Below are 71,805 nucleotides of genomic sequence, written 5' to 3' on the forward strand. Positions count from 1 at the left end.
TTTTTACGTGAAGCTTGAAGTAGCAGGGGTTTGAGGTTTGCTTTTCCACGTGAAGTTGGATTAGAAAAGGGAGTAGTTTGGGTTTTTGTTATTTGGGCTTCATCTAAATGGGCTAGAATTAGGATTGAAGTTGCTTGAATCCAGAATGGTTAGGATTGCTTTTTAAATTCAAACGAACGTGTTTTCGTAAAACGAATTCTTTTCAATGTAAAGTTCTAAAACTATTTTGATTTCATAAATCGTTAAAAAAAATATTTAAAATGTAATTAACTAAAATAAATATACGTTAATTATATATTTATTATTAAAATTCAAAAATTTTATTTAAATATAAATAATATACGTTAAAATATATTAATAAAATTTATAAATTTACGGGGGATTACAATCTACCCCTCTTAAAGAAGTTTCGTCCCGAAACTTGACACGAAATTTCCCACATATGTTTCCAAACTTTTCAACTTATTCTTATTGTAGAAGTACTTTGTGCCACTCTTGTGCACTCTTTTGCCACTCTTGTGCACTCTTTTGCCAACTCAAAGCTGTTTGTGTTACTCATGAACACCTTTTCTTATGCGGAGAATCTATTTGCTTTGCATCAACTTGTAAAGGTTGCTAAAAATAAGCATAAAATGCATAAAACAACCATAAAAATAGGTAAAAAGCGCGAATTTCTATCGCATTCTACCCCCTTAAAGAAAACGAGTTACGCCCTCGTAACTCACCTCAGGGAATAGCTAACCAAAATTCTCTTTCGACGAATTCTATCCTCAAAATTCCTATTTCATTAAAACTATTAACTTTAGACTTTTCACAACATATGACGAAACAAAAGAACAAGTTACCACGAATTACATAATGCTTAACTTGCGTGGAGTTAATAGAAAAGTACCAGAATCTATATTGGCAGATCGTTCATCCTCATTCTGATTCATCATGTACAATTTTCCTGGAGTTTTATTCGGGTTGTTGTTATCATTTGCAGGCTTATTATAGTTCTTTTGATTGTTTTGTGCCCCTCCAGGCTTTGAATTTTGAGCTCCAGACTGGTTAAACTTCACTTGGTTTCCACCTCCATTACTATTTTGTTCCTTTCTGTGCTTAGTGAAGCACTCATACTCTCTATGCCCCCTTTTCTGACAATAGTTGCAGGTCACTAATTCTCCTTTGCAGTTCTTACCAGGGTGATTGTTACTGCACATCTTGCAATGATGCACTCTCTCAGATGAGTTCGAGTTGTTGTGGTGCCCCTGATTGTTTCCTCCTTGGAAATTTCCATTTCCATTCCCATTTCCGTTTCTATTCCTTTTAAAGTTTTCTTGGTTACCCCCAGCATTAAAATCTTTTCTCTTTTCCCCAATTACCACAGTTTTCTTTTCCCTTCTAGACTGTAGACCATAAATATGAGCAGCTCTCCCATACACTATGTCTAAGGAAGTAAAAGTTTCTCCACCTAATCCCAGTTGAATTTCATCCGTCAGCCCTTGCTCAAACCTTTGAGCCTTTAGCTCCTCAGTAGCTACCACTTCAGGTGCAAACCTCGATAAAGCTATAAACTTGCTATAGTATTCAGCAATAGTCATATTCCCCATCCTAAGGTTGATAAACTCCTGCGCTTTCTGCTTTCTCATAAAAGGAGGATAAAACTTCTCCCTCAAGGCAACAATAAATGAATCCCAATTGAATCCCTCAACAGCACTTAGTCTATTTCCATTTTCTTTCCACCATAAATCGGCTTCATCTTTTAGATATAGGACAGCTTGACTTACTCTCATACTCCCAGGGCAACTCACAGCCTCAAATAGTTTCTCAAACTCCCTAATCCAGTTTTCCAGGAAGGTAGGGTCTGCTTGTCCCTTGAAATACGGCGGCTTAACCTTAGAAAGTCTTTCAAACATTTCCCCTGCAGAATCGGGGCGTTCAGTTCTCTCCTGGGTTAGCTTTTCCGCCAAGAGGCGAATCGCAGCAGCTAGATCATTGTTGTTGGCCATTCTAGAACGCGACCTGCAATTAGTATACTCTATTTTAGGTTTGAAACACCACTTATACATTATCCCATACAATTTAATACTTGAATTGACCATAAAGGTCGCCTCAACCAACAATGTTCACATTGATACACATCATTTACGAAGGCACGAAAATCGTTTATGAAGGTGCAACGATCGTCTACAAGAAGCAATAATCATTGGAAAATAATCATCCTCAATAATTCGCGAAAGACATTTACGCACTACACATAAGGCATAACATTTTGAATCATATTGGTCATGAGGGTCTAGATTGGCCCTCACTTCCTTTATGTACTCATCATTTAATATTATTGTGGCAATTAAATTGATCCACAATTCACATTGAGTATGCAAACAATTAATCCATGACGTACTACCTAGAGGTTGGAGTATTATGGAATCCTCAAAATAGAATAAAGAACACTTCCTTGAAAACTTTAACTTTTATTGCTAACTCCATAGAGGTTTATTACATCCTTGAAAATAATAAAGAACATTTCAAACTTCAATAAACTTAAACCTTAAACAGTTGTAGATTTGCTACTTATTCTTTAAAACATAAAAGAGCTAATTAACTATTTATGACTTCAAAATATTTGTGGCCTCTTGCCTATCCATTGCCCTTGAAATTTGCGGAGTGAAATTTAGATCTCAAGATCATCGAACTCTTTTTCAGGGTCTTCATCGGGGTCTTCCTCAGGGTTTGCATCTTCACCCATGTCTTCATTTTGATTAGGCTCACTTGCCATCTCCTGTTCACTTTCGAGCTCTGCATCCGAATCACTAGAGATCTCAATGGTTGGCTCATGAGCCGCTGGGTTAGGATTCTCTGCCTCAACACCTACATTCTCATTCTCCACAGCTACATCATTTTTCTCTAGGTTATTATTTACAATAATTCCCATAGGTTCTTCTGTAACTGAATCCCCAACATGACTCCCTACGATTTTACCGTCTCTAAACCCACTTTCTGCCGCTTCAATAATGGTGGTCAGAATTTCTGAATCATATTTCCATCTACCATCCCAAGTCCCATACTTAGTCAAGTTTGGAGTTCCATTATCAGAATGCATGTCTTTAAACTTTTCCTTGAGTTCTAGGTATGGAAATTTGTTAGGTAAGCAATTAATGATAGTGGCTGCTATGATATCCTTTCTCATTAAGATAGGTTGCCCTTGAACCTTAGCATAATATTCACATCCAAACACAATTTTCTTCACATAAATATCTGGGGTTTCTATATCAAGTTTCTCGAAGGATCCTATATTGGTATACTTGGAAAGAAACATTTCATTCCTGAAATAAACGATTCAAGGTCTCACTAACGATTTTCCAGCCAAAACATAAACAAGGTTCAATAATCAATAAGTTTGGTGGAATCAAACAATTCTTTATGCACATTTAAATGTAACATTAAACAATTAGCACATGCACATACATAACAATCAATTTCTTATCATTGACTAGCTAGTAATGCACATATAATTCTATCTTATATGCCCTTCTTATACTATCCATCTTTCATAAACTAAAGCATTAGAATCATTTATATAACGAAATAAAAGAACGAAAATATAATAAAATTATAACGTAGAGTAATAACATAAATAAAAATATAACATAAGTAAAATGAAATAAGTTAAGAAAATGCGTAGCGAATAAATTCGAGAATAAAGTTATTAATTCGAAAAGATTTATATTTCCTAATTAACGAATTCTAACTCTTGAAACAACTTAAAAAAAAATTGAACTCCTTTTTAAAAAAAAATGTATTTATATTATTTTTATTTATTTGTTTGAATAATAAATAATAAAAAAAAATAAAAATGTCCAAAGTATCACTTTAACTTTAATAATAATTTGATTTCGAACTTAAATAAGAAATATTATATACTTTCAAACAGGATAAAAGGAAATCGGCCCCCCAAAAAAAAGTACCAATTTTTGAACACTATAATCCGTAGAAGCTCGATTTTTAAGAAATCTATTTTAAATAACTAGGTAGTTAGGCGCCTAAAAATTTATTAAAATAAAACCTTAGCTTCTGGATACCACTTTGTAACACCCCGACAATTCTCTCTTTTCTAAAATAATCTTTTAATATAAAACGTAGAGAATTATCAAGGCATTATCGCCCGTGTGAAAACGTAACGGCTTATTCAGAATTTTGCAGCGGAAAACATAAAACTAACTTTAGGTTTATAAATAATCGATTACAGATTTAGTCCAAAACCCATTTAACTGAAATAAAGAAATACGAATAGTACGACAAATTTCAAATTTAAGTTAACAAACCAAATCACTTAATAAAGCAAATCTAACTACAAGCTCTCTAATCCCGATCCCCAATGATGCATCATCTTCAAACCTGCAGATGGACAATGCTTATTGATCCTTAGAGACTGCTCACCAAGATTGGGTCATCACAGGATCAATAAGGCATAGCCATGATCAACATGCACAAGCAAAAGCACGTAATCAGCAAAGCTGAGTACTACATACTAAATCAATAATAATCCTAACATGATTCTATTAAACGAACAATCCTAACATGGTACTAAATAAAACATAAGCAAGGATAATCAAGATATATTGACTTGAAGACTATATTTGACTGAACTAGACTTTTGTATCATTAACATTATTTAAATTGAAATAGTCAATGGACTGAGTTGTCTACTAGAAACTTCTTCTTCTTCACTAAGGAAGACGAGGTACGGGCGCGACTCCGTAAACCCCAATGACCTGCGATATCGAGGGACTTTTTAAATAAAAATAGAACCGGTGATCAATCCGGCCCCAGAAAAAGCCATAGGCTACCCATGACTCCAACTCCTGATTGTCCGTCACTTTAGACGTGCACAGTCTAAAGCTATTGCTACTCATTTCACTTTTACATGACTTAACTTTTAATACTTGGTTATGACTCATTAAACATAAATATCATATTCAACAAGTAAACACAACTTCTTTTAACCAGTGATCACAACATTCAACCAAGAGCCAATTCCAACTATTTTAATCCTTCCTTTATCCATATTTAAAAACCTTTATTAGGTATAAGGTTCAACCACCAAACAAGGTCCTCGGCCCTTATAAAGTAGTGAAAATCTAAAGAGGAACAACGATCAATAAAGATCTAAACCAATATTAAATAATATAAAGTTCCACAAAACCAACATGCTTGCATCAATATTCCATGCTAACATGCATGATTCAATTCTTATAAATAAAGTTCTATGCTCAACGCATTAATTCAACGACATTGAACATGAAATTCCAACATAAACAAGTTCATAAATATATTCATCATATTCTCAATACAACACACATCCAAGCACACGGTATGTACGTACCTTGTGTAAACAAACTGATAAGTCACTTTAACGAATTCAAAAGTCGCCTACAAAGAATTCTCCGCCTAAAATAATCAAGAAACGTACCCAAATCAATTCCTAATCATGGGCAACCATAACAAAACATTCTAAATGCATCCTAAACATATTTAGAACATTCCCCAATATCAAAACTTAAACCTTTGATTTCCTAGCATCATAATTATTGAATTAATGATTCAAATTCATTGAAAACTCTTCGCAAACACCATACTTAGAATTTTCAGCGATATGCATTAATTCCAAACCACTCCAAAATATATTCAACATACTTAAAATCATAAAGATAATAATTTAATAACTTATAATCATCCTAACATGAATTTAAAATATTAGAACCTTAAAATTCGCGCTTTAAATAATTCAAATTCTTGTTTCAAACCAATTATATAATCTGAAAATTACATTATTAATTAAGAAAATATATAATCTGAAAATTCATAACTTAATCATAAAAATCATAAATTTAATTCAAGAAACATAAATTAAATTATTAAAACGTAATTAAAACATTAATTAGTTTTAAGGGTTTAGAAATCAACCAAAGGAAAGAGAGGGAAGCTGGCCGACGGCGGGCTGTGCGACGGCGGTGCAGGTGGTCGCCGAGGTTGGGCGACGCTTGCTGATGGTGGCGGTTGTAGGTAGACACGTCGTGGTGGCGAGCAGGCCGACGGTAAGAATCGCGACAAGAACTCGCGACGGCTGTGCTGGTGGCGAGCTTGGTGGTCTCGTTGGTTGTTGTAGGTGGTGGTGAGAGGAGCACTCAAAGGAGGAGGGAGAAATCCACGCGAATTGAAAGAGGAAGAGAGGAAGGAAGGGCGCCGGCTGGTTGGCGGCGGCGGTGCAGCAAGGGTCGACGGCGGTGCTGGTACAGCAGCCACCAAGGAGAGGAGAATTACGAACGTGAAGGTGGAGGTTTTGGGGTTTTTTACGTGAAGCTTGAAGTAGCAGGGGTTTGAGGTTTGCTTTTCCACGTGAAGTTGGATTAGAAAAGGGAGTAGTTTGGGTTTTTGTTATTTGGGCTTCATCCAAATGGGCTAGAATTAGGATTGAAGTTGCTTGAATCCAGAATGGTTAGGATTGCTTTTTAAATTCAAACGAACGTGTTTTCGTAAAACGAATTCTTTTCAATGTAAAGTTCTAAAACTATTTTGATTTCATAAATCGTTAAAAAAAATATTTAAAATGTAATTAACTAAAATAAATATACGTTAATTATATATTTATTATTAAAATTCAAAAATTTTATTTAAATATAAATAATATACGTTAAAATATATTAATAAAATTTATAAATTTACGGGGGATTACACTTTGTATAAAAGCTACGTGTATTATGCATTATACAAAAACCTATATATCACAATACTACGTATTATACCAGCTTCTTACCAAATAGTTGTAATTTTGAACATATATACTCACATGTGTCGGCGCGGCTTCAAGAGAAATGGCGGTTGAGTTTTTTTGGATAAACTTCTTTGTTTGATTACTCTTTTGTCTTAAATTGTTCAGACTCCTATTACTTTTCAAGTAAACCCAATGACAAAAGTGATTTGAGTAATTTTAGTTCTCCTACATAATAGAGATATTGACAATTATAATAAATTTGTAATACTATTTGATTTTTTTTGTCTTCTTTTGACTTTTATTTACAGATTTTATCATTTTCCTGAAAGAAAATGAGATATTACGGGGCCGATTTTCATATTTTTTACTTACTTGCTTTTATGATTGTTGGATAAGTTATTTAATTCTATGTTGAATTTTTGTTGTAACATTGCCAATATGGAAGATTTTATGCATGATATTATTTAGTTTTACTAATTTAACTTACAAATTTGCATTAAATAGCAAGTTTTTAAAATTATTTAAATAATTAATTAACTTTTAATTTGTGAATTAAATTGTTGATGGTACTTTAGTCTGTTATATAGGGGACACCAAAAGGTCAATTACAAAAATGACCTTATGGATTCCCTTATAGAATAGAGATAGATAGATAGATAGATAGATACTCTCCCCGTACCATTTTAAGAGTCACATATACCACTTTGAGGCGTATTTATTAAAAAGTTACATTTATATTTTTGGTAAGTTTTCCACGCTACTCCCCAACGTTCCTAGTAACTATGGCCGCTCTTTAACCTATTTAGTACTAGTCTTATATTTACGTAATTACGTGTGAAATTAATTTAATACGAAGTAGAAATAAAATCAAAATATAATTAAAGAGGAAGATAATTGATTTTTGGATATAAATCATTGAGTGATTAAGGGGATTTCTGTATTTTTACTGTGTTTATTTTGTCAATAGTTATTTTAAGGTGCAAATTATACAAATTATATATTTTGTAATATCCGTATATATTGATTGGTTTGTTCATATACTCCGTAATTATTATTATTAGGGATATTTTAGACTATTTTATAAAAAGGTCATTTACGTTAATGACTTAATGAGTTCCTTTATAGAATAGAGATATCTTACTTCCCTACGAGACCACTAATACAATAAACTCCATTTTTTTTATTAAAATACTTGTCCAATATTTTTTTCTATTTGTGTAAACTCCATTTTTTTTTCTATTTGTTTATTACTCCCCCCCCCCCCCCCCCCCCCACTTGTTAAGTATTACATTCAACTCGTATTTCTTAGTACCTGTGCCGAACTCTTAGAAAAATACGGAGGGAGTAAAATTTAACTCATAAAAAATAAGACCTAATTCAGGTCGGATCTAATTTTCTATAATGTCCCATTGTTTACCTTCATTTCAGCTAAGAGTGCAAATGAGCCTATACGTTCGTAAATTACTCGCGAACAAGCTCGGTCAAACTCAGTCGAAGTTCATTTGATAAGTTAAAAAAAAACGCTTGAACAAAAAATCTAAGCTCGTTAGGTAAACGACCAAGCTCGAACAATTTCACGTCCGACTCTTCAATGTTCATGAACAACTCGTTTAATTTCTTTTGTATACATGACTAATTATCTATACTATAATATATTAGAAGGCGTTGCGAAAAGGTATGTGCCACATTAAACTCTCATGTTTACGCCATGTCATCCGCTTACCAAGGTTAAGTGATGTTATTGATAACCAAAAATCAATACAATAAGATTCAAACACAAGACCTTAAGTTTGGAGAATAACTATCAGTACCATCTTAACCAACCCCTAATTGGTGTTTAACCATGCACATTAATTTATAAATACATGTTAACATGAAGTTTAAAACAACTAAATCTTTATGTTACATTTTATTTCTTATGGACTATATTGGACTAAAAATAATAATTAAAGCATTAGAAAAACCAAGAATTAAACTTGATATCATAAGTCTCATAACCATCAAATATAGAAATGTCCTGCATATATCTAATTTGGTGTTTATTAATTTGAAGCACTTAGTTCCATTAAAAAATAAATTAAACGAATTGTAAGATGATCTAATTGAAAAATTACTTAGCATGATAAACGACGTAGTGTACATGTATAGTTGATCAACTTAATAAATAATTTCACTTTTATGGACTACATTTATATTGGTCAAATATTGAACTTAAGAAGAATCTCGAATCTTAATTATTCAAAGTAGCAACCGGAGTATCGATCGGGCCACACACATGTTTAATTATAACTCGTTAAAAGTTCGTTCATGTTCGAAAAATATATTGATATTTTAAAAATTACTATAGCTTCTTTCTCAATCTTTTAAATGATTTTGTTATGTGTAAAAATTTGACCATATATGTTTATTATAGAATGATTTAAAAAACTTAATAAACTAAATGGATGCATACATATACATTTTTTGTTTTAAAGGTAATGTAAGGCTCATTTATTTAAACTCGTTCAAATTCAAGCTCAAATTCGAAATGCAAACAAGATAGTTCGTGAAAAAGCTCGAACAATTGAAATTTTTAATGAGCCAAACTCAAATAAGAAAATTTCAAAACTCGTTCAAGCTCGAATTATCTCAAACACTAATAATTTTTATTAAGCTTAACTCGAACAGACTAAAACACTACTCGACTCGTTTTGGAGCTTTAATTTCAGGTTCTTGGAGCCTTTGTAAACATAACCACGAGGAGGCAAGGAGTCACGAGGAGGCCCCTTCTTTCTCTCTTCTTTTAGCTACAATACGGTTTTTCTGCACTATCTTAGGCCCTGTTTAGTTCACCTTATTTCTCCTGATCTGATCTGGTCTGATCTGATCTGAACTTATTTTTTCTGATCTGATCTGATATGAACTTATTTTTTGTGATCTGATCTGATCTGATATGATCTGGTCTGATCTGATCTGATTCTTCATAATTAAGTTTAAACAAAAATCTACATTTATTAATATTAAACGACTTACGTGTAAAAATGTTACACAAATTTATAATATTGTTATTATTTACTTGACTTTGCTCATGATTTAACTATTCCTTATATTAGATAGACCTATACATGATCTAGATAGATCGGTTATGATCTAGACATATAAGTTCTGATCTGGATATGATATGTAAAGATCGGTTCTGATCTAGACATGATTTGTACAAATCAGTTATGATCTGGACATGATCAGTTCTAATCTGGACATGATCTGTACATATCAGTTTTGATCTAGACATGATCTGTACAGATCAGTATCATGTCCAGATCAGAACTGAACTATACATATCATGTCCAGATCAGTTCTGATTTGGACATGATATGTATAGTTCAGTTCTGATCTAAACATGATCTGGACATGATCTGTATAGATCAATTCTGATCTGGACATGATCTGTACAGATCAACTCTGATCTGGTCATAATCTGTACAGACTAGTTCTGATCTGGACATGATCTTTGCAGATCAATTCTGATCTGAATATAATCTGTATAGAGTCGATATCTAGACCAGTTATAATTTGGACATATCGATTCTAATATAGACATGATCTGTACAAATCGATTTTGATCTGAACATATTGGTTCTTTAAGGATCGGTTCTTATGTAGACAAGATCTTTGCAGATTTGAACATGATCTGGACATGATCTGTACAGATCAGTTATGATTTGGATATTATCTGATCCTATCAGTTATAGTCTGGATATATAATGGTTCCGATCTATGAAAATCAGTTCTAATATAGACATGACCTGATCATATCGTTTCTGATCTGGACTTAATGGTCTTAATTTGGACATGATCAATTTGAATGTTTTGTTAATGTTTTTTATGCCTTTAATAATAGATTTTAATCTCACCGACAACAATATTATTTTTTATTAAAGCAATAATAGTAATAAAATATTAAATATAATAACAATGATATAAACATATACCAATAATAATAATAATAATAATAATAATAATAATAATAATAATAATAATAATAATAATAATAATAATAATAATAATTTGGTCTGATCTGATCTGATCTGATCTGATCTGGTCTAAACTTATTTTTTCTGATCTGAACTTATTTTTTCTGATTTGATCTGGTCTGGTCTGATCTGATTAGATCTGAAATAAGTACTCCCTCCGTCCCTTAACACTCGCACCGTTTTGACTGGACACGATTGCCAATGCACAACTTTGACCACCAATATCTTTAACTACAAATTATAAAAATTTATAAAAATATTAATATTTAAAAATATATATTAAGATGAAGCCAACAATATATTATATACTAACATTTATTTTCATATACTATAAATAAAATAGGGTCAAAGTAAATTATGTGAATAGTGCAAAAAGTCAAAACGGTGCGAGTATTAAGGGACAGAGGGAGTAATCAATTACTATATACTAAAAGAGACACCAGGAATCACACGTGTCAATTCCTGGTGCGATTTTTTCCCGCCAAAAATCATTTTCCCAAAAAAAAAAAAAATTGTTTTATTTTATTTTTATTCTCTACCTTTTTTATAAACTATTATGTATGGAAACAAAATTTAGTTTATAAATTATGGCAATAATAGATACAACGTAATAATAATTATTTTAAATTGGTAATATTTTAGTCAAATCGCTATATTAATAATGGAAAATATATCACTCAATATTTTAGTCAAATTACCACATTAGCATTTTAAATATGCATATTAGATGTATAAATTTAAACGAGTATGTTAAAAATGTTATAACTATGCAGTAGTTTGGGAGATATTCATTAAAATATTTTGTGGAAAAAAATATAATCAAAATCCATGCGTACACGGGATCTAATCTAGTAAAGTCCTGAAATAAGGTTAACCAAATAAGGCGTTAGTATCTCGTACTGTCTACTGACTACTGCTGCCACCTCCATACCTTTTTCTTCCATCTTTCTTCTTTATCCCCATGTAATTCGCCTCTTTCCCATCTTCCCCTTTTTCTCTCCCCTAAAAATCTAAATTCAAACCCTAAATATCGCGCATCTTTCAATCATCAAATACCCATTTCATATGGAAGATGAAAAGCCATTACTGGGTGCAATTTTCAACACCGGTATTATAATCCGGCGACCAACATGGGCCTTTCTTTTGCTGTTTTTCACAGCTTTTGCCGTTTTTACCCTCCCTTTCACTACCAAAACGTTTTCTTCTCCTCCTTCTCCTTCTTCATTGCCCCTCCCCAGTAACTCCGAGTCCCGACTCGATTCGGAATCCTGCTCCAGCTTCTTCACGGATGGCCCACCAAGGAAGTACGTGGTTTCGATCACCGAGTTCGGAGGTGTCGGCGATGGCGAAACTTCCAACACCGACGCGTTCCGAAAAGCGATTGGGTATTTGAAACGTTTTGAGAATAAAGGTGGATCCCAGCTTAATGTTCCTCAAGGAAGATGGGTCACAGGAAGCTTCAATCTTACCAGCAATTTCACACTTTTTCTGGAAGAGGGTGCTGTTATTTTGGGCTCTCAGGCATGTCATTTTTTTCCTTCTAATTCAACTAATTTAATGTTTATTTCCTACTAATTTGAATTTGGGTTCTTTTTCTTTTAGATTTTGGATCAAGTTATTGGCTTAATCTATGATTTGCATGCTTTAATCTTTCAATTATTTTCTGGGTTTATGATTAAATGTATATGTATGATTAGCTTTTTATGAGACGCGGCTATCTTTTTTGCTTTTTGTTAATATAAGGAGTGAAAGTTCAATGCTTCAGTTGTTTGCCTTGCTTTAATTTTAATGATTTATCACGATGGGAGTTTGAGAATTATTGAGTTTGAATTTGTGTTGCATGCTTGCTGTGTTAGTGAGATTATTTTATTTTATTTTCTTCTAAAATTGGATAACTTATTAGTGGTTGAATTTTTATTACAACATTTCATTTTGGGGTATCAGATGGCTTGAATTTTTGTGTTTTTTTGTGTAAGAGTATATCTACTTGCTTCGATTGGAAGGTGTTGCTTGGCTACTAGTAGTAAGATCCCGGTTATTCACTGATGTAAGCATGATAATTACTTCATTATTCTTGGTCATTTGATAATTTGATATTATATTTTGCAAGTGGTAGATCAGTAACTGTTGTATAATGCAAGTGGAAGATTATTAAGTGTTGTTTAATAATGTTAAGATCATCAATTACTTATTGATAGCACTGCTCTCTTGTACATTTGAGGATATTTATGCCAATTTGTAATCTTACTATATGGGGCACCATGTGCACGGTCCGTTTTTGAACTATTTGTATTGTTTTATTGTTTAGGATCTCGTGCTGTCCCATCATTACTTCATTCAATTTTGTAGTAGTTTCTTTGTTTGGGTCTGTTTTTATGTTGAATACTCCATGTATAGTGATATATATTGTTATTAAAAAAGAGGACCCTGTGGTGCTGTGATTGCATTGCATACATTGAGGGGTATGTTTGTAACTTTCCATTACAGCGAGGCTCACCATGTGATGCTTCATGATTAAACAATGTTCACGGATTTGTGGTCGACATTTTTGTTAATTCGTTTCACTTGCGTTTTTTTCGTATTTCATTTCAAATTAGTTGTGAGTTTACTCAGACTATCATGAGATTATGATAGTTGTGTTATGTTTACTTGTTTGGTATAGGGTCATGACATGAGCGAGGTAGTGATATGTAATTTAATTTTGTATCTTGTCTGTGATTGTCCATAGTTTTCCATTTTACTCCCACTGTAAAATTCTTCATTGATTTTGTTGCCACTCATTACCTCCTCTCTTGATACTAATAAAAGGTAACGTAAATGACCTAAGAAAAATACGTTATTGAGAGTGAATTTGCATTAACATGGACATTCACACGGGGACGTATTGTACAAATTTACATGCAAAATTCATCACCATTCTCTTAAGTTATATCCTTGTAGCGGCTTAGCATCGAATCCTTACAATTTCTTTTGAAAATGAGGATTTTGGCCTTCCAATTTGATTGTGACCTTAGCAATACTTCAACCTTGGATCTTTAGTTGAATTAAGAACCATATCTTTGTCCCCGTGCTATGTGTGTGATAATCAGATTCTCTGTAGACTGGACAACTAATTTTCTTTCCCTTTATTGTTCATACTCTTTTTTTTAGTCTGTATTACTGCCTCTTCTTTAGCAAAAATTACAACTTTTCTTTTTGTGTATGTCTTGATTGTTAAAGAGTTTTTATGGTGTCACTGACTTTATGAGTTGTTTTGCGAAAATGTTGTGGAAATTAGTATTAGTTTAAGATGTCTCCTAAATTTTGTTTCCTTTTGAAATCAGTAGGACCCAAAGGAGTGGCCAATAATTGAGCCTTTGCCGTCTTATGGAAGAGGAAGAGAGAGATTAGGTCCCAGACATATTAGTCTCGTCCACGGGAACTCCATCAGCAATGTTGTCATTACAGGTATAAACACCTCGCTTGATGTTTTGTAGATAATATCAATTCAAATGCACTGGTTTAGTCCGTGTTAATTCTGTTTGAAATCGGGAGGTTCTGTTATTCATAATTTCTAACTTACTATTGATTGCACTAAGATTTCTTGACCCATAAAGTAAATGGTAAAATAGTGACTGCACCTTTTTCCGTGGTTCATGTGACGAACTTTGAGATCTGAAACTGAAAGATTGATAAAGAGCAATGATAAATGGTAAAAATGTATCCTGTAATTCCTCTCTGTAGTCAAGTTTAAAGCCAGTGGAGAACGGCGCTTACTTGGAAGGAGCAAACAAGGATGAATCTAGTGTGTATACTGTCATTTACTTCTAGAAGTGTTCTAGTAGTTCATTAGCCTGCTCTCGGATATGTTTGCTTCAATAGTTGAACTCTGAAATACTCTAAAATATCTTCATGTACTAAGGTGTTAAGTTCTTTCTCGGTTGCAGTGCCAAACTTTGTTTTCGCTATATTACAAGTTACAAAATTGTCTTAGGAAATGAAAATGCTTTTCTTTAGAGGTAAAGACTGCTTACAGCATTCCTGATGTTCAATTTGGGGGGAACTACACGGTTCAGACCTTTCAATGTTTCAAAAACCCTCCTGGTAAGACAGACTTTTGATTGCTTATGTTTGCTTGGGGATTTCAACTTCAAAGAGGGAGAAGATTGGGAAAAGGATAAAGGAATACTCCTATCTCAGATGAGTGAGTTAGCTTACCTCCAATGCCCTTGGAGCTGCACCAGTGCCTGTTTGTTTTAAGTTAGTTCATTGCCAGAAGCTATGTCTTTTTTTTGTTACTAGCTGACTACTTATTAACGGCATCTTCTTGCCCTTCTTTACCTTTTTACGTTCCAGGACGGAATGGGACAATTGATGGACAAGGGAAAATGTGGTGGGATTTATGGTGGAACAGAACACTGGAGCATACCAGAGGCCATCTTTTGGAGCTTGTTAATTCTCACAATATCCTAATTTACAATCTCACATTTCGAAATTCGCCATTTTGGACCATTCATCCTGTGTATTGCAGGTTAGTACAGACCTTGCAATCATATTATCTTTCTGGCCCTAATAGTGAAGAATGCAATATACTATTGGTGTTTTTCTTTGATAAGTTTCCCTTGTAGTTTTCACAGATGCCAAACCTCTAAATGTAAACCAAATAAATTATCTTACAGATTCTTTCTACATGCTATATTGCTATAAATTGGCTTTCCAACTAAGTTTTTGGGATGTCTTTTTGTTGGTACAGGAATGTTGTAGTCAGGAAGATGACAATACTGGCTCCTCTAAAAGCCCCAAATACAGATGGTATAGACCCAGGTACTGTGGCATTTTTCAACATTTTTTTTCTTCTGCCTTTGTCTTTTCTATGTTGGCCAGAAACAAAATCATCTGTTCACAAACGATTTAAGATCAGTGATTAAAACTATAGATTCAAGCACGGAAGTGTGCATTGAAGATTGTTACATTGAGAGTGGGGATGATCTTGTGGCTGTGAAGAGTGGGTGGGATCAATTTGGCATTGCCATGGCACGTCCCAGCTCAAACATAATTGTGAGAAGAATTTCTGGCACAACTCCGACATGCTCTGGTGTTGGAATAGGTAGTGAGATGTCTGGTGGAATATTCAACATAACCATAGACGATATTCATGTCTGGAATTCAGCAGCTGGGGTCCGGATTAAAACCGATGTGGGCCGAGGAGGATACATAGCGGATATCAGAATATCAAACCTAAGGCTAGAAAGAGTAAAAATACCCATTAAATTCAGTAGGGGTGCTAATGATCACCCTGATGAGAAGTGGGACCGAAAGGCCATTCCCAAAGTTGGAAAGGTGTTTATAAGCAATATAGTTAGCTTGAATTCGATGAGAGCTCCTGAAATACTTGGTATCGAGGGATCTCCCTACGAAGGTATTTGCATGAGAAACGTAAATATTTCAGGACTACCCGCATCAGCTACATGGCATTGTGAACATGTTTCAGGTTTTGCAAGAGACGTGTTTCCACCTCCATGTCCTCAGTTACGTGTTGATAGTAAATCATCATCATCATCATCATCATCATCATCATCATCATGTGAGTTCTCATGAATGTTGTTCTAGCTCCCAGATTACCCAACCTCAGGCATACCCATGCAGTTGATCTCAAAAGGATCAAAATGCAGAAACTATTGCAGATAGATACAACAGAAACTTGATGACATAGTTTCATACAATATCTTGACATACTTTGGTCTTTGAAGTTCGCCTTATGTTTGGTACCAGAAATTTCTTTTATTGATGCATCAAGAAGCACCTTCACTCTTCAGGCCGAGTGAGCTTTCAGCCAGTTTTTCTGATGGCAGATGGATGACCAGATTCCAGTTCGGTTACATAATTTAATGATTCTTTCAACAATTCTTTGCACTTATAACACGTGTCTAACTTATGACGACTCTGGAACATTTTGTCATCTTGAGGAGGACTGTATAAATGTACATTTTGATTAGAAATTTGATTACGAACAATTGAGAAATCTATTTTTTGTCAGTTACAGGTCAGAATGGGATTCTTTCCTATTGGACTTGTTTCATTATTAACAAAATTCCGTGTCTATCAGAAATACTTTTGATAGTGTGCTGACATCTTATTCAGTGTAAAACGTTATCCTAATACTGTGTAGGACTATTCATTTCGGTCTGAGGGAGTATATATAGCTGATTCGACTATGAATTCTGGGTTGGTTTAAGGGTATTCATGTACGTCGTATCATTTTGCAGAATTCAAGTTGGTTAGATTTCAATGAAGTTCCATTGTCATCTCTACATATGTTGCTTATGAGAGTAGAAAATTTGAACATATAAATGGTTACAGAACTCATCCATGAACTATTTTGCTCTAATCATTACTCAACCCTTCTCCAGTTTAAACAATAAGTACATGATACATAAGATTTGCACTAGAATTTTTCAACAAGATGGGAATATGAATTTGAGGGTTTTTATACATTTCACCATTTCCAGAAAACATTTGAACCGCACTTGAATTTGTCCTTGCCTTCACATTCCAGCTCTATATCTTCAGAGATGAAGGGTACTTTCTGTAAAAATAATCAGAAACAGATGTTAAACGAGTTCGGAGTTTGGATTATTGATTAATTAATACTAAATAATTAGATAATAGATGATTAGCTGTTAATAACAACCTTTTGCTTGGCAAGATCTTGGCAGCCTGTGAAATTCAGTGGGAAATTGCAGGTTCCGAATTGTACAGTGTTTGCCCTTGCAAAGTTGGCGCCACTTGTTGCTAACCTCTTCCTGTCATTCAGTTCCTGGTAATAAACAGTTCACAACACCATCTCTGTCAATAAGTGTCATCATATGAGGAAGTATATGTCAAAAGTGGCTTGTGTTCAAAATGGACGCAAGTAACTCTACTAGTACTCATTAATTTGGTACCGTGTGGTATTGACATACCAATACACTGCTAAGTAGAACCAATACGCATAATTTGCATTGTTGGTACTAACATATTGGAGGACCTGTGTTCAATTTGGTCACAAGCCATTTGACATTTAGAAAACCTATCATCATACGGGTTGAGTCCGGTTTTAGCCTGAACTCAAAATCTCTAATAAACTTTACTGACTAAACTAGCTGAAAATGATTTTTCGCATAAGCGAATTAAAATCAAGAAAAAAACAAAACAAAAAAAAACTAACCTTGTTAGCTTTGCTCTTCTCAAGGTATTCATCAATGACTCCAGCATTAGCATTGGAAGAGAAGGAAGTGGCAACAAGGGCAGCAGCCAAGCCAAAAAGGGCAGCTCTTCGTCCTTCGACAGCCTTGTCTTGTTGAGAGTTTTGGGCTTGTGCCTTGATCATGGTAAGCTTCTCACTGCCACCCAAAGATGATGGTGCCACACAAGACACTGAAGATGCCTTTGAGCTGAGCTCTAAGCCTCCTGCCCCAGACATAGCATAGCTGCATGCTAGAACACTAGAGTTCATTGAAGCCATTTTACCAAATTTGAGTTTAGAAAATAAATATTGTGTGATTTTTTTTTGGTTATTATGTTATGATGAGTAGAAGGGGTTGTGGTTTTTGTTAGTTAGGAGAGAAGAAAAAAAAAAGGATTATGATTAAGATTTGAGGAGTGATGTGGAGGGATGAAGATGAAGTGTAATTAAGGATTTGTGGTGAGAGTGTGGATAAGGTGAGATTGCCTCACTCTCATTGGCAGACTTAGTTTTTGTTGTGGTCAAATATCTTGGGTTTGTGGGACAATCAAAAGTATATGCTGCTTATTTCTCCTTTCAGATTTGGCAAATATTCTGACAGTCCTTGAAAATGAGGGGAACTTGTTCTTGGATGTAAATTAGCATCTGGAGGGCACATGTTATTTTTTAAAAATCAATATGATTGATGTTAAAATATTAATCTAGATAATACACTTGTTAAAATATAATAGTGAAATGTATTATGTAGAAAAATCTAGAAATATTATAAACTAGAATAATCTTAGGAAATATTTAGGAGCTAGATTAGAAAAATCTAGTAACTAAAATGTCTAGAATTATCCTAAGAAAAATCTAGATGATGAGGGGAGTAGAAATCTAGAAACCATAATACAACAACTATAAATAGGTTGTATGTGCATAAGTTTAGGATGAGCCAATCAAAAAAAGCTCCCACAAAAGATGAGAGGGGTAGAAACAAGGGTTCTACCAAAGAGATAAGTGAGAGACATGAGCTCTCACAAATATTGTTGTACAATTTTTATTAATATAATCATTGATGAAAATACAATTTTGTTATATTATTCGAGTCCATCAAAACTTCCGCGTGCGTCCTCAAATTTCTATCAATTGATTTGAACTTTGAAGTAATCAAATAATTAGCCACCTATTTAAAACTGTAATTTAGGCTATGTTCTCTTATTGTTATTACTTGTTTATCTTTAAATCAGACCATAACAGATAAGTAAATTTCAAACGAGGCCAGAAAACTTCAGACCAAACCATACGAAAAACTAGAAAAATCAGACCAGACCTAACCAGGCAATGAGAACAAAGCCTTAGTAAGTACTTGATTTTCTCCTCATTTAACCTTGTTTGAGCACATCTCTACGTTAAAAAATTGGGGGTTTTCAACTTTCAAAGACTATATTTTTCTTCAGATACAATGTAACTTCAAAATCCAAGTATCTGGTACAACTCTTTACAAACTTCGTAGTATCCATGAAACCAGATAATTCTATGAGAACCAGAGAAAAATTCACAAAATACAAAGGACTCAGTTGAAAATAATATTAACAGCATCTTTTATGCATCTTTTATCACAGAGAAAAAGGAGGGAGACAATAGAGGACTATCAACATATGCTGTGAACATGGAAGACATTCCGAGACGTAGCTACTACATCCAACCTGTTAGACCTAACTGATCAGCAACATTGTACATAACAAGCTTGTTCCAAACCGGGCCAAAAAGGCGCTCCCCTCCAATAGAAAATGTTAATGCCCATGAAGACAGCAGGATAGTGGCAATAGAGCACCCTATAGCTGATCCAACAACATCTGCAGGAAAGAGAATTGTTACATTATGCAAATGAGGCTGGAGAAAAAAAAGCAACATTGTTTACTCGGGAATATAGAAGGCTGTTTTGAAAGACCAATAGTTAGCGTTAATTCTTAAATAGAAAAGAGACAATTCATAAAAGATTACAGGGCAGAGCTTTGTTATTCTTCACCCCACAGGAAGCGTGAAGAAGATCAATTATGTCGTTTCTAGAAAATAAGTGATTGAATGAGTAGGAATAAAGTTTACTTATCATGGATAGTGATACTGCAAAAGTCAGCATCACTGAGAGGCAAATATGATGCTTTGAAGCTGGGCATTTGGGCGAGTCCGGATCCTCTAGAATTTTAATAAAACTCTACAAGGTAGAGTTGTATCTAAACCATACATTTTAAAATCAATGGCTCATATTGATGAGAAAAAATAGAGAGAATTTTGGAAAGATAATATATGAACCATTGATTTTTCATTCAATGGTTGATATGCTCAAACTCTACCTTGTAGAGTTATTTTAGAACTCTAGAGGATCAAAAACCCAACTGCAAGATTCGTTTTATTGAAGCTGTATTTAATTGTCAGAAATTACAACCCTCCCTGTCACCTGGTGTCTTCCCCTTGTTACAATTTGGGACCTCTGGATATTGTTGTGTATATCCTAAACCCAACAACTTCTGGGTCCTAGAAGAACAAATATGGTATGCGACTAGATCTCTATAATGTTAGTACCCTAAATAATTAGCAGATGATTTGTTGGATGCGTTCTAGAATCTAGTTCACGACAACATTTGGCTCACCATAAGAACAAAGCATGCACATTCAAAGGAAATCAGTGACCGGATGCATGACAAACATAACAAGGGAAAAAGAAATTTCATAGGGAGAACTACACGAGTCTATTGCTGGAATACAATAACTTGTTGAAATAAAGCTGGGACACGCTGGTCTGCCTGATACCAAATCCCTATCGCGATACATTGAAAACCTAGAAGACAACTGCTCATCAAACTCAACTCCCTCTTTCATGCTACAATACGTACTTGCACCAAAAATGTCTTCTAATCCAATCACTATGTAACCATACTTTATCATCTAGTGCCAGCCTTAAGCCCATACAGCAACAAAATCCTGATTTCAGTTTCCTCTCAACAACTACGATATACACAACGCTCCAATCTCCATCAATATGATATCTTTAGATTGCTTGACCACAAAATGAGCTACAAAGACTACGCGCTAAAAGTAACAGAAAAAGCTACCAATCTAGTTATCTTCTAGGTCAAATTTGAAAAAGCTATCACAATATGTCTTGATCCATGAAAACAGCAACGAAGACTATGCGCTGGAAGTAACAGCAAAAGCTACCTATCTAGTTATCTGCTAGGTCAAATTTGAAATCGACATCTCTATACACTGAAACCAACTGATGAACAAGCATAATGGCTGAAAAGAGTCTAAATAACAGCCCAGTCACCATTATTATTACCAGGTTGGAACAGGTCAACAGGACATTGCTGCCTCAACTCTCACCTTCCCACAACAAACCTCAGCTCTCAGGTCCCTTGAATAAAATTGTTTGAATCCCTTCAATGCTACAAACTCAACAACACACGAGCTCAGCTATACACAAATTCTCAGTTGTAACCATGCCAAGCTTCTCAAGCAACCTAGGCTGGCTTACACTTATAAGTTACATCAATGTTGGCAGCGGCATACCGCATACTTTCATGCCCTTCAACTAGAAAAGGCAAGGGATGGTTTAGACATGCTCTCATATTTAGCCACAATATCACAGTATCATAAACCACAAACACAAAGATTTCACAGCTTATCGACCCTAGTACACATCACTTCAACTGTCTCAGATGACATAAGCATAACCCAAGAGAAACACAGGTCTGAAAACTAAAGTGAAAATGACATCCAAATTAGAACTGATATACTTAATCCTTGAAGAGAACATACATATCCAAACAAAGCTTTAAACTAAAGGGAACCCAATCCATAAAGTGACAAAACCATCCCAATAAGCAAGGGTAATGCTTAATCCTCAGTTACAATGACTAATTCATGCCACCGTTCAAGAACCATTTGAAACTAGGAGAAAGAGGGTGAAGGAGATATTCCACTACAAAATCAAAAGCAAAACCAGCTCATACAATCTTCAGAACTGAAATGGGTACCTAAAATCCATAATCGTAAATGGAACAACAAATCACTACACAAAGCTAAAATGAAAAGCATACCAAATCGTATTATCTTCGGACCTAAAATGAGTTCCAAGAACTCTTAACCAAAATGAAACAATTCACTGCACAAAGCTGAAACCAAAAGCAAACCCAGTTCATAAAATCATCAAATTTTGAAAAGGGCACCTAATTTCTCAATCATAAATGGAAAAATCCATCAAACTTAAACACACCCAATTCAGGAAATTCCAGGGGAAATGGGAAAAATCGAGGAGAGAGAGAAAAATGGAATACATACAGCGTCGGATTGAAGGGAAGGAGTGAGAGTGACGAAGGACAGGCCAAAAGTAGAAGCAATTGACAGCCCAAAGCCAAGGAAGAAGCAAAAATCCAAACTTGTAAAAGCGGCGAGCATATGTAACCGAGTCTTCCTCTGAAAGTCCAAGTGGTCCGTCGATCGTCGGCCAACGAGGTCTCCTAATTGCCGATGTGTTAGCGGAGATATTGGGATTTTGTAGAGGGAGAAGGGTTGAGGTTGAAGGTGATGATGAAGAAGAACCCTCTTCCCCTGATCTCTCCATTTTTTTTTTCTTTTTTCCAATACCAAAGTTGCGAGTATTTGTGAAGTGATTTATTATACACCAAAATGGAATTACCAATCTTTTTTTTATAAAGGGAGTACAATAAATTAATGTACACTAAGCCCACTATAAGCAAGTCCATTGGACTCACATATGTGAGTCCATTTGAATTTATTTTTAATTTTTTTTTCAATTTCGAAGGGGTTACTCTGACTCTCTTTCTCTTTGGTGTTCTCTTTCTTTCCCTCTCCTCGCTCTCCTTCTCTCTGGCGATTTTCTTCAATTTTTTGCTGCGAATTTCTCTGCTATTTTTTTACTGTTGTTTTCTCTGCGATGGTTCTTCATTGATCTCGCTTCATGATCAAGGTTAGTTTTCTTTATTTTTGTGTGTTTTTCTTAATCTTTTTCGTACTTTGTATTTTGCTATTTAGGTTGAAATTTTAGTTTTGATTTAGGTTTTCTAGTATGTTTTTTCAGTTATTGTTTGCGATTAGGCTATGATGATTTGAATGATATGTATATTGTTGCTTTAGATGTTGCGATTTGTAGGGTTTTGATTTTTTTTTAAGATTGCGATTTTGTTTTTTAGGTTTTTTTGAACTTGAGCTTGAGCTCCAATTAATGATCATTTAGTAATAGGTGTATTTGGCAAATAAAAATTTCGACGAGTCTTGGTAGTTGTGATAGATAGATTGTTTGTCACCAGAACAAGAATGTATATGGCTTGCTGTCTGCATGTCAGAAAATCAAGACTGATGGATCATAAGGTAGTACACTATAGAGATATACCTTTCTCCTAATAAAATGCTGAATTAATTACTAAAAGTGCCCCATTTATTTTAAAGAACAATTATCTACTACATTTATCAATCCACCTCTTTTAATCAGGCTACAACCGCCAGTAACAAGCACAATATAACGCAACAGTAGAGGAAAAATAAGACTCAGCTCAGTGACCTATCAACCTTCATCATATGCAATCTTCCTCCTGCACTACTACTGGTGGTCACAACATTGTATGTGTTTGGATAAGCATTGAAGTTAAAGTTAGTTTTTTTTAGTACAAAAAGTAAAAATTAATTTTTATGCATTGAAATTTAGCATTCATGTAGTAAAAAGTTAGGTAAACTGATATATATAAAACTTTTCTTAACTTTTACTACACCAGAGCTAATTTTTATATTATTATTTTTAACTTTTACGGAGTATATTAATATTCCTAATTTTTCACCCAAGTGAAACCTCAAAAGTTAAAGTTAGATTTTTTTTTTTAGTGAAAAAATAAAAGTTAGCCTTTTTGCATTAAAAGTTAGCCTTCGTGTATTAAAAGTTAGGTAAACTAATATAAAAAATTTCTTAACTTTTACTACACCGCTAACTTTTATATTGATATTCCTAACTTTTTATTTAAGTGAAACCTCAGAAGTTAAGGTTAGCATTTTTGAGTAAAAAAAGTTAAAGTTAGACTTTTTGCTTTAAAAGTTAGGTAAATTGATATAAAACTTTTCTTAACTTTTACTATACTAGGTCTAACTTTTATATTGATATTCCTAACTTTTCACTTAGTGAAATCTCGGAAGTTAAAATTAGCTTTTTTGAGTAAAAAAATTAAAGTTAGTACTTTTGCATTAAAAGTTGGCCTTCATGTAATTAAAGTTAGGTAAATCGATATAAGACTTTTCTTAACTTTTACTATACTAGAACTAACTTTTATATTGATATTCTGAACTTTTACGGAGTATATTGATATTCCTTACTTTTCACTTAAGTGAAACCTCAGAAGTTAAAGTGAGCATTTTTGAGTAAAAAAAAAGTAAAAGTTAGCATTGAAATGTTGGCCTTCGCGTAGTTAAAGTTAGGTAAACCGAGAAGTAAAAACTTTTCTAAACTTTTGATACACCATAACTAACTTTTATGTTGATATCCTAACTTTTCAATTAATTGAAACCTCAAAAGTTAAAGTTAGCATTTCTGAGTAAAAAAACTAAAAGTTAGCTATTTTGCATTAAAAGTTAGCATTAATGTAGTAAAAGTTGTGTCAATTGATATAAAACTTTTCTTAACTAATACTACACCGGGGGTAACATTTATATTTATATTCTTAATTTTTACGGAGTATATTGATATTCCTAACTTTTTACTTAAGGAAAAAACTCAAAAGTTAAAGTTACCCTTTTTGCATTAAAAGTTAGGTAAACTGATATAAAAATTTTCTTAACTTTTACTACACCATAGCTAACTTTTATATTGATATTCCTAACTTTTTTTATTTAAGTGAAACCTCAGAAGTTAAGGTTAGTATTTTTGAGTAAAAAAGTTAAAGTTAGACTTTTTGCTTTAAAAGTTAGGTAAACTGATAAATTTTTTTTCTTAACTTTTACTATACTAGGTCTAACTTTTATATTGATATTCCTAACTTTTCACTTAGTGGAATCTCGGAAGTTAAAATTAGCTTTTTTGAGTAAAACAATTAAAGTTAGTATTTTGGCATTAAAAGTTGGCCTTCATGTAATTAAAGTTAGGTAAATCGATATAAGACTTTTCTTAACTTTTACTATACTAGAGCTAACTTTTATATTGATATTCTGAACTTTTACGGAGTATATTGATATTCCTTACTTTTCACTTAAGTGAAACCTCAGAAGTTAAAGTGAGCATTTTTGAGTAAAAAAAGTAAAAGTTAGCATTGAAATGTCAGCCTTCGCGTAGTTAAAGTTAGGTAAACCGAGAAGTAAAAACTTTTCTAAACTTTTGATACACCATAACTAACTTTTATGTTGATATCCTAACTTTTCAATTAATTGAAACCTCAAAAGTTAAAGTTAGCATTTCTGAGTAAAAAAAGTAAAAGTTAGCATTAATGTACGTAGTAATAGTTGTGTCAATTGATATAAAACTTTTCTTAACTAATACTACACCGGGGCTAACATTTATATTTATATTTATATTCTTAATTTTTACGGAGTATATTGATATTCCTCACTTTTTACTTAAGGAAAAAACTCAAAAGTTAAAGTTACCCTCTTTGTATTAAAAGTTAGGTCACAAGGCTATTGAGAAATCATAGCTTTATGAAAATATGGATCATCTTGTAGATGAAGAGTTTAGTGGGAGCTAAGTCAAGTTTATTGGTTCTATATATATGAGATACATATCTCTCTATTGAAAATGACATTCAAATTCTAAACGGTTAGATTTGAAAGTATTTGTCAATATTAGAACCATGACGAAACTTAGAACATAGTGGGTTAAAGATCTATTGGATGGGATCTAAAGCGTTGTTTGGATTATGTAAAAGTAATTACTAAATCAAACACAATTGAGAGACTTAAAAGAGACTCTCACCCCATATGAGTAAGTCTAAGTAATGAATGCTTTAACTAAGTATAAATCTAGGCAGTTATTACTAAAGTTAAACAAGAAGGATGTAATCCCCCGTAAATTTATAAATTTTATTAATATATTTTAACGTATATTATTTATATTTAAATAGAATTTATGAATTTTAGTAATAAATATATAATTAACGTGTATTTATTTATTACATTTTAATATTTTCAACAATTTACGAAATCGAAAATGATTTTAGAATTTTAAGGTAAAACGAATTTGAATTACGAAAATCGATTGAAATTAGAAATTTGGATTCTAACAACTTAAATCCTACTCCTAGCCCAATTGGGAAAAGCCCAAACCAAAAATAAAAAAACAAAACCCAAACCAATACTCCCTTTTCTCTTTTCTAATCCACGTAAAACCAAAGCAAGACATACACTACTCCTTCAATCTCACGTACAGCAAAACCCTCAACCTCTCAGCCGTTTTCTCTCCTCCTTCACGTCGTTGCTCAGCTGCCGGCCACCGTCACTTCAGGCCGGACCACCATCGCCCTTTACCGCCGGTAATCCTTCTTCGATCTCCCTTTCGTTCTCCTTTCTCTTCTCTCTCTTTGCTTCATTCTTTCCTGCTATTGAATTGCAGCAACCACCGCAACGACCCCCGCTTCCCACCAGCGACCAACCGCACCACCACCGACTGCCCAGTACCGGCCCCTGTTGCCGCGTCGCGTCGCCCAGTAGCTGCAGCCTCCCTCCTTTCTCTGTCACGCGCGAAATTGCAGCTCCCTCTCTTCTTGCTTCTTGCGTGCACAACCACCACCACCCACAAGCGTCGCCAACCTCCGCGACCACCTGCACCGCCGTCACGCAGCCCGCCGTCAGCCAGCTCCCCTCCTATCTCCTTTGGTTATTTCCAAACCCTTAAAACTAATTAATGTTTTAATTACGTTTTAATAATTTAATTTATGTTTCTTGAATTAAATTTATGATTTTTATGATTAAGTTATGAAATTTCAGATTATATGTGGTTGAAATTAATTTAATTATTTTCAGATTTGTTAACTACGTTTAAGTTAGGGTTTTAATGAAGTTTTATTAATTTAATTCATGCTCCTTGAATATAAATTATAAGTTATTATGATTAAATTATATTTTCATATTATATACTATGTTTAAATAATAAATTTAATTTTCAGATTATGTAATTGAATTGAAATAAGGAATTTAATTATTAAAGCATGGATTTTTAAGGTTTTAATATTCTAAAACCATAATAGAATGATTATATATATTATTAAAGCTATTATTTTTATGATTTTAAGAACGTTGAGTATGTTTTGTGGACGTTTGAAATTATTTTATATTGCTGGAAATTTTAAAAGAGATGTTTTATTGGAGTTTAGAACGTTTTGGGATCATTAGTTTAATAAGCTATTATGCTTGGAGGTTATTTAGTTAAGTTTAGATATTGGGGATGGTTCAAAATATGTTTAGGGTGTATTTAGAGTACTTTAGTATTGCTGTAAATTGTTGGATATTGATTGGGGAATTTTATTGGTTGTTTTTAGGCGGAGAATTCTTTGTAGGCGACTTTTGAATTCGTTAAAGTGGCCTATCAATTTGTTTACACAAGGTACGTACATACCCGTGTGCTTGGAATGAGTGTGATTTGTTGAAACCATATTGAAATGATTCATGAACTTCGTTATGTCGAAATGATTAAGGAACTTGGTTATGTTGAAATTGTTGATGAACTAGGTTATGTTGAAAGTGCATGTTTAATATTGTTGGATGGACATGTTAAGCATATATATTTCGTTATGAGAATTATAGCATGTTGGTATGGATGATTGATGCGAACATGTTGGTTGGGAACATTAGATTATTATTTATATATATTGATTCAGATCGATTGTTTATTGTTCCCTTTTAGCTTTTCACTACTTTATAAGGGCCGAGGACCTTGTTTAATAAGTTGAAACCTTATACCCATATAGAGGGGTTGATCAGTATTAAAGGAAAGGTTGAATTAATTGGAATAAGTCTTGTGTGACATCTCTGTGATCACTTGCTTAATTCAAAGATAAAAGAAGTTGTGTTTACTTGTTGAATATAATATTTATGTTTGATGAGTCATAACCAAGTATTAAAAGTTAAGTCATGTAAAGTGAACATGAGTAGCAATAGCTTTAGACTGTGCACGTCTAAAGTGTCGGACAATCAGGAGTTGGGGTCATGGGTAGCCTATGGCTTTTTCTGGGGCCGGATTGATCACCGGTTCTATTTTTATTTAAAAGTCCCTCGATATCGCAGGTCATTGGGGTTTACGGAGTCGCGCCCGTACCTCGTCTTCCTTAGTGAAGAAGAAGAAGTTTCTAGTAGACAACTCAGTCCATTGACTATTTCAATTAAAATAATGTTAATGATACAAAGGTCTAGTTCAGTCAAATATAGTTTTCAAGTCAATATATTTTGATTATCCTTGCTTATGTTTTATTTAGTATCATGTTAGGATTGTTCATTTAATATAGAATCATGTTAGGACTATTATTGATTTAGTATGTAGTACTCAGCTTTGCTGATTACGTGCTTTTGCTTGTGCATGTTGATCATGGCTATGCCTTATTGATCCTGTGATGACCCAATCTTTGGTGAGCAGTCTCTAAGGATCAATAAGCATTGTCCATCTGCAGGTTTGAAGATGTTGCATCATTGGGATCGGGAATAGAGAGCTTGTATTTAGTTTTGTTTTGATAAGTTGACTTGGGTTTGTTTAATCGGACTTTAAACTTGTCGTACTATTTATATTTCCTTATTTTCTTTTATTGGTTTTTGGGATTAAACCTGTAATCGATTATTTATAAACCTAAAGTTAGTTTTATGTTTTCCGCTGCAAAATTCTGAATAAGCCGTTACGTTTTCACACGGGCGATAATGCCTTGATAATTCTCTACGTTTTATAAAAAGGTTATTTTAGAAAAGAGAGAATTGTCGAGGTGTTACAAAGTGGTATCTAGAAGCTAAGGTTTTACTTTAAAAAAATTTTAGGCGCCTAACTATCTAGTTATTTAAAATAAATTTCTTAAAAATCGAGATTCTACGTATTATAGTGTTAAAAAAATTGGTACTTTTTTTTGGGGGGCCGATTTCATTTTACCTTGTTTGAAAGTATACGATATTCCTTATTTACGTTCGAAATCAAATTATTTTTCCAAGTTAAAGTGATACTTTGGACATTTTTATTTTTTTTATTATTTATTATTCAAACAAATAAATAAAAATAATATGAATACATTTTTTTTAAAAAGGAGTTCAATTTTTTTTTCTTTTTAAAGTTGTTTCAAGATTTAGAATTCGTTAATTAGGAAATATAAATCTTTTTCGAATTAATAACTTTATTTTCTAATTTATTCGCTACGCATTTCCTTAATTTATTTTACTTTATTTATTTTATATTTTTATTTATGTTATTATTCTATGTTATAATTTTCTTATATTAGCGTCCTTTTACCTTGTTATTTAAATTATTTCAATGCTTTAGCTTATGAGAGATGGGTAGTATAAGAAGGGCATATAAGATAGAATTATATGTGCATTAGTGGCTAGTCAACGCTAGCATTAGAAATTGATTGTTATGTACGTGCGTGTGCTAATTGTTTAAGTGTTACATTTACAAGTGCATAAAGAATTGTTTGATTCCACCAAACTTATCGATTACTGAACCTTGTTTATGTTTTGGCTGGAAAATCGTTAGTGAGACCTTGAATTGTTTATTTCAGGAATAAAATGTTTCTTTCCAAGTATACCAATATAGGATCCTTCGAGAAACTTGATATAGAAACCCCAGATATTTATGTGAAGAAAATTGTGTTTGGATGTGAATATTATGCTAAGGTTCAAGGGCAACCTATCTTAATGAGAAAGGATATCATAGCAGCCACTATCATTAATTGCTTACCTAACAAATTTCCATACCTAGAACTCAAGGAAAAGTTTAAAGACATGCATTCTGATAATGGAACTCCAAACTTGGCTAAGTATGGAACTTGGGATGGTAGATGGAAATATGATTCAGAAATTCTGACCACCATTATTGAAGCGGCAGAAAGTGGGTTTAGAGACGGTAAAATCGTAGGGAGTCATGTTGGGGATTCAGTTACAGAAGAACCTATGGGAATTAGTGTAAATAATGACCTAGAGGAAAATGATGTAGCTGTGGAGAATGAGAATGTAGGTGTTGAGGCAGAGAATCCTAACCCAGCGGCTCATGAGCCAACCATTGAGATCTCTAGTGATTCGGATGCAGAGCTCGAAAGTGAACAGGAGATGGCAAGTGAGCCTAATCAAGATGAAGACATGGGTGAAGATGCAAACCCTAAGGAAGACCCCGATGAAGACCCTGAAGAAGAGTTCGATAATCTTGAGATCTAAATTTCACTTCGCAAGTTTCAGGAGCAATGGATAGGCAAGAGGCCACAAATATTTTGAAGTCATAAATAGTTAATTAGCTCTTTTATGTTTTGAAGAATAAGTAGCAAAGCTACAACTGTTTAAGGTTTAAGTTTATTGAAGTTTGAAATGTTTTTTATTATTTTCAAGGATGTAATAAACCTCTATGGAGTTAGCAATAAAAGTTAAAGTTTTCAAGGAATTGTTCTTTATTCTATTTTGAGGATTCCATAATACCCCAACCTCTAGGTAGTACGTCGTGGATTAATCTTCCTATTGGTTGCATACTCAGTGTGAATGATGGATCAATTTAATTGCCACAAAAATATTAAATGATTTGAGTACATAAAGGAAGTGAGGGCCAATCTAGACCCTCATGACCAATATGATTCAAAATGTTATGCCTTATGTGCAGTGTGTAAACGTCTTTCGTGAATTATTGAGGATGATTATTTTTCAATGATTATTGCATCTTGTAGACGATCGTTGCACCTTCGTAAACGATTGTCGGGCCTTCGTAAATGATGTGTATTAATGTGGACATTGTTGGTTGAGGCGATCTTTATGGTCAATTCAAGTATTAAATTGTATGGGATAACGTATAAGTGATGTTTCAAACCTAAAGTAGAGTATACTAATTGCAGGTCGCGTTCTAGAATGGCCAACAACAATGATCTAGCTGCTGCGATTCGCCTCTTGGCGGAAAAGCTAACCCATGAGAGAACTGAGCGCCCCGATTCTGCAGGAGAAATGTTTGAAAGACTTTCTAAGGTTAAGCCACCGTATTTCAATGGGCAAGCAGACCCAACCTTCCTGGAAAACTGGATTAGGGAATTTGAGAAACTATTTGAGGCTGTGAGTTGCCCTGGGAGTATGAGAGTAAGTCAAGCTGTCCTATATCTAAAAGATGAAGCCGATTTGTGGTGGAAAGAAAATGGAAATAGACTAAGTGCTGTTGAGGGATTCAATTGGGATTCATTCATAGTTGCCTTGAGGGGGAAGTTTTATCCTCCTTTTATGAGAAAGCAGAAAGCGCAGGAGTTTATCAACCTTAGGATGGGGAATATGACTATTGCTGAATACTATAGCAACTTTATAGCTTTGTCGAGGTTTGCGCCTGAGGTGGTAGCTACTGAGGAGCTAAAGGCTCAAAGGTTTGAGCAAGGGCTGACTGATGAAATTCAATTGGGATTAGGTGGAGAAACCTTTACATCCTTAGACATAGTGTACGGGAGAGCTGCTCATATTTATGGTCTGCAGTCTAGAAGGGAAAAGAAAACTGTGGTAATTGGGGAAAAGAGGAAAGATTTTAATGCTGGGGGTAACCAAGAAAACTTTAAAAGGAATAGAAACGGAAATGGGAATGGAAATGGAAATTTCCATGGAGGAAACAATCAGGGGCACCACAACAACTCGAACCCATATGAGAGAGTGCATCATTGCAAGATGTGCAGTAACAATCACCCTGGTAAGAACTGCAAAGGAGAATTAGTGGCCTGCAACTATTGTCAGAAAAGGGGGCATAGGGAGTATGAGTGCTTCACTAAGCACAGAAAGGAACAAAATAGCAATGGAGTTGGAAACCAAGTGAGGTTTAACCAATCTGGAGGTCAGAATTCAAAGCCTGGAGGGGCACAAAACAATCAGGAGAACCATAATAAGCCTGCAAATGATAACAACAACCCGAATAAGGCTCCAGGAAAGTTGTACATGATGAATCAGAATGAAAATGAACGATCTGCCGATATAGATTCTGGTACTTTTCTATTAACTTCGTGCTAGTTAAAACATTATTTGATTCGGTAGAAACTTATTATTTCGTTTTGTCATTTAAGAGTCTAAAGTTAGTAGTTTTAGTGAAATATGAATTTTGAGGATAGAATTCGTCGAAAGAGAATTTTGGTTAGCTATTCCCTGAGGTGAGTTACGAGGGCGTAACTCGTTTTCTTTAAGGGGGGTAGAATGCGATAGAAATTCGCGCTTTTTTTTACCTATTTTATGGCACTTTTATGCATTTTTTTTATGCTTATTTTAACATATTTTACAAGTTTAGGCAAAGCAAATAGACTCTCCGCATAAGAAAAGGTGTTCATTAGTAACACAAACAGCTTTGAGTGGCAAAAGAGTGCACAAAGGTGGCACAAGTAGTTCTCTATTAAGAATAAGTTAAAAGCTTTTGGGGAAAATGTGGGAAATTTCTTGTCAAGTTTCGGGACGAAACTTCTTTTAAGAGGGGTAGATTGTAATCCCCCGTAAATTTATAAATTTTATTAATATATTTTAACGTATATTATTTATATTTAAATAGAATTTATGAATTTTAGTAATAAATATATAATTAACGTGTATTTATTTATTACATTTTAATATTTTCAACAATTTACGAAATCGAAAATGATTTTAGAATTTTAAGGTAAAACGAATTTGAATTACGAAAATCGATTGAAATTAGAAATTTGGATTCTAACAACTTAAATCCTACTCCTAGCCCAATTGGGAAAAGCCCAAACCAAAAATAAAAAAACAAAACCCAAACCAATACTCCCTTTTCTCTTTTCTAATCCACGTAAAACCAAAGCAAGACATACACTACTCCTTCAATCTCACGTACAGCAAAACCCTCAACCTCTCAGCCGTTTTCTCTCCTCCTTCACGTCGTTGCTCAGCTGCCGGCCACCGTCACTTCAGGCCGGACCACCATCGCCCTTTACCGCCGGTAATCCTTCTTCGATCTCCCTTTCGTTCTCCTTTCTCTTCTCTCTCTTTGCTTCATTCTTTCCTGCTATTGAATTGCAGCAACCACCGCAACGACCCCCGCTTCCCACCAGCGACCAACCGCACCACCACCGACTGCCCAGTACCGGCCCCTGTTGCCGCGTCGCGTCGCCCAGTAGCTGCAGCCTCCCTCCTTTCTCTGTCACGCGCGAAATTGCAGCTCCCTCTCTTCTTGCTTCTTGCGTGCACAACCACCACCACCCACAAGCGTCGCCAACCTCCGCGACCACCTGCACCGCCGTCACGCAGCCCGCCGTCAGCCAGCTCCCCTCCTATCTCCTTTGGTTATTTCCAAACCCTTAAAACTAATTAATGTTTTAATTACGTTTTAATAATTTAATTTATGTTTCTTGAATTAAATTTATGATTTTTATGATTAAGTTATGAAATTTCAGATTATATGTGGTTGAAATTAATTTAATTATTTTCAGATTTGTTAACTACGTTTAAGTTAGGGTTTTAATGAAGTTTTATTAATTTAATTCATGCTCCTTGAATATAAATTATAAGTTATTATGATTAAATTATATTTTCATATTATATACTATGTTTAAATAATAAATTTAATTTTCAGATTATGTAATTGAATTGAAATAAGGAATTTAATTATTAAAGCATGGATTTTTAAGGTTTTAATATTCTAAAACCATAATAGAATGATTATATATATTATTAAAGCTATTATTTTTATGATTTTAAGAACGTTGAGTATGTTTTGTGGACGTTTGAAATTATTTTATATTGCTGGAAATTTTAAAAGAGATGTTTTATTGGAGTTTAGAACGTTTTGGGATCATTAGTTTAATAAGCTATTATGCTTGGAGGTTATTTAGTTAAGTTTAGATATTGGGGATGGTTCAAAATATGTTTAGGGTGTATTTAGAGTACTTTAGTATTGCTGTAAATTGTTGGATATTGATTGGGGAATTTTATTGGTTGTTTTTAGGCGGAGAATTCTTTGTAGGCGACTTTTGAATTCGTTAAAGTGGCCTATCAATTTGTTTACACAAGGTACGTACATACCCGTGTGCTTGGAATGAGTGTGATTTGTTGAAACCATATTGAAATGATTCATGAACTTCGTTATGTCGAAATGATTAAGGAACTTGGTTATGTTGAAATTGTTGATGAACTAGGTTATGTTGAAAGTGCATGTTTAATATTGTTGGATGGACATGTTAAGCATATATATTTCGTTATGAGAATTATAGCATGTTGGTATGGATGATTGATGCGAACATGTTGGTTGGGAACATTAGATTATTATTTATATATATTGATTCAGATCGATTGTTTATTGTTCCCTTTTAGCTTTTCACTACTTTATAAGGGCCGAGGACCTTGTTTAATAAGTTGAAACCTTATACCCATATAGAGGGGTTGATCAGTATTAAAGGAAAGGTTGAATTAATTGGAATAAGTCTTGTGTGACATCTCTGTGATCACTTGCTTAATTCAAAGATAAAAGAAGTTGTGTTTACTTGTTGAATATAATATTTATGTTTGATGAGTCATAACCAAGTATTAAAAGTTAAGTCATGTAAAGTGAACATGAGTAGCAATAGCTTTAGACTGTGCACGTCTAAAGTGTCGGACAATCAGGAGTTGGGGTCATGGGTAGCCTATGGCTTTTTCTGGGGCCGGATTGATCACCGGTTCTATTTTTATTTAAAAGTCCCTCGATATCGCAGGTCATTGGGGTTTACGGAGTCGCGCCCGTACCTCGTCTTCCTTAGTGAAGAAGAAGAAGTTTCTAGTAGACAACTCAGTCCATTGACTATTTCAATTAAAATAATGTTAATGATACAAAGGTCTAGTTCAGTCAAATATAGTTTTCAAGTCAATATATTTTGATTATCCTTGCTTATGTTTTATTTAGTATCATGTTAGGATTGTTCATTTAATATAGAATCATGTTAGGACTATTATTGATTTAGTATGTAGTACTCAGCTTTGCTGATTACGTGCTTTTGCTTGTGCATGTTGATCATGGCTATGCCTTATTGATCCTGTGATGACCCAATCTTTGGTGAGCAGTCTCTAAGGATCAATAAGCATTGTCCATCTGCAGGTTTGAAGATGTTGCATCATTGGGATCGGGAATAGAGAGCTTGTATTTAGTTTTGTTTTGATAAGTTGACTTGGGTTTGTTTAATCGGACTTTAAACTTGTCGTACTATTTATATTTCCTTATTTTCTTTTATTGGTTTTTGGGATTAAACCTGTAATCGATTATTTATAAACCTAAAGTTAGTTTTATGTTTTCCGCTGCAAAATTCTGAATAAGCCGTTACGTTTTCACACGGGCGATAATGCCTTGATAATTCTCTACGTTTTATAAAAAGGTTATTTTAGAAAAGAGAGAATTGTCGGGGTGTTACAAAGGACCTTGAAGAGGTGCCTTCACCTTATGTCACATGGCAATGCCAAGATTTTAGCAAGATTCAGTATCTCTTGAAATAGAATAAAACTAAAAGTTGCATGGATAGATTTTAAAATGCGAATGGTTTTTGCATTACAATCAATCATGTATGATGTGATATATAGATCGCCAAGAACTCGTGAACATTGGATCGTGACGAGTTTATACCAATCTCTATTGATCTAGATCAAAGATCATTATAATAATATCAAGAACATCCAATACATTTGGACATGTAAGATGAGCACTTGATAAGAGGAAGTTAAGATGAACTAAAGTGTTGATGCTGCATGCATAGCCTGAACAAAAGTTGGATCTTGTTGTTAGGCAAACCACAAACATACACGTGCAATTAGGCGTCGTGATTAAAAGGTGGTAACATAGGTTCTAAACCATATGTGATGCATGGGAAACTGAATCAATGATTAGTTTCCAGGTTCTCAGTTGAAAGATGTATGTCCCATATCTCTGTGAACTGGTTGGAGTATTCCAAAAGAATAGCATCATTTGCAATTCTACATAATTGAAATGAATTCATTATTGCCTAATAAGCAATGAAAGGGAATTGTTTCTAGTGGGAGTTTTTCAATGAACTCAGGTTGATCACAAGTGATGTGGCCTAAACTAAAGAGTGCCACATGACTGTACTATGGTAGCCCAGAAAGGAGGCTCAAAGGCCCACTAGCAGGCATGCCTCGAATCCATACATAGCCAATGCCCGCATCTAGATCCAAGACCCATCGCTTAGGTCATGAGATCTATTTGCTTAAAAGGATCATGATCCATTATGTCTAAAAGCCCAAAGCTTGCAGGCAAGCCCAATATTCAAAAGGTCCAACAGGACTAATCAAGCTTCCTACTATCGGACACGTGTCCCGATCTTATAAAGCATCCAATCTTGCAGCCAGCGTTTAGGGATCAATTCCCAAGAAACCCTAGCACTATAAATAGTGCAGATCCCTAGGTAAAAGGGGCAATTAATTCATTTATGCTCTGCCTTCTCTCTAAAATTACTTCTCTCTCTAGCCCATACTTACTTAGGCATCGGAGGGAATATTCCTACCGGAATATTCTTGTTTTGCAGGTTGCTAGAAGTTCGTGCCAGCTCATACTTGATACCTCCGAGGAACGCGTGACACGTCATCACCGTAAAAGATCCCACAACATTTGGCGCCGTATGTGGGGAGGTATAGTATCATGGCCGAACCACAGTCTGAAGGAGAGCATGTTGAAGGAGAAGAGAGACGGCCTCGCGAAAGGAGTCAACGTCATATAGAAGAAGCCAATCGAGTCGCAAATGCCGGTAACACACCGCGTCGAGTGCAGGAGGCTGAGGTGGTTGTAGAGGAAGAACTAGTCTTGGAAACATCTCCACCGGGCGGCCACCTAAGCCCCAATGTCCGAGATGCCGTGCTGGATGAGAATTTGGACTTGCCAGTCTTAGTGGGATCGCTGCGCGAGATTTTAGCAGCATTCCAACAGCAAATGAATCAAACCTTTCGACAGCAGATGAGTACCACATTGCAGGATGAAATACGAAAGAACATGTTAATCTACAACACTGAAAGGACGGCCCCGCAGAGGCCCCTCACTCTGGGTGTCAATCGGATAAACAGAATGCCACTTAGATCCAATGTTTGGAGAGCTGGAGAAAGCTCCCGTCCACAAGCCAGCCGTGGAGTCAGTCCCGTGGCAGAACGCTCGGAGATTGACCGCGGCCATCAAGCATTTCTGCCTCGGAGAGACCAAGCAACGCGACCACCATCCAGGAGAAACCCCTCGGCAATCTTGCGACCCTCCTCGAGACGTCGAGAATACTATGAAGCTGAATCTGAATTATCAGACACTGGGTCCACCCCAGTAATGGAAGATCCTCCATTTTACCCCTCTGCTCGAGGGCAGACCCAGCTGACGCCTAACAGAGTAAGCCTGTGTCCCCGTATGGTCTCCAGCCGCCGTGAACCCACCTATCACATCCAACAAGGGTTTAATAACCTGACGCTAAGGCACATGAGTACTCCCTTCTCTGAGGACATAATGAACGCCCCGAAAGAACCCAAGGTTAAAACTCCCACCATTGAAGCCTATGACGGTACCACCTACCCAGATATGCACCTAGTTTCATACCGTCACCACATATATGTTCAAGGAACCAATGAAGCCACTTGGTGTAAATACTTCCCTGCCACTCTTAAAGGAGTAGCGTCCAAATGGTTTGAGCGACTGCCCCCAGGATCAATTGCCTATTTTCAACGAGCTGCAAACCCTGTTCTCAACCAGGTTCATGGCACACAAGGAAGAAAGGAAAACAAGTATGAATTTGGGACGCATTCAACAAGGAAAAGATAAATCACTAAGAAGCTATGTGAAGCGTTTCAATCTAGAGGCCGGGCAGATCCCAGACCTACTCAACGGCGTCTCTTTCGATAATTTTATCAAGGGATTGAAGAAAGGATCATTCAAGTTTGACTTAGTTAAGAAGAGTGTTAGGACTATGGCCGAAGTATTGGATGAGGCTGAAGCGCTTATCCATGCAACAGAAATATGCAGCGCGTCCAAAGATGGAAAGACTGGTGAGGCAACAGATTCCTCGGGAAAGAAGGACAAAATAGACCGAAAGGCTCCACGAGTAAATGGTACTAGCTCTTTCAAAAGAGAATGATACCAATTTTTCGGGACACAAGAGAGAACGTCAACAAGAAAGAGAATATTTCGAGTACAACACAGATCTCCTCACAATACTGAAGGACGTCGGGACTCGGTTTGACCTTGAACGACCTTTTCCCATGAAGTCTCCTACTGAGAGTCGAGACCCTAAGATGTATTGTCAGTTCCACGAGGATATAGGGCATGACACCAAGAATTTTAGAAGCCTGAAGAGAGCCCTAGACGGCCTGGCCTCCAAAGGACACCTCAAAAACTACTTGCAGAGGAGCGCTCACGGCTCGGGGAAGAACCAGTACAAAAAGAACAAATCACCTGTCTCACCTACAGAGGGAAACCACATCGAAGGGGGGGTTGTAGCCGTCATATCTGGAGGGCTAGCCGCTGGAGGACCCACCATGAGGGGACAGAAAGACTATGCCCGCCGCCTAGGGAAAGTAATGCTGTCAGGAGAGTCACCTGTAGACCCATTCCCACGGATAGAGATATGTGAGTCGGATCGAGGACAAGTAGCCATTCCGCATGATGATCCTCTTGTGGTCGAGATCAAAATCTCCAATATGAGAGTGAAGCGTATCCTGATAGACACTGGGAGCTCGTCCGACATAATGAGCATGGAGTGCCTCAGCCGCCTAGCCCACGACCCCGAAACCATAGAGAGCATACACTATCCCATCATTGGTTTTGGAGGAAGCATCATACATCCTGTAGGCGTCAGCAACTTGCCGGTTCGGTTCGGGGATCGAAAAGATGGATGGAAGATGGGAGTAAATTTCCTAATCGTCAAGGACTTGACAGCATACAATGTCATCTTGGGACGTCCCACCCTGAACAAAATTAAAGCGGTAGTCGTCACCCATCTCATGCTCCTGAAGTTTGTATGTGATGATGAGGCGATAGGGACTATACATGGAGACCAACAGCAGGCAAGAGACTGCTACCTCACAACCCTCAACCCGTCAGCATGGAAGAAAGATTTGGCCGAAGCAAGAGGTAAGAGAAAGCATGAGGAGGAACTACCTACCGCCAATGAGAGTATACCAGTCAAGACAGAAAAAAGTGGCTAAAAATAGAATGTCATTAAATTAAGATGAGATATGTAACTCGAGCCTACTAAACGGCCTAACAATTCTGGAAGAGCCCACAAAACGGCTTGTAATGCCTGCCTACAAAGCAGCCAATTTAGTTTTGCTACTTAGTAAAATGATAAGATCTATGATAATGTTTCCCTATCTGATGAATTCATGGCTCAATAAAGTCGCAAAAAAAAAAAAAAAAACAACTAAATGAAATACCACCACATTAACGAGCCCTAAGGGGCGGCGTCATGAGTGACTAATCGAACGACGGCCTGAAAAGTGGCCTGAATTGACAAAGACGTAAAAAACGCAAAGCAAGACTCAACAAGAGCAGTTATTTAAGATGACGCCTTCTCCTTTGAAGGCGTCACAAAAAGACTAATCGGTTGACGGCCTGAGAAGTGGCCTAGATTAGCGCTCCAAATTAGGCTGATCACCTAAAACACTGGGGTAATCGTCCACAAATGGACCAAAAAGAGTGTTCTTAAGAAATCAGTAATAAAACTGAAATGGAATAAAAAACAAGTGCACAGGAGGCACAAAATATTCATACATGCGCACAAGGCGCAACAAACCCAAATAAATAATGCCAAAAGGCATCAATGTTATTACAAGCGCCCGCGGCGCCATCCAAACCAACTAAACAAAGACCATCTATGAATGCGGGGCTGTGGAGCTCCCGTCTTGAACATCCTGGCCTTCAGGGGAATTTACTTCCTCTTCCTCCACGTCCTCATCCCCCCCCCCCTCGCTAAAAAACTCAGGGGGATCTAGGCCAAAGCGTCTAGCTGTCGAGACGACCATCTGGTATGAGATACGACGTTTAAACCAGGAGAAGTCTTTCCCATCCATTGACTGATCCCATGCCCGCCGAGCATTCTCCAAAATGGACTCTTGCCCAAGCTTGAAAGAGCTAGCGACTTCCCCTCGCACGGCTTCAATCTCATCCTGGGTAGCCTGGAGCTTCTTCTCCAAGGCGTCCACTTTGGAAGAGAAATTGGTCACTCGCTCTGAGACCGAGGAATACTCCTTTCTTAGAGCGGCCAGCCTCTTCTCATGCTCCAGCAACTTCTTCTCATACTCCTGGGCGTCTTCCTCAGCCTTCTTCAGAGCGTCTGCCTCGGATTTGATCTTCTTGTCCACATCCGCATTGATCAACCTAGCTTTCTACTCAGCATACTTATCATGATTCTCAATCTTGTCTTTAGGCTTTAGCATCTCTTTATGCATGTCAAAGCGGTAGTGCCTACCCTCGGCACAACGGATGAAGAGCTGCCGCGACCAAAAATAGACTTAGTTTTTGTAAAAAAAAGAAAAAAGAGAGAGATAATAATATACATCTAAACTTACATCAAGGGCGAGGGACTGCATGGCCCCAAAATACCCCAGATTAATTCCAGGAAGCGAGCTCACATATTCCTCAGGAATTGCATCATAGACGTCCGAAAGGATCTTATCCTTTTCTTCTGAACTAAACCCGCCTGATGGGGGAATGTTCACTACTTCAGCACGCCGCATCCGTTTGAGCATGTCAACTGAATCAATATCAAAATGTCAAATATTATACCAAAACTACCAAGTTATCATGACGTCCTAAGTACTAAGACACTAACCAGTCGATGGAGCTGGTGAAGGCATGGGGGCGTCCCCAGCAGAAGGACCTTCGGATTCCTTGCCCTTCCCCTCTCTCGACGAGGAAGTAGTAGCTCCTCCAACATTCGCAGCAGCACCATGGGCGTCAACCTGGTCAGCAACCACCTCGTCAACGGCCTCTTTGGCCGCAACATCTCCTTCGGTGGTCACCTTGGGAGATGCTTCTTTGTGCTCAGGTGGAAGGGTGGACGCCTGAGGAGGAGGGAGTCCTTCTTCCCCATCAAGAGGGGCGGACGGCCTCACCAGTGACGGTTTCGCTTTAACATCAGCAGTGCCCAGCTTCTTGAAAAAGGAACGCTTGGGCTTAGGAGCCACCGCCGAAGACGCAGGACGTTTCTTCGTAGCCGATGAAGTAGGCTCCTGAAAATGAAACGGATGAACAACCAAGCATAGACCTTAAAGGAATACAGAAGTACATCAAAATTGAACAGGACATACCTTGGCCGCATCATTTCTCATTCTAGAAGTCTTCTCTTCGTCCAGAAATTTCACCAAGAATGCCTTGACCAATGTATCCCATGTATCAAACGAGCCTGTACCTTCATCTTTCAACCACTCCTTGGCTCTATCCCGCAGAGAAAAAGGGAAAAGCCGTAGCCTAATGGCCTCATCAGTGACATTGTTGATCTTCATAGTGTCACACTTCTCCAGAAAGTTATCAATATGACTTACAGGACAGTCATTAGGCGAGCCTGAGAATGAATCATTCGAGATGAACTAAATAAATTAAGGCTTCAGTTCAAAGTGTGCAGCAGTGACAGCTGGTCTGACAATACTAGAAAGTACAACAGTAATTGTGTCTGGTATACCATATTCCCAGAGAGATTTGGCTGGTGCTTCGTCACCTATTGTATCCTTCTTCTTGTTCTTGTTTTGTCTCCTTCTACCCCCTTGCTTGCGTGCAGTGGCCTCGATTTCAAGATCAATAGGAATCAAAATCTGTGAGCCTGCAAGTCGAGTTTGCATGCAACAAAGGAAACTGGAAATAAAATATCAGATAAACAAGGAGCAATAGCCGAAGCCACTAACCAAATCAAAAATACTTAGTAGAAATAAATCAAAAATAACTAATTTAATACCGTTAGTCCCCGGCAACGGCGCCAAAATTTGACAAGGCTGTCGCGTGCCTATCAAAAATAACCTAACTAGACCTCCTAACTATGTAGTCGGGCAAGTAAGGGTCGAATCCCAAGAGACTAATGTATTGAAAAACTAGCTAAACTGACTTGAATTTATACTAAGTGAGTAACCAAACAATGATTGAGAATAGATAATTAAACTAATTCTAACTAATGACGTAATTAATAATAAGACTAAAATCAAGGATAAAAAAACAGCTAGAGTTAAGTATCACCACTAGCATAATTAATGCAAAGATAAATTCCTACCCCAACCTAATTAAATAAATGTTCACGAGGAAAGGTAAAACTTATATTACACCATAAACCTCTCCCGAGTATTAATGGCTTCCCTAATATGCAATCAAGACCTACTCCCGTGGAATCATGCAAATTAAAGACATTAAACTCAATACCATAACTTCCTAACAATCCCTTCTACCTACTCCCGTGGAGAATTTCATATCCTTAATTGAAATATTCAAATCCGTCAAAACCCAACTCCCGTTATGATAAAGACAATGGAATGATAACAATACTAATTATCCCTAATCTAGTATTGGAAATTATACAATCAATTAAGCAAGAACAATTAAACAATTAAATTGGGGATTTAAAAGAATAAATCATACATCAATCATGACTAGGGTTTACTTAACCCTAGATTATAATTCTACTCACACATATTAATTAAACGAATTAAATAAACTAATGAAAAACACATAATTAATAACTAAAATGAAAAGGGAAGTAGTAAAGAATAATACTTGAATGATTATGTCAAGGGATTCAAGCCACTTTTGTTCCCAAATAATGACCAACAATCTCCTGGTATCAAACTCTATCAATCAACGTGAATAATGACTCGTAAAACAACGCCCACAAGCAGCGTCCTTCGTAAAAACAATCAAAATGACGGAAGTCGTTTTAGGTTTATTATACTACTTGTATTTATACCTCGATATAATAGGAAATATACTAGCTATTAAACTCTAATAATTAGCTCATTAAAAATTCAATACGGGACCGAGAGAAGGCTGCCACGGCTCGGGTGTGGCACGTAAAGTAGGCCACTGGTACGCCGTGGTATTGGCAGCCCGGTGTTCTTGTATTTGTCTTGGACTCTTGTTTGTATCACAATGTAAGCACCTTGTAAACGTGGATGGCTCCTAGAAAACGTACTCACTCTACCAACATCTTCTCCGTGGTCTACCAACTTGAGCTACTTCCTACAAAACAAAATAAAACAAACACGGGGAGAGAAACATCGAAAATAACGAATAATAGCACTTTAAGATTAAAATATGAAAAAAATATGACAAATAATGGACTAATATGGCACATAAAATGCGTATATTATTGTGTTATCAAATTCCCCAACACTTAACCTTTGCTCGTCCTCGAGTAACAAACTAAAAACTACACTAATAAAGCAATAAAATCCTAACTCACTGTCGAAGGAATCACGGTTGCACTTAACATGTGCAACAAGCCCTTTAAACCCCTAAGCTACCCTAGTGGACGAGTAAGGTCTCGTGAAGGTTTTCAGAAGGCATACCTACAAAGACAAATAGTGAACATCCAAACGAATAAATGAAATCAAGTAACAATTTTGAAATATGAAATCATTTCTTTCAAGAACTATGTTTAGTGTCACAAATCAACGAACATCAAATGAAACAGTAAATTGATGACACCCTTCTATGGCCAACCAGTCTTACCGCTTCCTTCCCCTAACTCAGTCATATGCATGTAACTTCTCACTTTAGTTGTGCAAAAGAAAACAAATAGTGTCTCTCATGTGTTTAAAAGGTAGTAGAATTATCACTCAACCTATTTATCGTTCAAGCACGTCGACTCTATGTAGTCTTCCTCTTTAGACTTGCCTCTCGTCTTTCTCCACTTACTTGGGTGATACTTACACGGGAATCATGAGTTCCTTAAAAAGGGTAGGCTTGGTTAAAATAGGGTAAGACGACGTCATTTGGGAATGTGGTGCTCATTTCCTAACAAGGAAAATAAATTATACTCCGATCAACACTACAATTTCCAAATTTTAGGTTCAATCTCCTCCCTTCTTCTTTCTAAACAATCAAAACGACCCTTTATTTATTCACGGCATTTTTTTTTCTTTTCTCTTTTTTTTTCTCTTTTTTTTTTTGTTTTTTTTTCTTTTTTTCCCCCCGAGAAACTGAAATGGTTTATTTCTCGAACCTTTTTTTTCACTTTTTTTTCAATAAAATAGAACTTTATTTGAGCAACGAATTACAGAACTTTTCTTTCATATCACAATCTCCATACCTCCATAAAAATCATACACAATGGTAGCATTACTCTGCAAAAACCCAAACAAAACCTACGAAAAGGCTCTAAGGCATGTAATGTAGGGCGTCAAGAAATGGGATTAAAGCTCAACATGGTTCATCCTAGGGGAGAATGTAAAATAAAAAAGAAAATTTGCATGAGCAAACCTATTCTTAAAATCTGAAGCTCTAACTAACTAAAGGAATCTTCAGTCATCCCCCCGCACATGTATCACAAAGTCTCGAATAGTACCAAGGCAAGTCCAAGAATCGTACCACAAAAGAGGAAAATATCTAATCACACATGAAAAATGGGGACTGATTCGAATGTGTTAGTCTATGTGGCTCAAACACCTCACAAGTTACTCAAGGTACATGCATCAGTCGATTCGGGGCCCGGAAGATAATTCTTACCACAAACCATTGCCAAGAAAGGATTTATTCATCTTACCGAATTACTCATATCAATGTCAATCAACTCACGACAAAAACATAGAAAAATATATTTTTTCTTTTAAATTTACTTGCTTCATGAATCGGTTTGGAGTGATCACTATACCTAGACTCTAAGACTCTAAAAAAAACTAACAAATAAAATAATAAAAATAAACACAAAAACTAATATGTACATATTGGTACCCTCCCCCACACTTAAATGTTGCAATGTCCGCAGTGCAAAAGTAAAGCATAAACGTAAGTAAAGGGGGAAATGTACTCACAAAGCCTCACTGAGGAGGGGCAAGAAAAGGGTTTGAAAACCCTTGTGACTTCATTCAAGTGTTTAAATTCTCCAAGAGTGCGAACATGGATGAGATGTCTTCCTTTATAGTGCATTGCTCCTGCATGATTGTATCAACTGATCCTTGGAGTTTTGCAAGTGCTCTCTCGATCGAGCTAGAGTAGGAGCTAGCACCCTAAGTAGTGCTAGGTATGACCAGCGGCTCAGGAAGGATAGGTACTCGAACTCTTGGTTGAGTGTCATCAAAAGACCAATTATCCGCATTACGTAGAGACATTTTCTCCTGGGGAGGCAGTTCATCATCAACGTTTTTGATACACCAAATAGTAGTACCCTCTTTCTTTTTTAACCAGCTCGAAGGAACGTCTACAGCATCCTGACCGTCAATAGCCCCTTCTCTCTTAAGTAGAGACGCATGACCCAAATAAAGCGCAATTGGGGTTATGAGTCCCCCTTGCACAAAGACTCCACCACCGGTGGTCGTGTTTGCCAAAGTTTGCATTTGTCGTACTAAGAAAGCACCTGCATCGATGGGTTGAGCATGAAGCATATGATGGAGCATATATAATTCTGCCTTGCGAACCTTACCCCATTCTTTTCGTCCAAATATTGTACTCGCAAATACCTTAAGGATATACCGTAGAGCTGGGTGACGAACTGAAGTTATCGAGCTCTCCTTCGAGTCATAGTCATTTTCACCAGTTAAAATTCGCCAAAGAGGTACACCAGACCAATGCTTAGGTGTCAGTCGGGGTCCAGTAGTGGGTAAACCGAGAACTTCATTATATTTTGCTACAGTCCATGTGTGTGTCTCGTTGTACATCTGGAAAGTGATCATGCCATCACCACAACGTGAATCCGCATACGTAACTGCCTTTAAGGAGCTCAAAAATTCCAATGCAACTCTCTTATATGTTGGGTATTTTTTCATGAGAAAGTTACCCCAACCAACATTAGAGAATAACCAATTAATATCATCTTTAATATGCAAGGAATTTATGACATCAATGTCACAGTAACGAGTAGTAGTTACTCCTCTCAAAAACAATCTCTCATACCTCTTCTTATGTTCATCATCCACAAATTTAATATCATAGTAATCAATTACCACATTTTCTGCAGACGATTTGACCTTAGAAACCGAACCTTTTTCTTTAGAGATTTTCTTTCCCGGGTGAACAGGGATTTTCTTTTGCCTTGTGCTTGCAGTACGAGCCATGGATATAATACCCAACAAAGTAGAACAATAAAAAAGTTAAAATTCCTCACCTTTTTCTTTTTTAATACTCTCCAAGTAGACAATATCCTTGCACACCACTCAATGTTCAATAATAAACTGAGATATACCCAAATGATGTGTGTTACCCAAATATCCAACCCACAAAGAGATCCACAAAGAAACCCACTTCGAGAATTCGAACGTATTTATCACCCCCTTCTAATATTCGTCACCCAATACAAACCCCTTTTTTTATTTGGAAAACCAGTCGTACCAATCAATAGTCCAATAGAAAAAGTACCCACGTTCAACAATATACTCTAACAAATCAGCTATTTAGAAGAGGAAAATCCAACCCATACCTCACAACTTTCGATCGAAAGAGGTTAGCCTTGCACCAAAACCAGAAAAATTGCTGCAAAAAACTTTCTCAACTATCACTAATCGAATAGGGTAGTTAAACCTAAGGCTCGAATTATGATATGTCGTGTGAGAGTTTCTTGCTATGGTGATTCACGAGATCGGGTTTGATTGAGAGCCGATTATAAAGGCAAGAAGTCACAGAAGGAGAAAAGAACTTGAAGGAAACAAAGATTCCAAGAGGTATACTGTTATTAGGTCTCCTTGACTCCTTTTGAACGTTGATTGAGAGTGGGCCGCGACCAGAGTGTGGCTTGGGTCTTTATGCCGCGGGGAACCAGTGAAGTGGGCAAACTTCTCTTAACTTCTCTCTTTTTCTTTCTTTAATACCATCAGGCATCAGTTAGGGTCACGACCATTAAGTGGCAAGAAGCTTCGGGCCGTGGCCGCACCGTGGGTTGTACTGGTGTCCTTTGCTGCTACTACTGATAACCCACAGGGGTCTGCGGGTCGTGGCTTGCTACCTGCAACAAAAATAGAGAAGACGAAGGAAACAAGTAAAAAAAATTAAACATACAAACTGAATTAGACTAACATTAAATAAAGAGAAAATAATATAAAAGAATAAAAAAAATATTAAACACTCAAAAGCTTTTGTGTAAGACCGTCTAACGGTTAGACCACTTTTTTGGTATTAACTAAACTAGTATAAAACATAACTATAAGTAATAAAATCATAACTAATTGAATAACAAAATAGTTAAGGTATAAAGACAAATAGTTAAATTTATGAGTCGAATAGTTATTATTTTTTAACAAGCTTATTGATAACTAAAACTCATAAAATCTTAACTAATTGATCTCATTGCTTAACTAATAAGTTTCATTTTTTAACTAATTGATTCAGTGCTTAACTAATAGGTTCTGTTGCATAACTATTTGGTTTCGTTGCTTAACTAATTGAATTTCAAACTTAACTAATTGGTTTCAGCGGTTAACTAATTAGTTAAAGTGCATGCATAAAAGTGGTCTAATCGTTAGACCGTCTTTCCTAAAAGTTTGTAATAAACACTAGGCCTGATCCTATATAATGTAGGAATTCATTACTACTACTCATAGACAACAAAAACGACACGCAAAGCAAAACAACCAAAAGAAAAACAAACAGAAGAAGACAAGAATACCATATTCTAATCCTAAAAAAAAGAATAAAATAATAAAAAGAAATTGAAAGATACTAAAGTAAGCCCTACTAATTAATCTAACGTAGGAAATGTTAGTGTAAGACAAAATGTTTTGGGTATTTTTGGTTTTCTATTTTTTTTAATTTTAAATGCAGAAAGTAAATAAACAAATAAATAAACTAAAGAAATAAATTAAATTAGTTAGAAATTAATTGGGTTGCCTCCCAAAAGCGCTTGTTTATAAGGTCATAAGCTCGACCTCCTTTGCATTTCATTCCGGTGAAGGTTCGGAAAGTGTGATGTCAACACTCTTGTCAATGGGGTCTCCAACTCTGTAGTGTTTCACTCTTTCACCGTTCACCTTAAAAGTTCTATTTTGTCTGTTCCAGTGCTCTATCGAACCATACGGGAAAACCTTATTGAGTCGGAACGGTCCCGGACATCTAGAGCGAAGTTTGCCAGGAATTTTTTTTAATCTAGAGTTAAAGAGGAGAACTAAGTCGCCTTCCTTAAACTCTCTTCTCAAAATATGCTTGTCATGCCATCTTTTCGTTTCTCCTTGTACAACCTTGAATTATCATAAGCATCTAGTCGAAGCTCATCTAGCTCATTAGTTGTAGGAGTCTCTTCTCGCCTGCTGCTTGAGAGTCAAAATTAAGAGCTTTGATAGCCCAAAACGCACGATGTTCCAACTCAATAGGAAGATGACAAGCCTTACCATACACAAGTCTATACGGGGTCGTACCAATAGGTGTTTTAAAAGCAGTCTTGTACGCCCAAAGTGCATCATCAATTTTCGCAGACCAATCTTTCCTTGTTCTCGCAACCGTCTTTTCCAAGATGGTTTTGATTTCCCGGTTAGAAATTTCTACCTGACCACTAGTTTGTGGGTGGTATGATAACCCCACACGATGATGTACTCCATATTTCTTAAGCATCGCCTCAAATCGATTTTCCAAGAAATACTAGCCTCGGTCACTAATCAACACTCGTGGTATGCCAAATCGAGGAAAAATAGTTTTCTTAAAGAACTTGCTTACCACACGAGCATCGTTGGTTGGAGTAGCTATCGCTTCAACCCATTTCGAGACATAATCCACAGCAACCAAGATATACTTGTTCCCATAGGAAGAAGGGAACGGCCCCATAAAATCAATTCCCCACACATCGAATAATTCAACCTCAAGAATATTATTAAGAGGCATTTCATTCCTCTTAGAGATGTTACCAGTTCGTTGACAACGATCACAAGACTTGACATGTTCATGAACATCTTTGAAAAGGCTTGGCCAATGAAAACCACACTGAAGAATCTTTGAAGAGGTCTTAGTAGTACCAACATGTCCTCCACAAGGTAGTTCATGACAATGTGAAATAATGAATGGTACCTCATTTTCTGGAATACACCTTCGAATCACCCCATCTACACAAGAATTATAAAGAAAATGGTCATCCCAGAAATGTCTTCTCACCTCCTTAAAGAATTTTTTCTTTTGTTGTGATGAATAACCGTGAGGAATAGTACCACAAGCCAGATAGTTGGCTATATCAGCATACCATGGGATCTCTGTAGTAGCTATAACTAGGAGTTTCTCATCAGGAAATGAATCATCGATCGGGAGATCCTCGTCACTTTCACACTCAAGAACAAGTCGGGAGAGATGATCAGCAACAACATTTTCGACTCCCTTCTTGTCCCTAATTTCCAAGTCAAATTCTTGGAGTAGCAAAATCCAACGAGGCTTAGAATCTTTCTTTCTCATCAAATACTTCAGTGCTGCGTGATCCGTGTGAACTATCACCTTCGATCCAACCAGATAGGACCGAAAATTCTCCATAGCATACACCACTGCCAATAACTCCTTCTCTGTTGTGGCATAGTTCATTTGCGTTGGAGCAAGAGTCTTGCTCGTATAGTAGATTGCATGTAGCTTGCCATCCTTCCTCTAGCCCAACACTGCCCCCACTGCATAGTCACTAGCATCACACATGATCTCAAAAGGAAGATTCCAATCAGGTGACTGATTGATAGGGGCAGATATTAGAGCTTGCTTTAACCTGTCAAAAGCCTCAGTGCAAGCATCAAAACAAAGGGGACATCTCTGCATAAGAGTTCAGTTAGAGGCCAAGCAATTTTTGAAAAGTCCTTGATAAAATGGCGATAAAAGCCCGCATGACCAAGGAAACTCCTTACTCCTTTTACAGAGTTGGGAGGTGGTAAGCGCTCAATGACTTCTATCTTTGCTCTATCAACTTCGATGCCCCTATGAGAAACAACATGACCCAAGACGACTCCATGTTGTACCATGAAATGACACTTTTCCCAATTGAGAACTAGATTGACTTCTTGACATCTATGGAGCACCTTTTCCAAATTATCAAGACAAACATCAAAAGATGTTCCATAGACAGAGAAGTCATCCATAAATACTTCCATAGATTTCTCAATAAGACTTGAGAAAATTGCTATCATGCATCTTTGAAAGGTGGCAGGAGCATTACATAATCCAAATGGAATCCTACGATAAGCGTAAGTACCATAAGGACATGTGAAAGTAGTCTTTTCCTGATCGTCAGGATGGATAGGAATTTGAAAAATGCCTAAATATCCATCTAACCAACAGAAAAAGGAATGCTTTGCCAACCTCTCCAACATCTGATCAATAAATGGGAGGGGGGAAATGATCTTTTCGGGTGGCTTTATTCAATCTCCTATAGTCAATGCACATGCGCCACCCTGTCACAGTTCTAGTGGGAATTCGCTCACCTTTATCATTCTTGACAACGGTCATCCTGAAGGAAATAATGCCCTTGGTCCAAGTATGCATTCTATGTTAAGTCTAATAAATGCGGTTCAGTATTAATTAACAAGTTAATAATTCAGTGAGATCAAGTGAGCTGAATGCCTAGCTAGAGGCCGCTTCAGTTCAAGTGGAATTAATGATATTAATCCACAGCTTACTCTTGACTGAACCCGTAGGGTCACACAAATAGTACGTAAACGGATCAAGTATTTAATGGCATTAGATACTCCATCTATGGATATTCGGAATCGACGGATCTTGGTTTCAGTGGGAGCTGAGATCGTCACAGGCAAGAAATGAATACTCCGGAAACGATGATATTGCCGGAAACGGAAATATGGATCGTATCGGAAATATAAATATTATCCAAGTCGTAGATGTTGCCGGAAACGGAAACATGGTACGTATCGGAAAATATTATCGGAAATGGAAATATTGCCAGAATCGGAAATATTGCCGGAAACGGAAATATTGTCAGAATCGGAAATATTATCGGAATCGGAAAATAATTCCGGAAACGGAAATATTAAATATTTGTTCGAAACGGAAATTGATTCCGGAATAGGAAATATTAAATATTGTTCGTATCGGAAATGAATTCCGGAACCAAGAATTTAATCGGAAGCGTATCGTACGAATTAGCATCGGACGAGGCCTGCCGGACGAAGGCCCAGCACGAAGTCGGGCCATCGCCCAGCAAGCCAAATGCGCGCCCAGCCAAGGCAGCGCCCAGGCCCACCGCAAGGCAGGCCCAGCGCGCGCCAAGGCCATGGCCTCGCTGCGTGGGCTGCTGCTCGCACGCACACGCATGGGCGGCCCTCGTGGCTGCCGTGTGTGTGTGAGTTTGTGTTCATGCATGATTCCTAAAACTATTAGAATTAGTATATGATTAAAATTCCTATTCCTAAAAGGATAAATTAATTTATTAGAGTTCTTGTAGGATTCTAAGTTTAATTAATTCGTATCCTACTAGGATTCCAATTCCCTTTCCATAACTCTATAAATACGTGCCTAGGGTCACATATTTTCAGAGATTAATTCAAGTATTCAAAGTGAGTTTTGAGAGAAAAATTCAGTCATATTTCTTACCTAAGAGTGCCGAAAATTCTAGTACCTTAAGGGCGATTCTAGTTGGTCAATCTTAAGGCGGATCCGGACGTGTTGTGGACTATCTACGGAGGGACGACACTTGGAGTCCTAAAGACTTGTTCTTGTTCGGTTCGGGCGCAGCTAGGGAAGGCACGCAACAAAGAGTATGCATCTAAATTATGCTATATGATTATGTGTAAATAATATGTATTCCTGGCTTAATGGTTGTTTCCGCATGATTTATGTATTGTCATATGTATCATAACCTAATAGTGGTATCACGAGCCCCTTATTATTTTCATAATCTAAATTGCATGAACATGGTTAAATATTACAAATTTGCAAGAATTAAAAGGGGTGATTAATTTTCGTAATTGTTAATTAATTGCAAATTGCGTTTATTTAATTATACGTACGCAGTTTTTCGGCAGTTTCTTCGTTACTCATCCAAATCGAGTGATTTTTGTGTCAATTCCGCATGTAAAAGGCATTCTAAAATTTTGACAAAAATAGTCTTTTTCTGCCGAACCCAGAATTCTCAAATTCGAAGCCTAACTATGACTTTTCGAAGGTTTTAGTTTTTCGAATGCAAATTTTCGTAAATTTAAGATGTTAAATTAAATATTTGCGATTCTTGTTGATAAATCTTGAATTTTTGATTGACCTACTGTATATGTTTTACAAGTTTGAATGCCTAGCCTTGTTAATTATGCAATCTAATTTGTAATTATGATTAATTTGTTGAAAATTAGAATAATTTAGAATTAATTTGATTTTCATAATTAATTATAATTTAATTAGAAACCTATGATTAAAACCACCATAAAAATTGTAAATTTATGATAAATTTTAAATTTTTATGACCTAGACTTGAATCCATAATAATCGGAAATCAATTGGATAATAAATTTTCGATTTTTCGCCCTAAAATTATGAAATTAATATTATTTATTAATTTGTCATTAATTTTAAATATAAATTTTAATTTTTATGCGATTCGTTCATATAACTTGCACGCACAAAGCAATGGACGCTTCGTGTTACCCTTAAGGGGTGTTGTATAGTGCGGGCATGCGACGACGAGCAAGGGAGCTCGTCGCCCGTGCGGCACGAATGCAATGAGCAAGGGCATGGTGCACGAGCACAAGGCAGCAGCCCTGCCTTGTGTCGTGGGCCACGAGCTATAAACAAATGGGCATGGGCGAAAGGCAAGCCAAGGCAGTCGCGTGTGGGCAGCAAGCGAGCTACGCCACGACGCGCACTGCCTCGCGCAAGCGCGCGCAGCCTCGCGCGCAGCGAGCGCAAGCTCGCGTGCCACGAGCGCTGCGCCCAGCGATTGATCGCGCGCAATTGCTCGCGCGCACAGCGAGCGATGGCTCGCGCGCAGCGAGCGCTGGCGAGCGCGCACAGCGAGCGATGGCTCGCGTGCGTCGAGCGCTGGCGCGCGCGCAGCGAGCACCACAGCGTGCGATGGCTTGCGATGGAAGATGCAGCAGCTATGCGACGAGCGCATGGGCTGCGCGCACATGGCCAGCAATGGCTGTGTGCGTGCGGCCCATGGGCGTGCAATGCGTAGGGTGTTTGCATTGCGATTAGATCGTTTTGAATGTTTAATTTGAAATTTTTCAGTTTACGTAATTTTAATTAATTTTAAAATTAATAATTTAAATTATTTTCTTGGATTTTAATTTTGAATATTGTAATTATAATAAATTTTATTTATTCTAATTATTTTACTAAAATTAAAATCATGAATTAATTTAAATACGACTGAAATTAAATTAAACTTTTTGGATTCAATTATAAATTTATATGAGCTTTAAATTTTAATTAAATTTGTATGTTTCCGGTTAGACTTGAAATACATTTTTATGTTTAAAATTAGTAAAGCATATGAATTTATTGGTTTAAGTGGGAGCCCTTTTAGTCATAAGACTCTTGATTAGGTCTACAAATCCTTAAGGTTAAAACAACTTGATTAGAATTAATAAGGACTGAATAATTGGTAGATTATTAGAGCCCTTGATTAATTGCTGCAAATGTTTACGTGATGCATAATGTGTTTTACTAACCAGCTATGTGGGCCATTCATGATAATGAATGGGTGAATGGTATATATTGTATATGTACTGTTTTGCAGGTTATGAAGTGACTAGTATGGCCCAAATAGGATAGAAAATATGGTCTGCGTACCATTAATTTGAATGTAATTGGTCTAAAGTACCAAAGTTATTTTTCAATTCAAATATGGTCTGCTTACCATCAAATAGTTGTAATTAGTTATAGCTTATCCTATTTGAAGAAAATGGTGCCTCCCACGGAGATTTTCAAGACGGACTTTGAAGTTAAAGCTTCAAGATGAAGTCGGGCCATACTAGATCACATTTATCTTATGCATGTTCTAAGTTATTTATTGCTTTTAAATATGTCTTAAAATGCATGAGATCAAAAGCTTGATTATGTTGCATGATTAAGGATTTTAGTTCACTTAAAATCTAACCAACATAGTAAGAGCCTTAAGTTCCAAACTTAAAAAAAAAAAAAAAAATTGAGTTAAAAGGTGCCATGCCAAAATATACACTTGCTTGGATATCCTTTACATCAATCTAGTAATAGTTTTCGCTCAGCGAGGTGTTACTTATTGGTCCTAAAGGGGCAAGGTACACAAATAATTGTGAGTACATGTTAGTTTTGGTGAAACTCAACGATATAAGTAAGGAGTCCTTTTATGTCGTGGCAAAATCGATAGGTTTACCTAATAAGTTCTTAGACGTACCTATCAACCAAGAATAGTTTCTAGACTATTAGCAAAAGGCTTTTGCTTACCTAAGATGTTCTAGGATTAAGTCGAAAAACTGTGCTTAGTTCCTCAATGATTTTAGGATCTTGGAATCATTTTATTCACACCTGCCGGAACACATAACTTGAATAAAATGCTTAATAAACATTGAATTATGCATGTATGCTAGAATTTAAGTTTATTAAGAGAAACTGTGAATGGTTATTTATTTGTTTATTCTTTTCAATTGTAGTTTTTAATATGGCAAACAACAATTCATTCAACATTCGATCAATTCTCGAAAAGGAGAAGTTGAACGGGAAAAACTTCCTTGACTGGCAAAGGAACTTGCAAATAGTTCTTATGCAGGAAGAAAAGGAGTATGTCCTAGATGAGGCGATGCCCGAAGCCGCAGGCGACAGGGTCACTCAGGCAGCCCTCAATCGTTGGATTGATGCCAACAAGGATGTGAAATGTCTAATGCTCGCCACCATGAGTGCGGATCTGCAGAAAACGTTCATCAACTCAGATGCTTTCACAATCATCAGTAAGTTGAAGAACATGTTCCAAGATCTGGCTCGAGTCGAAAGATTCGAGACTCATAGGCAAATTCTTGAGACCAAGCTTAAGAAAGGCGAGCCCGTAAGTCCACATGTTCTCAAAATGATTGGACTCATTGAGAATATGAGTCGGCTGGATCAGCAATTTTCTCAGGAAATGGCTATAGACACCATCCTCCATTCTCTTCATAGCGGGTATGATCAGTTCAAACTGAACTACAGTATGAATAGTCTGGACAAAACGCTCACTGAGCTTCACGGTATGCTGAAGACCGCTGAAAAGACGCTCAAAAGTGATAAGCAGGATGTGCTTATGGTGCGTGGGGGGCAAGTTCAAGAAATCTGGAAAGAAGAGGAATGCTAAGAAAGGTGGCAACAAGGCCAGCCCAACTAAGCAAACTGGCGCCAAATCTGTAAAGAGGAAGGTCAGTCAACCCACTTCTGAATCCGAATGCTTCTACTGCAAGAAGAAGGGGCATTGGAAGAGAGATTGCTTGAAGCTAAAGGAAGATCAGAAGAACGGAACAGTCGTTCCATCTTCAGGTATTTTCGTTATAGACTGTATACTTGCTAATTCAACTTCTTGGGTATTAGATACAGGTTGTGGCTCACACTTATGTTCCAATCCACAGGGACTAAGAAGAAGTAGAAAGTTAAGCAAGGGTGAAGTCGACCTACGAGTGGGAAATGGAGCACGGATTGCTGCATTAGCTGTAGGAACTTACTATTTGTCGTTGCCCTCCGGGCTAGTTTTGGAACTGGAAGAATCTTTCCATGTTCCAAGTCTTACTAAAAACATCATTTCAGTTTCTTGCTTAGATGCTAAGGGATTTTCCTTTTTAATAAAAGACAATATTTGTTCGTTTTATTTTAAAGAGATGTTTTATGGATCTGCTAGATTAGTCAATGGACTTTATTTATTAGATCACGACAAACAAGTATATAACATAAATACCAAAAAGGCCAAAAAGGATGATTCAGATCTCACCTATCTGTGGCATTGTCGATTAGGCCATATAAACTTGAAACGCTTAGAAAGACTTCAAAAGGAAGGAATTCTAGAACCATTTGACTTAGAGGATTATGGTAAATGCGAATCATGTTTACTTGGCAAAATGACAAAGCAACCTTTCTCTAAAGTTGGAGAAAGAGCAAATGAACTATTGGGTTTAATCCATACAGATGTATGTGGACCAATGAGTACAAATGCTAGAGGTGGTTTCAGCTACTTTATCACTTTCACTGATGACTTCAGTAGGTATGGTTATGTCTACCTAATGAAGCATAAGTCTGAATCCTTTGACAAATTCAAGGAATTTCAGAGTGAAGTAGAGAATCAATTAGGCAAGAAGATTAAGGCACTGCGGTCTGATAGAGGCGGTGAATATCTGAGCTATGAATTTGATGACCATCTGAAAGAATGTGGAATTCTATCAGAATTGACTCCTCCTGGAACACCACAATGGAACGGTGTGTCGGAACGGAGGAACAGAACCTTGCTAGACATGGTCAGGTCAATGATGGGTCAGGCCGAACTTCCATTAGAATTTTGGGGACATGCACTAAATACAGCTGCACTCACTATAAATAGAGCTCCGTCTAAAGCTGTCGAAAAGACTCCATACGAATTATGGTTTGGAAAGCCTCCAAATGTGTCTTTTCTTAAGATTTGGGGATGTGAAGTATACGTCAAACGATTAATTTCAGACAAACTTCATCCAAAATCTGACAAATGTATCCTTGTGGGCTATCCAAAGGAAACAAAGGGGTATTACTTCTACAATACATCTGAGAACAAAGTGTTTGTTGCTCGAGATGGTGTCTTTTTGGAGAAAGATCACATTTCCAAAATGACAAGTGGGAGAAAAGTAGACCTCGAAGAAATTCGAGTCGAACAACAAACTCTAGAGAATGCTCAAGATGACATTCAGGATGAAACTCAGAGATCTTTAGAAGAATCTGGTGAGAATCATGATCAATCTAGAAATGTTACCCCGCGTAGATCGCAAAGATATAGATCTCAACCGGAAAGGTACTTAGGTATTTTGACGAACGAGAGCTATGACGTTCTATTACTTGAAAGTTATGAACTTGCGACTTACAAACAAGCTATGACGAGCCCTAGCTCCAAGCAATGGCAAGAAGCCATGCAATCTGAATTAGACTCCATGTCTGAAAACCAAGTATGGGATTTGGTCGATTTGCCAGATGGCTACCAAGCCATTGGAAGCAAATGGGTTTTCAAACTGAAAAAGGACAAGGATGGGAAACTTGAAGTTTTCAAAGCTAGATTGGTTGCAAAAGGATACAGGCAAGTCCACGGTGTGGATTACGATGAAACCTTTTCACCAGTTGCAATGCTAAAGTCTATTCGGATAATGTTAGCAATCGCTGCATATTACGATTACGAAATATGGCAGATGGATGTCAAAACTGCTTTCTTAAACGGCGTTTTAACAGAAACTGTGTTTATGACACAGCCTGAAGGTTTTGAGGATCCAAAGAATGCTAAAAAGGTATGCAAGCTAAAGAAATCAATATACGGATTGAAGCAGGCATCCAGGAGCTGGAACATACGTTTTGATGAAGCAGTCAAGGACTTTGGTTTCATCAAGAACGCGGACGAATCTTGTGTATACAAGAAGGTCAGTGGGAGCAAAATTGCTTTCCTAGTATTATATGTCGACGACATATTGCTTATCGGAAATGACATTCCTATGTTGAATTCTGTCAAGATTTGGCTTGGGAAATGTTTTTCGATGAAGGATCTAGGAGAAGCACAGTACATATTGGGCATCAAGATTTACAGAGATAGATCTAAAAGGATGATTGGACTTAGTCAAAGCACTTATATCAATAAGGTGCTTGATAGGTTCAAGATGGCGGACTCCAAGCGAAGCTACCTACCCATGTCTCATGGAATGACTCTAAGCAAGACTCAGTGCCCAAAAACACTTGATGAGCGTAGACGAATGAATGGGATTCCATATGCATCATTGATTGGTTCAATAATGTATGCTATGATATGTACACGCCCGGATGTTGCGTACGCACTCAGTGCTACGAGCAGATACCAGTCAGACCCAGGAGAGGCGCATTGGACTGCTGCCAAGAACATTCTGAAGTACCTGAAAAGGCACAAAGATGACTTCCTGGTCTATGGTGGAGATGATGAATTAATTGTTAAAGGCTATACGGACGCAAGTTTCCAAACCGATAAAGATGATTTCAGATCACAGTCTGGGTTTGTCTTCTGCCTCAACGGAGGAGCAGTAAGCTGGAAAAGTGCTAAGCAAAGCACCATTGCGGATTCTACAACTGAAGCGGAGTACATTGCTGCACATGAAGCAGCAAAGGAAGCTATATGGCTAAGGAAGTTCATAGGTGAACTTGGTGTAGTCCCCTCCATTAAAGGACCAATAGCCCTGTATTGTGACAATAACGGAGCTATTGCACAGGCAAAAGAGCCTAGACACCACCAGAGAGTCAAGCATGTACTTCGTAGATTTCACCTTCTACGAGAGTTCGTTGAAAGAAAAGAAGTCGAGATAAGCAAAATTGGAACTGATGACAACATATCAGATCCATTAACTAAACCTCTGCCGCAGGCGAAGTACAACTCGCACACTGCAGCTATGGGAATCAAGCATATTGGAGAATGGCTTTGATGTCTCTGTTTAATGTTTTAAAGTTTTAGAGTTTAAATCTTTGTAAAACATTATTGGTTAATCATTCACAATAAATGAAAAGAATTCATTTTTCTATTTAATTTGTGGTTTATTAAATGATGAGTCCCTTCAATTTGACGATATATTCAAGATAGACTGTCAGGACCAGTCCTGTGACTAAGAAATGTCTATCAAGTGAACTTGAATGTCAAAGGTTGAAAATGGTCCCTAGTCGGAGTTTTCTATAAAATTGGACGCATAGAAAACGTTAGACGATTAGAATGCAAGATGACTAGTAGTTCTGTTTCTTGAACTATGTGGACATGGCAATGTCATAATCATTTGCATAGATACTTACTTTGGGAAGACTAGTATCGGACAAGACCTATGAAACTTTACTGTAAGAGATGAAAATCTGTCATAAGTAAATTTCATTAAATTATTAGACACTAAATCCTCAATACCTGAGTGATTTGAGATTACTTGTTTGAGAACTGGTTGCTTTGACGTTGACCAACCGTCGCACCGTAAAAGGAGGCTATAAAGGCAATGCTCAGGTAATCACCTATCAAACGAAGTCTAATCTCAAGATCACAAGATTGGGATTGTCCTCCCATAAATCGGGATGAGATGCTTAAAAGTTGTACAAGGCCACTCGGAGAGCTAGAAACTGTGAAATGCATGGCCGTGCTCGGATGAATCATAGGCTATGATTATCTGTTTATTTGATCAGTTGAACTCTGAAACCGAGAAACACCTCTGGACATAATAAGGATGACAACTCTTACCTTATGTTCAAGAGCAAGCATCGAGTGACAAAGGAATTAGGAAATGCACACTTGTCCCTAAGGACAAGTGGGAGACTGAAGGAAATAATGCCCTTGGTCCAAGTATGCATTCTATGTTAAGTCTAATAAATGCGGTTCAGTATTAATTAACAAGTTAATAATTCAGTGAGATCAAGTGAGCTGAATGCTGTTAGGTTATGATACATATGACATTACATAGATCATGCGGAAACAACCATTAACCCAGGACAACATATTATTTACACATAATCATATAGCATAATTTAGATGCATACTCTTTGTTGCGTGCCCTCCCTAGCTGCGCCCGAACCGAACAAGAACAAGTCTTTTAGGACTCCAAGTGTCGTCCCTCCGTAGATAGTCCACAGCACGTCCGGATCCGCCTTAAGATTGACCAACTAGAATCGCCCTTAAGGTACTAGAAAATTTCGCCACTTTTGAGCAAGATGTGTGTTTGATTTTCTCTCAAAAACTCACTTTTGAATACTTTGAAACTTGTATATAAATTATGACCCCTAGGCCTTTATTTATAGAGTTATGGAAAAGGAATCGTAATCCTAGTAGAATGCGAATTAATTGGAATTAGAATCCTACATGAATTCTATTTAATTAATTTATCCAATAAGGAATAGACATTTAATCATACACTGACTCTTGCAGATTCAGGAATCACGCATGAGCACAAACTCACACACACACGGCAGCCACAAGGACTGCCCATGCGTGCGAGCTGCAGCCCACGCAGCAAGGCCCACGCATCCGTGGCCTTGGCGCGCGCTGGGCTTGTGACGTGCGTGCTTGCTGGGCGACGGCCTGGCTTCGTGCTGGGCCTTCGTCCGGCAGGCCTCGTCCGATGCTAATTCGTACGATACGCTTCCGATTAAATTTCCATTTCCGGAATCTATTTCCGATACGAACAATATTTAATATTTCCGATTCCGGAATTAATTTCCGTTTCGAACAAATATTTAATATTTCCGTTTCCGGAATTATTTTCCGATTCCGGCAATATTTCCGATTCTGACAATATTTCCGTTTCCGGCAATATTTCCGATTCTGGTAATATTTCCATTTCCAATAATATTTTCCGATACGTACCATGTTTCCGTTTCCGGCAACATCTACGACTTGGATAATATTCATATTTCCGATACGATCCATATTTCCGTTTCCGGCAATATCATCGTTTCCGGAGTATTCATTTCTTGCCTGTGACGATCTTAGCTCCCACTGAAACCAAGATCCGTCGGTTCCGAATATTCATAGATGGAGTATTTAATGCCATTAAATACTTGATCCGTTTACGTACTATTTGTGTGACCCTACGGGTTCAGTCAAGAGTAAGCTGTGGATTAATATCATTAATTCCACTTGAACTGAAGCGGCCTCTAGCTAGGCATTCAGCTCACTTGATCTCACTGAATTATTAACTTGTTAATTAATACTGAACCGCATTTATTAGACTTAACATAGAATGCATACTTGGACCAAGGGCATTATTTCCTTCAGTCTACCACTTGTCCTTAGGGACAAGTGTGCATTTCCTAATTCCTTTGTCGCTCGATGCTTGCTCTTGAACATAAGGTAAGAGTTGTCATCCTTATTATGTCCAGAGGTGTTCCTCGGTTTCAGAGTTCAACTGATCAAATAAACAGATAATCATAGCCTATGATTCATCCGAGCACGGCCATGCATTTCACAGTTTCTAGCTCTCCGAGTGGCCTTGTACAACTTTTAAGCATCTCATCCCGATTTATGGGAGGACAATCCCAATCTTGCGATCTTGAGATTAGACTTCGTTTGATAGGTGATTACCTGAGCGTTGCCTTTATAGCCTCCTTTTACGGTGCGACGGTTGGTCAACGTCAAAGCAACCAGTTCTCAAACAAGTAATCTCAAATCACTCAGGTATTGAGGATTTAGTGTCTAATAATTTAATGAAATTTACTTATGACAGACTTTCATCTCTTACAGTAAAGTTTCATAGGTCTTGTCCGATACTAGTCTTCCCAAAGTAAGTATCTATGCAAATGATTATGACATTGCCATGTCCACATAGTTCAAGAAACAGAACTACTAGTCATCTTGCATTCTAATCGTCTAACGTTTTCTATGCGTCCAATTTTATAGAAAACTCCGATTAGGGACCATTTTCAACCTTTGACATTCAAGTTCACTTGATAGACATTTCTTAGTCACAGGACTGGTCCTGACAGTCTATCTTGAATATATCGTCAAGTTGAAGGGACTCATCATTTAATAAACCACAAATTAAATGGAAAAATGAATTTCTTTCATTTATTGTGAATGATTAACCAATAATGTTTTACAAAGATTTAAACTCTAAAACTTTAAAACATTAAACAGAGACATCAAAGCCATTCTCCAATATGCTTGATTCCCATAGCTGCAGTGTGCGAGTTGTGCTTCGCTTGCGGCAGAGGTTTAGTTAATGGATCTGATATGTTGTCATCAGTTCCAATTTTGCTTATCTCGACTTCTTTTCTTTCAACGAACTCTCGTAGAAGGTGAAATCTACGAAGTACATGCTTGACTCTCTGGTGGTGTCTAGGCTCTTTTGCCTGTGCAATAGCTCCGTTATTATCACAATACAGGGCTATTGGTCCTTTAATGGAGGGGACTACACCAAGTTCTCCTATGAACTTCCTTAGCCATATAGCTTCCTTTGCTGCTTCATGTGCAGCAATGTACTCCGCTTCAGTTGTAGAATCCGCAATGGTGCTTTGCTTAGCACTTTTCCAGCTTACTGCTCCTCCGTTGAGGCAGAAGACAAACCCAGACTGTGATCTGAAATCATCTTTGTCGGTTTGGAAACTTGCGTCCGTATAGCCTTTAACAATTAATTCATCATCTCCACCATAGACCAGGAAGTCATCTTTGTGCCTTTTCAGGTACTTCAGAATATTCTTGGCAGCAGTCCAATGCGCCTCTCCTGGGTCTGACTGGTATCTGCTCGTAGCACTGAGTTTTTGTTTGTCCTTGCCTGAAGGATTACGTGTTGTCTCCTTCGGGTGTTGCTCTGATATCCGAAGTTCGAGCTGATCCGTGGGATTCTGCCTCCTCTCCCGAAGCTGTTCCAGTGAAGGTCGTGCTTCCTGTTTTGAGGATAACTTCGGATCCGGTGAGTGTTTCTATTGGCTCGGTTTTTGTTTGTCTTTTCTTTCTCTTTGGTTGGCCGTCGGCTAACGTCTTGGTCCTGGACCATCTTTCTAGGGTCCTGGGACTGACGGTGTGCCGCGTGCCGTTCCTTCGGTTTCATCCCCGGCTCGGATAGATATCTCTTTATCTAGGAACCGGGTACTTCGCCTTTTTCCTTTATTTTCCTTTATCTTCTTCTGAATTTACTGATCCTTTGTCTCCTTTTCTTAGGATCAAAGAAAAAGGAAGGGTAGCACTCTTCTGAAGTCTTCTGCGCATCTGAAGAAGGCGAAGGTTTCTCAGTCCTCGGAGAAGGTATTTGCTCTGACTTAGGACCTTTCTTGTAGTCCGTTTTTCTTTCTTTTCCGAAGCTGATCTTTGAACGCTTGTTTGGTAGGAAACGACTTCGGAAGACATGCCTCCTCCTAAGAACCTTCTTCACTTCATTCCCTTGCCAGGGCAGAAGTTAAAAAGCGTGGTGGTTGCGGAACTACCACCCGTGGATCAACCGCTGGCCGAGGAAGATACCATCCCTTCTCCGCTGAAGCCGTCTACTGCTTTAGGGATCGAGGTCCAGGATATCACCAAGGTGGTGGAGGCGATTGAAAACGACTCTGTTCCTGGCTCGGATGTCCCTATCGTGGCCGAGGAGAAGAAGGAATCTGCTGACGTTCCTCTCGAAAGAGAAAGAAGTCCAGATAAGGAGATGGTGGATCTCACAGGCCCCGATGTTGAGATTCCCGAGGCTGAGAAGGATGTTCTCTCTGCTGAAGAGGAGCAGCCCGAACATGGTCTGACGAGAAAAAGGCGTCATTCAACTTTGGGGTCTACTTCGACTTCGGCCCTGGACAGGTTGATCCATGCTGACCCTTGCTCGGATGTTCCGCTGAAACGGATCCCCGAGGAAGTAAAGGAGGCGATGGCTCGGTTTGCTAGGGCTCCGGTTTTGGGAGAGAATCCCCTGGCTCATGTGGGATCTTTAGTGGGTCCCAAAGCTGCTCGGGAGAATCTTCTTCGGACCAATCCGCAGTGGAGGGTTCCTGGAGCTGAAGAGAGGAATCCGGCTATGATGGCCCAGTACTACCTGAATGAGGTAATTGTTGGTTTGCTCTTTGATTTGTGTCTTTGTCTTATGTTTTTCCTACTCTTTCTCATCTTTCTTTCGCTCCCAGGCTGTCTTCTGGTCCTCGTTCGCTTCCGAGTGTAGCTCGGTTGAGGAGAGACAATTGAGGAGATATCAGGAGGCTTATGCTCGTGATATTCCTATCTTGGACCAGAAGGCTGGGCAGCTCCTCTCCGAGCTTGTGGAAGTCAAGCAGTTGTACCTTAAGTACAGTCGCGAGGCTAGAGCTACCGCTGAGCAGATCGGGGCCGAGGTTGGTAAGCTTACCTTCCGAGTCGAAGAGGATGCTGAAAAAATAGCTTCCTTCGACAGGGAGAAGAAGGATATGGCCGCCAAGTTTGCGAGCGAACTTGAAGAAAAAGACAGACTTCTCAAGGAGATGACGTCTAAATTTGAGGCGACTGATAAGGAGAGTAAGGATGCGGAGGTGAGGCTTCAGCAGTTCGTCAAGAATCGGGAGATGATTCAGAACCAAGCTGACAAGGTGCCTGTTCTTAAGCTGACGATCCGAGAGAAGGATGAGACCATTCGGAAGCTAGAGCAAGAGCGAGCTGACCTCTATACTGCTGATCAGTGTAGAGAGCAGTATTGGAATGGTATCCTGGGTGCTCGGCGCATGTTTGCGAAGCACATGCCTCATTTCCCTTGGAATGAGAAAGTTCCTCTCTGGATGCGGGCTCAGGATCACTTGGTGGAATGCCAGGCTGACCGAGACGAAGCTGAAGCCGAACGCCAAGCTGCTCTTGCAGTGGCTCTGGCCCAGAAGGCGGATTCCGAAGGTGACACTACTGCCGGGGGTTCTTCGAAGGATGCTCCCCTAGGGGCTGCTCCTGAGACTCCCAAGAGTTAGGGATTCGGGCAGTCGTCTTCTGCAGAGTCGATCGGTTCCAGTTGAGGACTTCCGAATGTGTGATTGCCTTTCCCCCTTTTGCCTCGGCGCTGCGTTGTACTTGTTTCTTTTTGCTTTTTAGTACTTGGGTAGGCCGGTATTATCTGTTGATGGCTGCCGATTTTAACTGTTTCATTTTCTTTTCAATTTTTGAGGGTCCTCGGGTGTGTCCCGAGTTGGTTTGATGTATTTGTACTTCCCCCGAATATTGAATAAAAAAATGAATGTTCGTTACTTGGCTGTCTCTTTTCAATTTTTTTTTGTGCTTTCCGAAGTTTTAAGTCTGCCTTTGAACTTGTAACTCTCGAGCTTTTCTTTGTGGACTTGCTGAGGGATCCTTTGACCTGTAGATCTACTAAGAGACTCTTCAGTTTTGCGAGTTCTTCAAATCCGTAGATCTGCTAAGAGACTCTTTAATTTTGCGAGTTCTTCAAATCCGTAGATCTGCTAAGAGACTCTTTAATTTCCAGACTCTTCAAATCCGTAGATCTGCTCAGAGGTCTGAATTGTTCTTCCGATCTCTTGTGGTTCGGAAACCTGGGCAAGAGATCGCTAGTCTGCCTCTTAGTTATGACTTTGGCGATCCGTGGATCTGAGCCGAAGTTTTATAACTTGATTCGAGCGACTGTTTGTTGCGAACAAGGTTTATCTGGGTACCGCGAATCCGAGGATTCTGGACGATTCCCCGAAGTGTATGATTTGGTCATTTCTTGCATTTTATCAAGGAATGGGCAAAGTCAACCTGCTTTTAGTCTCGGATTGATCAGATCCGAGGCTGCATGTATATATAACAGGACAATGAATTTGAAATATAGAGATAGGTTTAATGAAACACATGGCGCCAAACGGCTTTCCTCTTCTCATTAAACAACTTACTTGGTTTACAGACAGAGATCATACAAAATACTTCTTGAGAACATCGGTATTCCAATGGTTCTTCAAGATTGTTCCATCTAACTGTTTCAGCATAAACGTGCCTGGCCTTTTTTCGGAATGGATGATGTATGGTCCTTCCCAGGTGGCTGAGAGTTTGCCATGGATCCGTCCTTTCTGAACCGAGGCGGCGTTTCTGAGTACTAGATCGCCGACTTTTAGGGGTCTGGCGTTGATGTTAGGTTATGATACATATGACATTACATAGATCATGCGGAAACAACCATTAACCCAGGACAACATATTATTTACACATAATCATATAGCATAATTTAGATGCATACTCTTTGTTGCGTGCCCTCCCTAGCTGCGCCCGAACCGAACAAGAACAAGTCTTTTAGGACTCCAAGTGTCGTCCCTCCGTAGATAGTCCACAGCACGTCCGGATCCGCCTTAAGATTGACCAACTAGAATCGCCCTTAAGGTACTAGAAAATTTCGGCACTTTTGAGCAAGATGTGTGTTTGATTTTCTCTCAAAAACTCAGTTTTGAATACTTTGAAACTTGTATATAAATTATGACCCCTAGGCCTTTATTTATAGAGTTATGGAAAAGGAATCGTAATCCTAGTAGGATGCGAATTAATTGGAATTAGAATCCTACATGAATTCTATTTAATTAATTTATCCAATTAGGAATAGACATTTAATCATACACTGACTCTTGCAGATTCAGGAATCACGCATGAGCACAAACTCACACACACACGGCAGCCACAAGGACTGCCCATGCGTGCGAGCTGCAGCCCACGCAGCAAGGCCCACGCATCCGTGGCCTTGGCGCGCGCTGGGCTTGTGACGTGCGTGCTTGCTGGGCGACGGCCTGGCTTCGTGCTGGGCCTTCGTCCGGCAGGCCTCGTCCGATGCTAATTCGTACGATACGCTTCCGATTAAATTTCCATTTCCGGAATCTATTTCCGATACGAACAATATTTAATATTTCCGATTCCGGAATTAATTTCCGTTTCGAACAAATATTTAATATTTCCGTTTCCGGAATTATTTTCCGATTCCGGCAATATTTCCGATTCTGACAATATTTCCGTTTCCGGCAATATTTCCGATTCTGGTAATATTTCCATTTCCAATAATATTTTCCGATACGTACCATGTTTCCGTTTCCGGCAACATCTACGACTTGGATAATATTCATATTTCCGATACGATCCATATTTCCGTTTCCGGCAATATCATCGTTTCCGGAGTATTCATTTCTTGCCTGTGACGATCTTAGCTCCCACTGAAACCAAGATCCGTCGGTTCCGAATATATATAGATGGAGTATTTAATGCCATTAAATACTTGATCCGTTTACGTACTATTTGTGTGACCCTACGGGTTCAGTCAAGAGTAAGCTGTGGATTAATATCATTAATTCCACTTGAACTGAAGCGGCCTCTAGCTAGGCATTCAGCTCACTTGATCTCACTGAATTATTAACTTGTTAATTAATATTGAACCGCATTTATTAGACTTAACATAGAATGCATACTTGGACCAAGGGCATTATTTCCTTCAGTCTCCCACTTGTCCTTAGGGACAAGTGTGCATTTCCTAATTCCTTTGTCGCTCGATGCTTGCTCTTTGAACATAAGGTAAGAGTTGTCATCCTTATTATGTCCAGAGGTGTTCCTCGGTTTCAGAGTTCAACTGATCAAATAAACAGATAATCATAGCCTATGATTCATCCGAGCACGGCCATGCATTTCACAGTTTCTAGCTCTCCGAGTGGCCTTGTACAACTTTTAAGCATCTCATCCCGATTTATGGGAGGACAATCCCAATCTTGCGATCTTGAGATTAGACTTCGTTTGATAGGTGATTACCTGAGCGTGGTTGGTCAACGTCAAAGCAACTAGTTCTCAAACAAGTAATCTCAAATCACTCAGGTATTGAGGATTTAGTGTCTAATAATTTAATGAAATTTACTTATGACAGACTTTCATCTCTTACAGTAAAGTTTCATAGGTCTTGTCCGATACTAGTCTTCCCAAAGTAAGTATCTATGCAAATGATTATGACATTGCCATGTCCACATAGTTCAAGAAACAGAACTACTAGTCATCTTGCATTCTAATCGTCTAACGTTTTCTATGCGTCCAATTTTATAGAAAACTCCGATTAGGGACCATTTTCAACCTTTGACATTCAAGTTCACTTGATAGACATTTCTTAGTCACAGGACTGGTCCTGACAGTCTATCTTGAATATATCGTCAAGTTGAAGGGACTCATCATTTAATAAACCACAAATTAAATGGAAAAATGAATTTCTTTCATTTATTGTGAATGATTAACCAATAATGTTTTACAAAGATTTAAACTCTAAAACTTTAAAACATTAAACAGAGACATCAAAGCCATTCTCCAATATGCTTGATTCCCATAGCTGCAGTGTGCGAGTTGTGCTTCGCTTGCGGCAGAGGTTTAGTTAATGGATCTGATATGTTGTCATCAGTTCCAATTTTGCTTATCTCGACTTCTTTTCTTTCAACGAACTCTCGTAGAAGGTGAAATCTACGAAGTACATGCTTGACTCTCTGGTGGTGTCTAGGCTCTTTTGCCTGTGCAATAGCTCCGTTATTATCACAATACAGGGCTATTGGTCCTTTAATGGAGGGGACTACACCAAGTTCTCCTATGAACTTCCTTAGCCATATAGCTTCCTTTGCTGCTTCATGTGCAGCAATGTACTCCGCTTCAGTTGTAGAATCCGCAATGGTGCTTTGCTTAGCACTTTTCCAGCTTACTGCTCCTCCGTTGAGGCAGAAGACAAACCCAGACTGTGATCTGAAATCATCTTTGTCGGTTTGGAAACTTGCGTCCGTATAGCCTTTAACAATTAATTCATCATCTCCACCATAGACCAGGAAGTCATCTTTGTGCCTTTTCAGGTACTTCAGAATATTCTTGGCAGCAGTCCAATGCGCCTCTCCTGGGTCTGACTGGTATCTGCTCGTAGCACTGAGTGCGTACGCAACATCCGGGCGTGTACATATCATAGCATACATTATTGAACCAATCAATGATGCATATGGAATCCCATTCATTCGTCTACGCTCATCAAGTGTTTTTGGGCACTGAGTCTTGCTTAGAGTCATTCCATGAGACATGGGTAGGTAGCCTCGCTTGGAGTCCGCCATCTTGAACCTATCAAGCACCTTATTGATATAAGTGCTTTGACTAAGTCCAATCATCTTTTTAGATCTATCTCTGTAAATCTTGATGCCCAATATGTACTGTGCTTCTCCTAGATCCTTCATCGAAAAACATTTCCCAAGCCAAATCTTGACAGAGTTCAACATAGGAATGTCATTTCCGATAAGCAATATGTCGTCGACATATAATACTAGGAAAGCAATTTTGCTCCCACTGACCTTCTTGTATACACAAGATTCGTCTGCGTTCTTGATGAAACCAAAGTCACTGACTGCTTCATCAAAACGTATATTCCAGCTCCTGGATGCCTGCTTCAATCCGTAGATTGATTTCTTTAGCTTGCATACCTTTTTAGCATTCTTTGGATCCTCAAAACCTTCAGGTTGTGTCATAAACACAGTTTCTGTTAAAACGCCGTTTAAGAAAGCAGTTTTGACATCCATCTGCCATATTTCGTAATCGTAATATGCAGCGATTGCTAACATTATTCGAATAGACTTTAGCATTGCAACTGGTGAAAAGGTTTCATCGTAATCCACACCGTGGACTTGCCTGTATCCTTTTGCAACCAATCTAGCTTTGAAAACTTCAAGTTTCCCATCCTTGTCCTTTTTCAGTTTGAAAACCCATTTGCTTCCAATGGCTTGGTAGCCATCTGGCAAATCGACCAAATCCCATACTTGGTTTTCAGACATGGAGTCTAATTCAGATTGCATGGCTTCTTGCCATTGCTTGGAGCTAGGGCTCGTCATAGCTTGCTTGTAAGTCGCAGGTTCATCACTTTCAAGTAATAGAACGTCATAGCTCTCGTTCGTCAAAATACCTAAGTACCTTTCCGGTTGAGATCTATATCTTTGCGATCTACGCGGGGTAACATTTCTAGATTGACCATGATTCTCACCAGATTCTTCTAAAGATCTCTGAGTTTCATCCTGAATGTCATCTTGAGCATTCTCTAGAGTTTGTTGTTCGACTCGAATTTCTTCGAGGTCTACTTTTCTCCCACTTGTCATTTTGGAAATGTGATCTTTCTCCAAAAAGACACCATCTCGAGCAACAAACACTTTGTTCTCAGATGTATTGTAGAAGTAATACCCCTTTGTTTCCTTTGGATAGCCCACAAGGATACATTTGTCAGATTTTGGATGAAGTTTGTCTGAAATTAATCGTTTGACGTATACTTCACATCCCCAAATCTTAAGAAAAGACACATTTGGAGGTTTTCCAAACCATAATTCGTATGGAGTCTTTTCGACAGCTTTAGACGGAGCTCTATTTATAGTGAGTGCAGCTGTATTTAGTGCATGTCCCCAAAATTCTAATGGAAGTTCGGCCTGACCCATCATTGACCTGACCATGTCTAGCAAGGTTCTGTTCCTCCGTTCTGACACACCGTTCCATTGTGGTGTTCCAGGAGGAGTCAATTCTGATAGAATTCCACATTCTTTCAGATGGTCATCAAATTCATAGCTCAGATATTCACCGCCTCTATCAGACCGCAGTGCCTTAATCTTCTTGCCTAATTGATTCTCTACTTCACTCTGAAATTCCTTGAATTTGTCAAAGGATTCAGACTTATGCTTCATTAGGTAGACATAACCATACCTACTGAAGTCATCAGTGAAAGTGATAAAGTAGCTGAAACCACCTCTAGCATTTGTACTCATTGGTCCACATACATCTGTATGGATTAAACCCAATAGTTCATTTGCTCTTTCTCCAACTTTAGAGAAAGGTTGCTTTGTCATTTTGCCAAGTAAACATGATTCGCATTTACCATAATCCTCTAAGTCAAATGGTTCTAGAATTCCTTCCCTTTGAAGTCTTTCTAAGCGTTTCAAGTTTATATGGCCTAATCGACAATGCCACAGATAGGTGAGATCTGAATCATCCTTTTTGGCCTTTTTGGTATTTATGTTATATACTTGTTTGTCGTGATCTAATAAATAAAGTCCATTGACTAATCTAGCAGATCCATAAAACATCTCTTTAAAATAAAACGAACAACTATTGTCTTTTATTATAAAGGAAAATCCCTTAGCATCTAAGCAAGAAACTGAAATGATGTTTTTAGTAAGACTTGGAACATGGAAACATTCTTCCAGTTCCAAAACTAGCCCGGAGGGCAACGACAAATAGTAAGTTCCTACGGCTAATGCAGCAATCCGTGCTCCATTTCCCACTCGTAGGTCGACTTCTCCCTTGCTTAACTTTCTACTTCTTCTTAGTCCCTGTGGATTGGAACATAAGTGTGAGCCACAACCTGTATCTAATACCCAAGAAGTTGAATTAGCAAGTATACAGTCTATAACGAAAATACCTGAAGATGGAACGACTGTTCCGTTCTTCTGATCTTCCTTTAGCTTTGGACATTCTCTTTTGTAATGGCCTATTCCATCACAATAAAGACAGCTTGATGTGGACTTGTCCTGCTTTGATTTAGCATTGCCCTTGGACTTTCCACCTTTCTTGAATGGTCTCTTTCTAGCCTTGAGTAAATCTTTGGCTTCACAGTCCAGTACTATTTCAGCCTTTCTGACAAGGTGAATAAACTCTGCAACTGTTTCTTCTCTTGGTTCACTTAGGTATTGTTGCTTGAAGCGACCAAACCCACTGTGTAGTGAATTGAGCAAGACAGAGACTGCCATCCTTTCGCTTATTGGTGTTCCTAGTAGACTTAGGCGATCAAAATATGAACACATAAGATCCACATGGAACCTCAGTGGGACGCCTACCCTCTGTTTAGTGCGAAGGAGCTGAACATGTGTTTCTTGGACCTCCATCCTATAACACCTGTTGGGAGAACTAACCTTTAGCCCAGACATTGATTCAATCAACTCATGGACGTTCAGGTCCCTGTCCTCCGTACTTCCACGACAGATATCCCTCAGATTCTTGATGAGCGTAAAAGGTTCATAAGCTACAAACCTTCTAGCCCAATCATCAGGGATA

General features: G+C 37.5%; 6 protein-coding genes across 9 annotated transcripts; 3 read left to right on the plus strand and 3 right to left on the minus strand.

Moving 5' to 3' along the window:
* Positions 1–11,673: 11,673 nt before the first annotated feature.
* On the plus strand, positions 11,674–16,775 carry LOC110790302 (probable polygalacturonase). The gene is made up of 5 exons (XM_021995083.2): positions 11,674–12,291; positions 14,097–14,217; positions 15,106–15,280; positions 15,503–15,573; positions 15,686–16,775. Exons 1-5 carry the CDS (start codon positions 11,836–11,838, stop codon positions 16,345–16,347), a joined length of 1,485 nt encoding a protein of 494 aa, XP_021850775.2. The 5' UTR covers positions 11,674–11,835; the 3' UTR covers positions 16,348–16,775.
* Positions 16,776–17,115: 340 nt separating this feature from the next.
* LOC110790303 (photosystem I reaction center subunit N, chloroplastic) lies at positions 17,116–19,136 on the minus strand. Its single transcript, XM_021995084.2, has 3 exons — positions 17,957–19,136; positions 17,441–17,566; positions 17,116–17,335 (listed from the first exon to the last, which is right to left on the minus strand). The coding sequence occupies exons 1-3, from the start codon at positions 18,251–18,253 to the stop codon at positions 17,246–17,248; spliced, it is 513 nt and encodes a 170-aa protein (XP_021850776.1). The 5' UTR covers positions 18,254–19,136; the 3' UTR covers positions 17,116–17,245.
* Positions 19,137–19,344: 208 nt separating this feature from the next.
* On the minus strand, positions 19,345–22,623 carry LOC110790301 (probable gamma-secretase subunit PEN-2). Its single transcript, XM_021995082.2, has 2 exons — positions 22,298–22,623; positions 19,345–19,812 (listed from the first exon to the last, which is right to left on the minus strand). The coding sequence occupies exons 1-2, from the start codon at positions 22,578–22,580 to the stop codon at positions 19,652–19,654; spliced, it is 444 nt and encodes a 147-aa protein (XP_021850774.2). The 5' UTR covers positions 22,581–22,623; the 3' UTR covers positions 19,345–19,651.
* Positions 22,624–26,074: 3,451 nt separating this feature from the next.
* LOC130469272 (uncharacterized) lies at positions 26,075–30,681 on the plus strand. Of its 3 annotated transcripts, none has more exons than XM_056838335.1 (4): positions 26,075–26,481; positions 26,562–26,824; positions 27,487–27,551; positions 28,578–30,681. In XM_056838335.1, the coding sequence occupies exon 4, from the start codon at positions 29,705–29,707 to the stop codon at positions 30,347–30,349; it is 645 nt and encodes a 214-aa protein (XP_056694313.1). In that variant the 5' UTR covers positions 26,075–26,481; positions 26,562–26,824; positions 27,487–27,551; positions 28,578–29,704; the 3' UTR covers positions 30,350–30,681. The 3 variants fall into 3 exon arrangements, with proteins under 3 accessions (XP_056694313.1, XP_056694315.1, XP_056694314.1); XM_056838336.1 differs by having other exon boundaries at positions 26,084–26,481; positions 29,698–30,681; XM_056838337.1 differs by having other exon boundaries at positions 26,075–26,824.
* Positions 30,682–30,896: 215 nt separating this feature from the next.
* On the plus strand, positions 30,897–35,403 carry LOC130469273 (uncharacterized). Of its 2 annotated transcripts, XR_008929703.1 has the most exons (4): positions 32,627–33,083; positions 33,164–33,426; positions 34,089–34,153; positions 35,180–35,403. XR_008929703.1 is itself a non-coding variant. In XM_056838338.1 (3 exons), exons 1-2 carry the CDS (start codon positions 31,025–31,027, stop codon positions 34,115–34,117), a joined length of 1,128 nt encoding a protein of 375 aa, XP_056694316.1. In that variant the 5' UTR covers positions 30,897–31,024; the 3' UTR covers positions 34,118–34,153; positions 35,180–35,403. The 2 variants fall into 2 exon arrangements, 1 of the variants encoding a protein (XP_056694316.1); XM_056838338.1 differs by lacking the exons at positions 32,627–33,083; positions 33,164–33,426 and adding an exon at positions 30,897–32,123.
* A 13,082-nt stretch (positions 35,404–48,485) lies between these two features.
* On the minus strand, positions 48,486–48,821 carry LOC130469956 (uncharacterized). The gene has a single exon (XM_056839502.1). The coding sequence runs from the start codon at positions 48,819–48,821 to the stop codon at positions 48,486–48,488; it is 336 nt and encodes a 111-aa protein (XP_056695480.1).
* Between the last annotated feature and the right edge of the window lie 22,984 nt (positions 48,822–71,805).

This window comes from Spinacia oleracea, chromosome 3, assembly GCF_020520425.1.
Source record: "Spinacia oleracea cultivar Varoflay chromosome 3, BTI_SOV_V1, whole genome shotgun sequence".
Taxonomy (NCBI): Eukaryota; Viridiplantae; Streptophyta; class Magnoliopsida; order Caryophyllales; family Amaranthaceae; genus Spinacia; species Spinacia oleracea.

Coding starts and splice junctions, on each gene's coding strand:
- LOC110790302 (XM_021995083.2), top strand. CDS start 11,836: ATGGAAGATGAAAAGCCATTACTGGGTGCAATTTTCAACACCGGTATT. Junction 12,292..14,096: donor CTGTTATTTTGGGCTCTCAG/GCATGTCATTTT, acceptor TGAAATCAGTAG/GACCCAAAGGAGTGGCCAAT. Junction 14,218..15,105: donor CAGCAATGTTGTCATTACAG/GTATAAACACCT, acceptor TTTACGTTCCAG/GACGGAATGGGACAATTGAT.
- LOC110790303 (XM_021995084.2), bottom strand. CDS start 18,253: ATGGCTTCAATGAACTCTAGTGTTCTAGCATGCAGCTATGCTATGTCT. Junction 17,567..17,956: donor AGAAGAGCAAAGCTAACAAG/GTTAGTTTTTTT, acceptor GTTTATTACCAG/GAACTGAATGACAGGAAGAG. Junction 17,336..17,440: donor AAGATCTTGCCAAGCAAAAG/GTTGTTATTAAC, acceptor TTATTTTTACAG/AAAGTACCCTTCATCTCTGA.
- LOC110790301 (XM_021995082.2), bottom strand. CDS start 22,580: ATGGAGAGATCAGGGGAAGAGGGTTCTTCTTCATCATCACCTTCAACC. Junction 19,813..22,297: donor CTTCCCTTCAATCCGACGCT/GTATGTATTCCA, acceptor TCTTTCCTGCAG/ATGTTGTTGGATCAGCTATA.
- LOC130469272 (XM_056838337.1), top strand. CDS start 29,705: ATGTTTCTTTCCAAGTATACCAATATAGGATCCTTCGAGAAACTTGAT.
- LOC130469273 (XM_056838338.1), top strand. CDS start 31,025: ATGGCCAACAACAATGATCTAGCTGCTGCGATTCGCCTCTTGGCGGAA. Junction 32,124..34,088: donor ATCTGCCGATATAGATTCTG/GTACTTTTCTAT, acceptor GGTTGTTTTTAG/GCGGAGAATTCTTTGTAGGC.
- LOC130469956 (XM_056839502.1), bottom strand. CDS start 48,821: ATGCTTAAGAAATATGGAGTACATCATCGTGTGGGGTTATCATACCAC.